Below are 70297 nucleotides of genomic sequence, written 5' to 3'. Positions count from 1 at the left end.
TTCTTGCCCTGAGAACAGTTCTCAGAAACGTATTTTCCATGACCGGCTCCTTCAGAAATGTTATTGCTGGCTTGGGATAATTCTTGTTTAAAATTGAACAAGGTTGAATTTCTCTCACTGGAAAAATTCAGACAACAACACTTTTTTTTCATATCAAAACCCAAACAAGTAATAAATAATTTCCTAAGAACTTACACAACCTAGCATTGGTAGTCCTTCATGGGAAAACACTTCGTTCCACTGCCTGTGTGTATTTCTAAGGAAAATATTGGTGAAGGGGGTGAAAGGAAAAACACGGAGGATAATTACAAACCCTGCTTATCAACCTGCTCCTAACCATTCTTTGGAGTGGTAGGAAAATATGCAAAACGCTGAACCACGCTGTATTTTTACGCTGCTTTGAAGTGTGACTTCCAAGGAGATTTTCACTCGCAGCGCTTTAGCATTTCCCTAACCGGGGAACTGTCTTTGAACAGCAGCCACCGCTGTGCTCTCCGGAAAGAAGCCCGAACAGACGGCGTGGCCGGAGACGGAGCTGTCGTGCCCTTAGCCAAGAGAAGGGCCGGGCAAAGCAGGGAGCTGTCGAGGTCTTGCTGAGCGAGTCCCACCTCGGTCCTTCTCCTGCAGCACAGGGTATTGCCACCACACAACCTCCGGAGGTGCTCAGTGCACCATCTTTGAAAAAACAAACACATTTGTGGTGTGCAGAGGGGGGGCTGAGGTCCCCGAGGACATTCAGAGGTGCCCCTTGAGGGATGCCATGGGGTGTGCTCCCCACCCCAGCCTTTTCCTGGTGCCCCTTTTCCCTGGGCTGCCGCTGATGGCCCCGCACAAACCTCGAGAGGAGCTGGGTGTCGGCGCCCGGGACGCAGGTGTTGGCAAGTGCGGGCGGGCTGCTAAAAATATCCCGCCTGCTTTATTCTTGTTTCAAAGGCCATTAAGTGTTTCGATTAGTCTTTTTCATCTTCGGCATGGAGAACTGCCGAGTACTCCCACTCAGCCCTTACAATCCCCCGGGTCTCAGGTTCTTCCAAACGGGAGGGCCTGGGCACGGGTCTGTGCACCCAAACACTCGGCGCTGTGCCGTGCCGATACCCTGGGCAAGGAGCTTGAATTTCGGCTGGTTCCAGCCCCTCTTACACCACCATCCTTCCGCCGAGTGTAGGCTGTGGGCTGGCTGTACGGAGCACAACCAAATCCAAACACTTCACCTGAGCGCGATCCACGCACACGAGATTTTCATGCAGAATATTTGGGCCTGCTTCTTAAATAGCATCTGGGGAGCTGCGAGGAGGGAGCTGCTCACCTGCTTGGTGCCTTGCACAACCAAAGCTGAACCAGGCAAGACCAAGGCCCAGCAAAAGAGCAGGGCTCGGCCTCCTCCCCAGCTCTCCCAGCGAACAAAAGCGTGGTGCTTTTCCCCCCGTCCTGCCCCGCTGAGACACGCTGCCGCTGCCCTTCCGCCTGCGCACGCCGCCATTCCCAGCAGCGCTGCTGTTTTAGTCATCCTAATGTGTTTGCTTAGGCACCGACATTAGTGTCAGGAGCACTTAATGCAAAGGAAACTTCCCAGGAGAGCGCCGCTCGCTGCCAGAGCAATCAGTCTTGTGCACGGAGAGCGTAAACTGTGCGGCGTTTACCGCAGCGGGCTGGGTGATGAATTAGCCACCAGTTCCTAAGCCAGAGGTCCGCTTCCAGCCAGGCCATCTGCAAAGAGTCTGCTCTGTCCCGTGTCGGATGCCCACAGTGGCACCTGATGGCGTTGAATCTGGAACCGCCGCTTTAAAACAGACTCACCTGAGCCCAGCAGCAGGTTTTTTTTTGGGGGGGGGGAGGATTTAACGTCAGCCTTCCCGTGTGACCTGAGCTCCGAAAGCAACTGCAAGCCTCTGTCTGTGCAGTCAGGGATCTTCTTAGGCAAATGAGCAGGGACCTGGCTGGCTCCCTGCTTGAGAAGCCCTCGCTGCTCTGTGATTTGTTTGCTGCTTTGATTTTTTTTTTTTCAAGTTTCTTTGTCTTTGATGTAAAGGAAACAGTTAGGAGGAATTCGGGCTTAGCTGCGGAGGTGCAGAAGTAATTGGAGATTACATTCATATCTGAGGCCTGAGTTTTAAGGGCAATTCTTGGAGCAGTTCTTGCTCTCTAATCTCTTCTTCCAGAGCCACTGTAATGGTGGCTGCATCAAAACTGTGCCTCTCCGGCTGTGTTATGCCTACGCATGGTGCACAGGGGGCCTGGCAACGCCAGGTCCCTGGGGTCCAAGGGCAGAGCCCGCTGGCCATGCCATGCCACACAGCCATTTACTGCAGCACACAGCACCTCGCGCACTGCCGTCAGAGTGCTTGTCATTATTCTGGGGGATTTTGGGGCTGGATTTGCCTAGGGCTGGTGCCTGGGCTGGAGAGGCCATTAATTAGCGCAAACAATATTGAGTTTCAGCAGCTTTTAGGAACTGCAGATCCTCTTTAAAGAGACAGATGCCTCCAAGTGGGTGAGTTGGAGTGCAGGCAGCCTACCCTATCCCATCCCATCCCATCCCATCCCATCCCATCCCATCCCATCCCATCCCATCCCATCCCATCCCATCCCATCCCATCCCAGGGATGCACATCCTGCTCCAGCCAGGATTTAACATCCCCACTGCGGATCCTGAGGGCCGGGAGCGCGGGGTCCTGTAACCTCTGTCCCTGTCCATGTGGGCTAACACAGCGAGGGTGCTCAGTCACTGCCTTTCTTTCCACTTATCTACCTAAGGAAAAGGGAAAATTATGAACGCAGTGATGAACAAGAACACGCAATGACCACATCGCACATAATATTTAACCCCCAAACCCTCGAATTCTCCACCCCATGGAGAACATCTCCAAGCTCCCGCTCCCCTGGCTGGCTGGCAGTGCCGAAGCCCGTGGTTTCTCGCTGCCGGAGAGCAGGATTTGAAATATTCACATGAAGGGACAGCGCGGGCTCCTGCAGATGCTTCTCCAGGGGCTTTGGCAGATGAAACACGCAGCAAAGGGCACCCGTCAGTGGTCCCGCCACCCGGCGGTTCCCTGGACCCCTGGCATTTTGCAGCCCTCGGAAAAGGTTTCTTGCTCAGGGCTGTGTTCGTGTTTGATGTTTTTAAGACACTGAGCAGACACCACGCTGCTAATCCTGCCAGACTTGCAATGAAGCAGATATGTAATCCTTCACGGGGATTAAATTTAATAGCAATAAAGTATATTTAAGAATTACACTGTCAAATGCCTGCCTAGGCAGGGGAAAATATTCTGAATTTGAGCTTCTCGAGAAATCTATTTCCAGTTGTTATTGCCTTTGAAAGCCTCTGCTATGTGTGTGGGAGTAAGAGTGAGAAAAAACAGCACCAGGCAGGGCCAGGTCACCGGTTTCTGGACACTTGTTGGAGAAATGTTTGCCTGTGACTTACGACAATATTCACAGGCGTGTACCCACCGCCGTACAACTGCTGTTGTGCACCTAACAGCAGCTGTAGATGTGTCTTCAGGGGCACCTGAAGGGAAAACCCTCAAGCTGAAGGGCACATATTGATGCCAGCTGAAGGATTTGGGCTATGGGAGGTCTGTGAGGTCTACGGGAGGGCTGGAGGAGGTGCTGTGCGCCCTGCTCGCGGCAGGATCAGCGAGCTCCTGCCTTGCCCTGTTAATGGGGATGTGAGCAACTGGTGGGGATTTGAGTAGGGAATGGGGGAAACATCCACCAGGAGCGGGGCAGCAAGGAGACGTCCCTGAGCCTCTGGCTTTGGATCCCCACCTAACTCAGGAAACGTGGCTTTGATTTGCTTGGGGTTTGGCCCAAGCATCGGGGAAACCAGCTAGGTTCCCCAGCTGAAAAGCAGGTTTCTTAGCTGAGCAAACAGCTGAGCTAACAACTTAATTTAACGATGGTTTCAGCAACTGATTTAAAGCTTTCACTCAGCCTCTGCCATGAGCCCAAAGCAGATGAAAGACCCTCCTCTGCCCCCGCTCCCGAGGCTGTGGCCAGGAGCCCTGGCGCAGTGGGGGACGAGGTGGAGATGCTGCAGTGCTGGGTGCCCCGAGGCATGGCTTGGGGTAGCTGGTGGTGCCCTGGAAAAGGCTTTTGTGAGACTTTTGAGGTCCAAAAATAAAAAGTGCTGCCCTGGCCCTGAGCCCCATGGGCAGAACAAAACACCCCACGAGTGTCTCAGACGCTGAGTGACTTTCCTCCAAGATGCAGCTCCCATCCTGCTCAGGCACCAGGAATTGGGATCGGGATCACTTTAGAGGTAAGCCCTGCAGAAACCCAGCTCCTCCGGAGCCTGTCGCTTCCTATCAGGGCACCTGACAGGAACAAACTAATCCTGCCTGTGACGACTGCCCCATCCCTCCTCCGCTTGCCTCCACCTCCAGCCAGCCAAAGGCACCGTTTCGCTGCGGTTTACACAAAAAACTTTTTCCACCTGACAGAACGAACCACGTGGTATCGCCCAGGCCCATCTAGCAGTCAGCACAGGAACTGCCCGAGACCACAGCCTAATTAAGGAGCCTTTAAATAGTTTCCGGCAGCGATATGATAAAGTGCTGACTCTTGGAAGGAGGAAACCTGGGGAAAGGTGGCGGGGTGCCTCGCCACCCTCTCATTTCCTTCCTGGGAAAGTCACCGAGATCCAAGGCCGGGCTGGAAGATGCTCCTTCCCTATCAGCAGCCCTGATCATCCGCCCCATGGGCTTTGGATCTGCGAAGGGGAGCGGGGACAGTGATTCTGCCTGTGGCACATCCCCATGGGGTTGAAGCCACCCCATCAAACTCCTTCACCGTAATGGGGTTTGCCTTCATCCATCCAACCTCTCAGCAGCCTGTCCCGGGCTGTTAGGGGTCCAGGCAAGGCGCTGGGTTGAGTTTCAGGCTGATCCCGATGAGAACAGGGCAGGAAAAGTCCCAGCTAACGCAGCCCCTGTGGCTCTCAGCCTGGGGTGACCCTATGTAAAGGGCTGAGCTCCAAAACACCGCCAGCCACAGGGACTGGGTACATGCCCCTTGCAAAGCATGTAGTCCATATGGCGTGACACCAGTTGAAGCTCCGTTCCCTGGAAGATAAACGTCGTTTGGATGGAGAGGTTGAGCTGGATCCCACCGCAGAATAAGCAGCGCTGTGTCCCCACGCCTGCTCTTGCACAGAGTTAGAAATGTGTGATAAAAGGCACATATTTTCTTAGCTGAGTCACCTCCCGCAAACAGAGAGTCACATTAATGTTTGTCTAGAAACACCTTCCCTCACAGCAGCCAGCCTTGACCCTTTCAGACAGCAGAGCTATAAAAATACATATATATAATTTCAGTGGCTTTTCACACTGTCTGAACAGCTGCCAGGAGCCGCCCAGGAGCTGCCTTCCTCTTGCGGCAAGGACACAAACGGGAACTCGAACCATGTCCTCCATTTCCTCTTGAAAGGTAGAGCTGACTCTTTAGCAAATGAGAGGTGGGCCGACCGCGGACTGTTTCGTGCCCCCAAATCAGCAGCGCTGCCGTCAGCCTGATGGAGGGGGGGCTGAGGACTGGGACGGTCGGGTTCGTGTTGGCGTGACTGCTGGCTCCTGGTTTTGTTGTTGGGAGAAGGAGAAAGGAAAATCGCATCCCAAGGCGGCCGCTCACCTTCGCAGCACAGCATTGGACTCTTAGTTTCCTACTGATTAAACTGTAGGGAAAAAAAAAAATAAAAATCTGCTTTGCCTGGGGCAACTTGGCTTCTGCTCAAGAGCTTCCTCATCAAAATGAGATATCATTTGCTGTGAGACCGTTAGCAGGAGAAGGAATATCGTTATAAAAGCAGCTATTTGTAAAACCCAAAGGGGGAGCGCTGATCTGCGGCGGTGTTATTGTTTAGGGGGAAACCTTTGGAAGAGCCCTGGTGGGCAGAACTTCCTATGAAGACCGAGTTTTGTGGGGTTGCCTGTTTACTGGTTTTGTTCAGCTGGGCATGGGCTGCAACTTGTCTAAATGACGAGCTGTCTGGGGTGGCGTGGGGTTACCAGGACCTTCCAGCTCTTGCCCCGCAGTTGGACATCGTTGTCCCCAAGCCCAAACGCCAGTGCTATGGGACTCGGAGATTTGCATCCTGCTCTCTGGGGAATTTGTGTTCCCGGTGCAGTTGGTGGCACCTTGTTGGCAAACACAAGGCAAGAAATTGTGCTGCAGCCTCTCAAACATCCCCATACTGTCGTCAGCGAGGTTTGGTGCTGGAAAATGAAGCGCTAGCAAAAGAAGCAACCTGTGTAATCCCATACAATAAGCAGCAGGTTGTTTTAGTCCTTGGATGTAGCCACAAGAGGGAGATGTGATTGGATGTACCAAATCTAAGTCTTTGATATGCAGAAATAGGGAGGAATTGCCTATCAATACAGAGACCAGCAGCAGTCCAGGCAGAAATGTCACTGCAAGAGCAGGCAGTTTTGGAGACACCAGAGTTGAATTTAGGAAGTACTTTTACGGTGATAAAACTACTCATGATGTTTGTTTGTTGTTTGTTAGCTTTTCCTGGAACACCCCTAGTCCTAATGACAAATCGTTTCCTTGAATATTGTCTGAGTCGCATTAATAATTTGGAGTGAAAGACAGAAAAAGGTCAGCTTCCCCCAAACCCCAGCAAAACAAGGAGCGGAATTTTCACTTCGAGTTGATTTTAAGCAAGTTTTTGATCAGTGAACCAAAAAATCAGTGGTTCAGACAGCACAGCCTTAATTATCCCACCCCTAAGGGCAGACAGACGGAGCGATGCTGAAGCGTTTTGTAGTGCCTTACAGACAGGACAAACCTTCTGCAGCCTGTGCTGTAGTTTTAAATGAAATGTGCTTTCTGAAGGTGATCAATCTGTCCCATTTCCCCTGTCTGAGAAGCTCACCCAGTAAAAATAAATCTATTTTTTTTCTCTTCTCCCTCTTTTTTCTTCCCCAGTCCCCCACAAACCCAGGCTCTAAAATCAAGAGCTTCACGGCGCTGAAGTTTTAGGCAGGATCTTGTCAGCACAGCCAGGGCTGTGGGTGCTCCCTTAAAATCACGGCCGCTCCCTTTAAGTCCTCTGACCCGGGATAGCCATCGTAAAAATGGGGAAAAACAGCATTTTTCTGCTCTTAACACTGCTTCTGTTAGGTAACTGCTCCGACCGCGTCTGGCTCAGCCAGCCCGCGAGTCCTTGGGGCTCCGAGACCTACTTACACACAAACAGACTGACATCCATCTGAAAGTCATCTCGGGCGCAGACAAGCAATCTTTTTGCCTCGCAAAAATAGCAGATCTTTTCGCAGGGCACTGAACAATCTTTTGGCAAACCGCGTGCCAGGCTGGCGCTCAGATTAAGCTGCTTAGCTCGACTAACACAGTTGTGCAAGAGTAGAAAATACCCGGTCAAGTAAATTACATCATCCGGGGAAAAGCTATGCTAAAGAAAGAGCACTTCATAAGCCTGAGCAAATTCTTGTTCAGCTAAACATTTACATGCATTTATAAGCAGGAGCACGGGCTTGTGGGCTTTCTTTCCTTATGGAAAACAAAATAAAATAAATAAAAAAGGGGATCTGATTTTTTTTCTAATAGAAAAGCATCTGACTATATTAATCGCTGGCCAGGACCCAGAATGGATTATAAACCCATTATATTTTTTCTTAGATCAGTAGTACAAGGTATGTAAAGCCCCCAGCCCAGAAGAAAGCAGGCTGAGGTGCTGCATAGCATTGTGCACAAGAAATGGCAATTCCCTGGCTAAAATCAGGGCTGGCTTTGAAATTTTCATTCCTTCTGCCATCGATTTGTCTTTGTAACAGCCTCCATCACTTGATGCTTCATTAAAATCTGTTGCTGTCTCTGCAGTCTTAAATACATTACGAACGGGAAAATTTGAAGTTTGAGGGGCTGGGGGAATTTAGAGGCCACAGCCATATGTGGATTTAAGCACTTAGCTCCTGTTGAGTTGGTTTTTGCTGTCCTGATCTGAAGTGTTTTTAGAGGAAGATCTGTTGTCAATAGTGAGGGTAGGAAGGGGCTGATGGAGCTGCCTCTAGCTGCGAGCAGCTCCCTGGCTAAATCTTTTAGGCTGGTCCCCTGAAAGGGGAACCTGAAAGGGGGACCAGAGGATGCATTTAGGTCTAAGCAAAATGAAAGATGGGATCAAACCAGAAGGTTTTATCCTGTGATGAGACATGAGCTGCTGCCATCCCCCCCAGCGTGACCACGGTGCTATTGCAGCGTGGAGGTGAGCTCCTGCTCACAGCATCACTGGGGTGCCTCGGGAGCCACTGCTCCACAACGGCCCAAAAAAGAGGAAAAACTGCACCCATGGATGTGTAGAAGAGCAGCCTTGGTGGCTGCATCGTGCCTCTGTTTCGGTTTTACTTTGGAAAAAAGTGCTGCATCATACCAGGAGCTCCGTTTCAGCTTTCTGAGGTTTTCTTGAAAGCTCTCCTCTAGCAAAGCTGCTCGACGTGGGCTGAGCCTTAGACTGCAGTTTGGTCCTGAATATGCAAGTGCGTCACATTGAACATTCCCACAGAACGGAATAAAAGTATATAATGTGGTTGGACTGAGACCGTATTTAAACTTGGTGGCTTTTTTAGCCCTGGTTGAACTTTGGCTTGATAGAAAACCAGATTTGTGCTCAAAATATTCTTTTTTTCTCCCTTTCCCCTAAACTTGTCTGATAAGCCCCCTTCAATTTTAAGGACACCGAGAGATGTCATGTATATTTATCTTATTTTGGAATAACCTTTGCTTGCTACCTTTCCCTCCCGTCCCTTTTCATCATCTTTTTCCATCTAATTCCCTATGGCCTTGATTCACTTTAGTTTAAACTCACATGTAATAAGAACGGCCACATTAGTAACAAAAAAAGATACAATCTCTACAAGCATAATTGAGCCCTTCAGGATTTTATCTGCTTGCTCATGAGTGTTAACAGAAGGACCATTAAGCTAAAGTGAATTTTAAAACTGCGTGTTGTATGTTATGTATTGGCTTCTATAGGGCATGCATGTGATCAGCTGGGAGCTGGGTGGACGATTCATCATTTTGAGACTTAATATTGCTGAAGGGTTGAACCAGGCAGCATTAATCAGGGCTCTCACTCTGGCTGCCTTCCCCGGCCTGTTTTTTCTCCAGCCCTTCTGCAGCTCCTCCTTCCCCCTTATTCATCTGTTTGATCTCACAGACACTCTCAGAGACCTACCTTCACACCATCGCTGCAGATAATCACACCTCTCCCCTGTGTAAATACAGCCATATTCATGTCTTTGCAGGGTGATTGTCATGATATAATGCGCATCTTACTATATGCATAATGCTTACTATGTTCATAAGAATGAGGAAAGTCCTTAATAAGCATTATTATTATCACTGCTGTTCAGTGATGGTTCGTCACTGGCGTAAGCATTCCTACGCGTGAGTATATTAACTTCATATTTAAACTCCTTACTCTATGTTGTCTACGCTGCAAATGAGCTGATAAATGATTGCAGCCTGTTCAGACTGTAATATGAATTGACAAACAGGAAAAAAAAAATGGTCAAACTCCATCTGTTCAGGTTACATAACTCGTGATCTCAAGCAATTTCAGAGGCAGGATTTGCTGCATAAATAGTACAATTTCCAGTAAGGAGATTAAGGCTCCTTTGCTAGGAAAGGAAGAAATTACCAGAAAAGCTGCCATTTCAATGAACACAAATAAATCATGTTCCAAAATACACATGAAGGCAGATGTGTGTCATCGGGTCCCTCTGCCCCCAGATGCTCCCTCCACGCTTGTCACAGAGAGCAGTATTCTTTCACAAAATACAATCCATCCTTTAAACCTTTATGAAACTTTCCAACTCCATTTTCTACTTATGTCAAGTCTTTTAAAAGTCAACGCTGCTATTAATATTTTATATTTTTCATGTTTTTTAATCCCGGTGCCTTTTTTTTTTTTTTTAATATCCGGTGGCTTTCCGCGAGTTGCCGACGTCAGTAAATCCCTGTGCAGGAAAGCACAAGACACATCTCACGAGTGTGAGCAGAGCACGGGGCAGCCGGCAGCAGATCAGGCTGCGCGGGACGAGGAGCAATGCTTTCCCCCGCCGGTCTCTGCGAAACTCAGGGGTTTTGGGTCGCCTCCAGCCAGCTCACCGCTTTCTCCAGCGTGACTCAGGAGACAGCCCCCTGCTCGGGCTATTTCTGCAGACAGACGGGCGGGTGTTTCTGCAGGCTGTTACCACGCGTCACATCCTCCAGAGGCAAAAGATGCCATTAAAAGGCCGCTTGCGAAGAGCATTTATTAAAGTAAACAGCCGAAAGCAGCGATGGCAGCGCCGCTCCAGAAGCAGCAGTGCTCAGCGAGTGGCGCTGGCTGTCTGCCCCGGCACAAATCCTCTGTCCTAGACAGGAGAAGCAGACAGGCCCCGACGGGGTGGCTGCGCATCCCCAGCACCACTGAGCCCCTCTGTATCCCATTCCCACCCCTCACTCATGCACTCTTGCCTGTGGCCCCTCTCACACTTACCTGGCCCCAGGCATCCCTCTGGGTTTGTGATGGGAGTTGCTCCTCATCTTTTGTGTCCACGGTGATGTTTTGGTACGGGTCGTGCCATGGCTCCTCAGCAGATCCCTCCTTCTTCTCCCTGGTGCCTCCTGGAAAGCTGAGCAAGCGTGGTGTGTGGTTACAGGAAGCGTGGTGTTGGTAGCTCCCATTTTATTGCTTGTGCATTGCCATCCCTCTGCTGAAACCGCTTCGCCCCTGAGTCATGTGTTTACTATCCCTGTGCTCTCCAGTCACCTCCATCCTTTTTTCCTCACCCCCTGTGCTGGTTGGTACCTCGGGGACCTCCCCAGGACAGTTCAGCAGGATGCCCAGGGAAAACCTCTCTCCTCCCTGGCTTGCCTTGTCATCTTTCTAAGTGTGCAAACAAGCAAGGAGCCCAGACCCTCACTCTGCTCTCACAGATGCCTTCCAAATAAGTCTTTATCTCCTTCTTTCATAAGAGGGGAAATGGTGACAGCCATGCTGATATGCAGAAGAAATGATGCAGCAAAGGGGAAATGGCTTGTGTGGAAGCTCTTGCATTCAGCAGCATCAGCCAAATACAAAATGTTTTGGAGAAATGTCCCATTTTTGTACCGGGAGAGAAGATGTTTATGACCTGCTGGAGCAAAACGTCAGAGATCACTCGTGAGAGCAGGGATTATTTGTGAAGGGAGGGATTACAAATTTAGCTCCATCTCACTGCCCATCCTCCCCTCGCCACACCTGCACCCCCGGAGCACAGCAGATGATGGTTTCTCATTTAAACCCCTGCACCCTGGCTTTACAAAAACCCTGGTCCAAACTGCTGCACTCCTGGTAGTGTAAATGGAGATGTAGGGTGTCACATCTGGGCCCACGGTCCGGGGACAAGCTGAGAACTGGAGAGGAAAGGGCTGGGTTCCCCTGCCCTGCCAGGCTCTGCGGCATCACAGAATCAATCACACACTGGTTGAGGTTGGCAGGGACCTCTGAAGGTTTTCTGGCCCAAGCCCCTTCTCAAGCAGGGCCACCCAGAGCAGGTTGCCCAGGCCCGTGCCCAAATGGCTTTTGAAGATCTCCAAGGAGGAGACCCCACAGCCTCTCTGGGCAACCCTTGCCAGTGCTCTGTCACCCACACAGCACAGAAGTGCCTCTTGATGGTTAGACAGAACCTCTTGTGTCAAGTCTGTGCCCATTGCCTCTTGTCCTGGCACTGGGCACCACTGAAAAGAGCCTGGAGCCATCCTCTTTGCACCCTCCCTTCAGGTATTTACAGACATGGATAAAATCCTCCCAGATCTCCTCTTCTCCAGGCTGAGCAGCCCCAGCTCTCTCAGCCTCTCCCCATAGGACATTTTGCTCCAGTCCCTTCAGCATCTTGGTGGTCCTCTGTTGGACTCGTCCCAGTATGCCCAGGTCTCTCTTGTACTGGGGTGCCCAGAACTGGACCCAGCACTCCAGGTGCAGCCTCACCAGGGCTGAGCAGAGGGGAAGGATCACCACCCTTGGCCTGCTGGCCGTGCTGTGCCCAGTGCAGCCCAGGATGCCATTAGCCACCTTTGTGGCAGGGGCACATTGCTGGCTCGTGTTCAACTTGGGGTCCACCAGGACTTCCCAGTCCTTCTCTGCCAAGCTGCTTTCTGCTGGATGGACTCAGGGGCTGGTTTCTGCCCAGAAATACTTTTTCCCAAAAGCACATCTCTTGGCATATGTGCTGTAGTTTGCTCTAAATCAAAATGAGACCAAATCACCTCAGGAAGGACGTGAGCAACGGGCTCCTCTTGCCCATTTTTCTAATTGTTCCTGTTCCATCAAGACTGTCCCCGTTCCTGCGGTACCTGAAGAGCTGGCCAGAGCCTCCCAGGCCTGCTGTCACCATCAGCCAGGCCGTCTCCTGTCACCCGCTGCAGGGCCCAGCCCGTGTCCCGGCCTCCCTCAGCCAGCCTCGCGCTGAGAGCTTGGGCGCTTTGTAAAGGCTGGGACAGAGTTGTGAGGGGACAAGAACCCTGACAAGGTCTCAGGGTGAGTGACGGATGTTCCTGGTGCTGGAAAGCAGACAGATATGAGGCAGAGCCCCGCTGTCACAGACAGGCTTCGCAGTGCTCTGCGGCTTGCGAGCCATTTTATAATACAGGGTTGCTAATGGACTTGTGCTTTAATTGCTGTTTAGCAATGAGGCATTTGGGAGGAGCCTCCCAGGCAGGAGAGATTAGAGAGGGCCACCAGAAGGAGAGATAATCATCGATGAGATTGACTTTCTCTGGTCAGATGTGTTAGCTAACTCCAGGAAACGCTCTTTTCCTCATACCCCTCCTATGAGGCTGCAGGAGCGTGGCCTGATTTCTCTGACACCCGGCACTCCTGGCCACATCCAGCCCCCGGAAACTGGCACAGGCCCCAACCCCGCCACCAGCAACTGGGCTGCGTGTGTGGAGCAGCATCCTTCAGGTGAGCATGCGCATGCATGAGTTAAATGCTTATTTTAAAAAAAAAAAAAAAAAAAAAAAGCAGCCTGGCTGTGCTGCCTCAGAAATCACAGACAGAAACTTCATTACTGTTTCCATGTGGCTACGGTAGCAATTTCTTTACCATCATATGCAGCAGATGCTGCGGGATGTTCATACATTTTCCAGAAACCCTGAGGTCATGTGGAAACTTTTCAAATTAAGGAGGGCTCCTGGACATGAGATAACTATTTTATTTTATTATAGGTTTTTTTTTTTTTTTTGCCAAATAAACATTGCTCCTTGATAGTTTTCAGCTTATTTAAATCATTTTCAACCCATTTTTTTTAAAGATAAGTTTGCTTTACATGGAAAATATAAAGTCATATGATGCTAGCTACTTGTCTCTTCTTGACAAGGGAAAAAAAAAAGCGAGGGACTTTTTGCCTGTAAAAATCCCTGCCAGGAAGATTAGTGGTTACTGCACAGATCTGTGAATTTGGAAACTTGGGATGCATCCCTGGGAGTTTCACTGACTGTGTACGTGATCTTGAAGAAGTCAATGGGCTGGCAACGAGCTGACCTTCTGGTTGAGCCAAGCCTGCTTGTTTGCATTGTGAGGGAGGAAGGGGTGTTTTCTGCTGGTTTTTGTTATTGTGGCTACGCTTCCTTTTTTCCACTGAGAAGCCACACAGCTGGAGCAGCGTGGCTGTCCCTGCCCGTCTTGCTGTGGCACCGCCTGAAGCACAGAGCTGGGGTCACCTTGCACCCCTGAGAGGCATTGCTCAGTCTCAGGTGGGCTACAGAAGAGCCTGAGATATCACTGATGTGTTTCTTCTGCCTAACACTACCACTGTAGGCCTTTCTCTGTTTGTCCAAGCCCTAGGGATGGTTGGGAGACGGGTGAGGGTGCGGGGCTCTGGACACGTCAGGCTGAGAGTACCAGGTGAGCTCTGCACCACGTGCACTGGAGCCAGGCGTATGTTCCTGCCCAATAAACCACTTCTAGGAGTACAGACACCTCTAACTGCTGCTGCTGAGACTCTGGCTTGTGAATTCCTGGTCCAGTTTGCATCGATGGTCTCTCCTGCGGACCTTGGTGCCTAATAGGTTGATTTGGGTTTGTTTGTTTTCAGTTCAAAAACATTCCTGTTGCGGCTGGATGGATCCCTCCTTCTCCAGAAACCATGCTCTGCTTTGCGAAACAGATTTCTTCTGTTGCTGTTTTGGGAGAATATAGCTTCGTTTTAATGCTAGTCCTATCAATAACCCACAAGCTGTTGTACTGTGCATGCTTTTACCTGGGGGAGGTTGCTGTCAGTACTGTTTCCTCTCAGCTTTGTGCAGCAGTTTTAGTAACATAAATTAGTGTCAGAGCTGCTATTGGTATGCTCCTTTGCACTTTTTTTTTTTTTTTTTTTTTTAATAATGACAGCAGACAGGAAGTAGTGATGAAATGGAACTAACTACTTGCTGACTTTGCTGTCTAGATTTTGGTGAGGTATTTTGGTCATGATGAACTGAGGGTTTCCTCAAGTGTCTAAAGCTGAAAATCACATCCATGAACTAGATTTATTATTATTATTATTATTATTATTCCCAAGACAGGAAAAAGAAAACTTGATTAGTTTGCATATATCTTTGTCTGTTGGGTGCATGAATACCTATATGCACTAAAGACTTGTATTGAGCAAAAGCTGGCAGCATAAACAAATTTTCATTTGGTTCTGAAAATGGTGAGGTCTGTGGTCATTCTTATCTAGATCCAGTTGCTATGAGATCTTTGTTTCCCACGCTCATGAGTTGCCTCTTATTGATAAACAGTTTAATTACTTAACATTTGATCTCAGATAGCAAAGAGAGGTTTGATGCACCAACTTTGTCATTATGGCCCTGAATTTTGCTTACTTAGTTCCCTGGCAGACGCTTTCCATCCTGTCTTGACATCTTTTGACATATGAACCCAGGGTTCTCCTGTCCTCTGAAGTGCTGTGCTTGTTAGCTCCAAACTACCATAACCTGACAGGACTGCCGAATTCATCATTAACAGTATGGGAATGCCCCCAGTCCATGCTATGCCTTAAAAAATTTGTCTTTAACTTTCCCACCTGCACTGACAGCCCAGTGCTGGTGGTCCTTGTTTCACTGCCCCACACCTTACCCTTCCTGCTCTCCGTAGTGTCTCCAGCTACCGTCCTTGGGGAAAAAAAAAAAGAGTTTGAACCAAGGAATATCTGGAAGCAAGCAAAGGGGGGATCCAGATGTTGCTGATGGAGGTGGGTAGCACTTGGTAGCACTGAGTACACCTCGAGAAGACACTGGGCAGTGTGCTCTGATGCTGCTTTGTGGTCGAATACCTTGCAGGTGTTCAGTTGCTGCCTTTCCTGGTCTCTGACTTGGCCAATGTCTTCTGTGACGTGACTCGTAGCAGTTCTGCTGCAGCACTGGGAAGTGCCTGCTACCCCTTAGTAAATGGGGAGCTCAGTCTCTCTTACAAAGGCCCAAATCCACAAACTATTTATGTACACAATTCCAGCTGATTTTTATCTCAGTTGCCTGAATATCTTTGCATATCTGGGCCTAAGTGTTTTGTCTGTGGTCATGCAGGAAGTCTATGGTAAGCAGAGAAGTGAAAACACATCCCAAGTTAAAGCTGTAATTACAGTGCCATCTTTCCCTTCATTAGGATGTTTTGGGGGCAGGAGAAGATCTCCACTTGCTTTGAATACAGAACTATTTTGCTCTGCATTTTGATATTTGGCTTTAAAATAAAAACCTGTAACGCTACTGTGAATGATGCCTATTGATTATCCTCTCATAAAATGGAGAGCTCACTTAAGCTGGCATTGCCATGGCTGAAAGCCAACGCTGCAATTGATCATTTAATTAACTGGAAGAAAATTAAAGGAACTGTAATCTGCTGTGTCTCAGCTCTCTTGTTATCAGGCTGGCAAAGTGCTTATTTCTGCCTAGAGCAACGATCAGCTCCTCGACCCTGTGATTTAGAAACACCGGTTTACACATCGCCCCTCACCTACCCACCTGGCTTTCCGCAAGGCAGGATGCGGTGCGACCTGAGACCTCCTTCACCCCCTTGTGGACCCCAGACGCCGCAGTACCTGAGTCTGAAAGAGAAATGGATGTTCTATAAAAGTCACGTTTTAGAGGTCGGGACTAGAACGTGGGAGTTCTTGACTTTATTTTAATACTAGCATTTCCTTAAAGGGATCGAGGTATTGATTTTCATGTAGCTACTTCAAATAAATGAGAGAACAGTGTGTTTGAGACAGAAATTACTGGTCTTGAAAATATGGCGATCTCCTGAAGCTTTGCCTTCAAAAAAACAATCTGAGCGGTCCGTGAACACAAAGAAAAAAAAAAAACAGATGTAAGAAGCCATTGTTTTAATGATTGTGTTGCCATATCAAGCAAAGTGAGACAGCTGCCTCTAACTTGTCTTTGCATGCCTAAGTAATATATTAATTACCTCATTCCCCCATAAATGCCTACAGCCCTCCAAAAGGCATGTTATAACAGACGTAGTCATTAAAGCTTGCACTGCATTTTTGATGTGTTGCGGGAAAACAAACAAACAAACAAACAAAACCTCAAGTCCTTTGTGTTTCAGCTAGATCCAAGTTGGGGAAATGTTAAGTAGAAACACTTAACAAACTGTATCGTTCGAAAGCGTGTTTTAATGCCAAAACAGGAAGAAAACAGAATTTGAAATGGTTCCCAATGTTTGATCGGGTAAAATAGTTTGTTCCCCTTTGCATTTTAATTACAAGTGAAACCCGTTCAATTTCATCTTTGCATTTATTTCAGCCTTTTTTGCTTTGTGTGAGAAACTTGCGGTCCAGGCTGTAACATAACAAAGGGCTCGGTAGGAGGGATGAAAAAGATCAAAAAGAGGAAAAAGAAACTTCTTTCAAAACGTCGCTGCTGATCATAAGTGGCTGTAGGAGTCAGATATCTGCTTGAAATTGAAACCACTGCGCCTTCTGAGACACGCATTTTCCCTCTGCTCTGGGTTATAACTTACGCACGGACTTGTAGCAGGGTTCGTGCTGCCTCTGCCGGCTGCTGCTCTGGCTTCCCCCGTGTGTTCTCAAGGCATTTCACTTGCGTTTGTAGTACCTTCAAAAGGGAAGCTGGGCAAAGAAGAAAGTAAAACTAGCCTGGTAGGTATGAGGTATTATGGGCTGATTGGCAGATTGGGAGTGTCTTGCTGGCTTCTGAGACGTAGGTTAAAAACACTTTGTTGGTCACAGGTAAAAACAGCCGGTGCCCTGCTTGTTTGTGTGATGACAGACGGCGCTGCGCTGGTCACTGCGGCCTCATGAGAAAGTTGTGCTCTGGGTGTGGGAGCGGAGGCGAGGAGGCGAGGAGGAGGAGGAGGAAGAGTCCGTGTCCCTGTGCCACACAGCAAGACAGACGGATAGGGAGACAGCGCCTGGGGTGTTCGAAGGGACTCAGGACCGAGATGAGGAGCACCAAACCTGTGGTTTAGGCAGCTCTGCACCTCCAAATGCAGAGTGGGGCAAACCTGTGCCCAAATCTCTGTTCTGCCTGATCTGGAGTAAGGATATAAGCCCAGCTCCCCCACGTCCCCAGGTGCCTCTCTGTAAACAGGAGTTAAGGGGCCAAAGGGAAACAGCTCCCAGAGGAGAGGAGCGAGGTTTCCCCATGCGGGTACCGCAGCTGGTCTGTGATGGACGGGACAGAGATGGAATACACATCTCTGAACCCCAAGAGCCTGCTCTGCCCCTAGGTCTTTGGCTACTCTTTCCGAGTCCCATCATGGTGCTAAATGCAGGCCAGAGACAACAGCTGAAGAGGGGGAAATATCCTGAAGGCCAAAAACTGGACCTGGCCTTGGCTCAGCCGCAGATCCAAGCAGTGCTTCTTGTTCAGTGTTCCCGCTGTGGTCATCTCAGCTGCTCTCTGCTCAGCTAGTTTTTGAGTCCCCAAGGACTCCTGGAGTCCCGAGGTCTCCCTGTGCACTGCATGGGGAGCCGAACTCCATGCCTGGCACACCGTGAACTCCTCTGCTCAGCGTGTGGCAAAGGATTGCAGCAATGAGATTTGAAATCCTTTCTCTGAATGATTTGTACAGCGTCCCGCGGGAAGCCTGTAACCGAAGCATCCAGGGCTTCGACCACAAACCCTTCTTTTCTGTAAGGATAATTTCAAAATTCCATCCTGCTTTTTGTCCACATCAGGAAAACCACCATACAATTTGCAATATCTGCCCAGGAGTGGCCTGGGGTTGGCAGGAGGTAGCCAACTGGTGAAACTGCATGGCGTAGCCTGCCGAACACATGCTTGCCTCATGCTTTCATCTGGTGAATTCCTTTCATGGGTAGAAAATCCTTCCCTCAAATCTAATTACACTGAATTGGACATAGTGCTTTTATTATACTGCAGAATTTGTTAGCCACATTGGTGTACTTCTCTGTGCAGAAATCAAAGTCAGGAGAGTATTTCCAAATGTCTGAATGTGCACTGAGTCAAGCAGGCTTTATGAGGTGGTCATAGTTTAAAACAAATATATTGTGCAAATGTGAAAAGAAGAATAAATAAGATCCTGGCACAAGAAGGACAGGAACTAAAGTTAGAAAAGACCAGTGGAAATAACAGATGCCAAGGAGAGACTCTGACTCCCCTTGTGTGCTCCTGTTTCAGACAATATTCTGAGTAACAGCAGCATTAGCCTTTCACTATCAATGTTTTGGTTTGAATTTAATTCAAATTTCACTTCACTTTTCTATTGTGAAAGGAGCTGGCGATCAGACATCTCAGATTCTGGCATTGTTAAGCACGGTGAGTCACAGTAACGAGCCTTAGATTGCTGATAGCGAGTGTGCAGCAGAGCCAAGGGGCTGCACAGCCTTAGAGACCTTCTGGCACTTCCCTTTCAGGTAGATGCTCCCACAGGGGCTCTGCGGGCATGGCATGTTTTGTGGCCAAATATTGATAGATTGGTATGTTCTCTTCACTGTAGCATGGTGCTTATTTATTGAATCGATGAACATTAAATCCCTAAATTCCCTGTGCTGCCAAGTGAAAGCCCAGGAAAGCCAGAGCTGTCGGTGGTTTGTCACAGTGGCACCCCATGCGATGTGCGTCACCAACTCGAGTGACGTAAATGGAGGGAGCCTTTGCTGCTCTTTAACACCCCCCATTGGGAAGTCCATACTCAGAAAATCTAAGTGTTCTATGGAAGAAAAATTCCTGAGTAAATTAAGGCCCTGAACTTCTTCCCACTGGAGTCAGCAGAAGTTTTGCCAGTCAATATTGATGAGGGTGTGATAGGGTCCCGAGAGTTAATGCACACAGTGCCCATCGTGGTGATATTCAGCCCATCAGCAGATAGATCTGAAGCCACAGACGGGAGCATATCTCACATCTTTGCATTGATTTGTTCTGCTGCTGAATCCCTGCCACTGTCCTCACCGAGCCACTTGCCGACTCATCAGCTCGCCTTCTCTGCATTTGCCCTAATTAGTCATATGCAAACAGTATTTTATTCAGGAAGTTCTTTTAACGTAAGTTGGAGTATGAACTTAGCACAGCAATAAAGATCAGGAAAAGTGAGTGTGCTATACTGTAATAAGGCTCTGTTATCGGCCACTGGCAAAGCGGAAAAGAAAATGTATATGCAGAGTTTTAGTGACTCAAAAGTTTAATAAAGGGGAGGATGGTGGGGAGAATATTTGCTTAACATCCCCCTAGAGATTCTGTAGCATGAAATGTTTAACTGCTGAACAAGTTTCCACTAACATCATCCTGAAACACAATTGGGTTTTGATGCAGTGTTCTTTATTATGGGCTTGGGGAAAGCACGTTTGGCATGAGAGAAATGTGTCTAGTAAGGAGACCACAACACTTATTCACAGTTCCTCAGCCAGTTCATGCTGGGAAGTCCGACATCTTTGAACAATTAAATTGAGCAATGTTAGTAATTTGTACACCGAGATTTTTCTGCAGTGTCTTCTGCTCAGAGACTGCTAACACATCTAGGGCTTTGGTGCCTCAATTATTAAAAATGATCAGAACCTAGCATGAGAGCATTCAACGAGGAACTGTTTCGATGCATTGTACAGTATGTAAATTTGGATAATGGTAATAAATTTGTACAAATGAATCCTGAAAAATCAGTGCTTATAGGCACCAAAATTAATCATCATGCAAAGGAGTGACAGCTAAAAGATTGAAAATAAGAGTGCTGAGTGGGATCAGGTGGGTTCTGTAGCGTTAGAGCTAGGCTACCCCTGGTCTGGATCACATTGGTGCTGCTTGGTCTCTAAAGGGAGCACAATCACCTTTGTGTGAGCACTGAGACCGCAGCTGAAGTGCAAAGCAGGCTTTCACTGCTGTGTGGCAGCTCATCAAGAACCACTTCATCCTCACACCCACATTAGAGAAGCTGAAAGAGTTGCTCAGAGTTGCACCAGCCTCCTCTAAGGCATGGGAAGTACCTCTGCTAGCAACACTTCACTACCAAAACTCCCCTGGTGTGTCCCAGTGACAGGGGCTCTGGTGGGGAAGGTGGCACTGAACTGTGTTTGACATTTCTGCCCCTGCCAGTGCATCCCCCTGTTTCACCAGGGGAACTCCTCGGTGGCTGTTAAGGTGACTCTGAGACTGTATTAAAATAGTGCAGGGCTGCTGTGCAGGAGTGCATTAACTGGCTATAACTCATTTGGAAAGATGAGGTGTCTGTGAGCTCCTCTGTTTGGCTTCTTGGTACTTATGCAGGAGACCCGAGTTTGAGTCTTGTTCTGATTATTTCTCTTCCTGAGGCACCAGTGAGCACAGAACAATAAATATAGCAGTAGTCCACAGCCACACTGCCACGGGCTATCGTGTTGTCACATCTCATAAGCTAAGTAAAGCTGGGCTTTGGCAGTATGCGGATGAGAAACCTTAAAGGAATAAAAGGAGTCTGTTGCACCTGTGTCTCTTCTGTGTCTCAGACTGGTGCAGGCAGAGGCTTCCTGTGATTTCCTGTCATATAGACGCTTCCTGTGATTTCTATTAAATGTCACGGTCACTGCTTTTTCTTCAAAAGAAATTAAAAACAAGCCATGTCTGTATGCAAAAATGACTGCTCATTACGTGGAAGCTCAGAGACCACTGCAGAAATGTTAGGAAGATACAGTACTGTAACGACATCATTTTGCCCTGCAGGTGTTTCCTACAACATTACATGTACATACAGCAGGGCAAGGATGTTACATATGCCTGTCAAAGCTTCTTTTTAAAAGGTATCATTACCGCAGAACTGTGAACTGAGAAGTGTCATATGGCGACTGAGTAGTGTCATATGGCTCAGCTCCGTATGATCACTTATAGTTCCTGTTGGAGGAAACCAACAAGATCATAGAATACCCCGTGTTGGAAGAGACCCACGCAAGGATCATCGGGTCCAACTGCTGGCTCCACGCAGCATCACACAAAATTAATACCATGTGTCTGAGAGCGGTGTCCAAGTGCTTCTTGAACTGTGGCAGGTTTGGTGCCGTGACCACTGCCCTGGGGAGCCTGTCCCAGTGCCCGACCACCCCTGGGTGCAGAACCTTTCCCTCACACCCAGCCTGACCCTCCCCTGTCCCAGCTCCATGCCGTTCCCTCGGGTCCTGTCGCTGTCCCCAGAGAGCAGAGCTCAGCGCCTGCCCCTCCGCTCCCCTCGTGAGGGAGCTGCAGGCCGCCATGAGGCCTCCCCTCGGCCCCCCTGGAATCCCGGAGCTCCCTGCAGTCCCTTTGTACCCTTCCCACCTCTCCACAGAACTGAAAACACTTATGACTCAGGGAACATAGCTGAGATGGCTGCGGAGCCTTTAATTTTAAACGCGTGGACCTCGGCCATAAATTCCCTCCCTGCAGCGTGCCCTGGCTTTCCATCCCAGAGGCTACCCCTCAGCGCCCACACCGGGGCTGCCTCCCCTCGGGCCAGGAGGCGACCACACTGCCCTCAGCCCCCAGCCCCGCTGCAACGGCTCCTCAGGAGCCCCGGGCTCAGCCTGGAGCCGGCTGCGGGGGCTGCCGGGGGCTGCCGGGGGCTGCCGGGCCGCTGCCCCCCAGCCCCGGCCACGGCCACCCTTGGGCGCCCCCCGGCGGGCACGGAGCGGGGACACGGACACGCGTGGGCGGCTGTGGGGGCAGGCAGCACCCCCCACAACCCCCGTCCTGCCTCCCGGCTTTGGGTGTTTGGGGTAAAAATTGTGGGTTTTTTTTTTCAGGGGTAAGAGCTTGCTTCGGCTGTGATTAACTGTCCGGGTCTCTCCCTTCTGGCCCACCTGGCTCTCTTTAATCAACGTGACTTTTTAAGCTCGTTAGCTGGCCGCCTTTATGACTTTGGGGAAGAGGAGCTAAGAATTGATGAGAGGCTTAAAACAATTTAATTTGAAGAAGCGACGCGCGCCGGGGGGGCGGCGTGTGGCATTTCGGCTCCCGCTGACCGTGCGGGGGCAGAGCCACGGCGGGGCTCGGTGGGCGGCTGGGCGATCCGCGCCCCGTGTCGTGTCGTGTCGTGAGATGTCGTGTGTCGTGCCGTGTCCCGCCCCGCACACAGCTCTCCACGTGAAGCGCCGGCCCCCTCCTCCCAGCTGTTTGCTCAGCTGACCCCGGCGGCCGAGGGGCCGGGCTCCGCCGCCTCTCCTCACTGGCGCAGCGCAGGGCCCGGGCCGGCCGAGCCCGCCTCTGCCTCCTCCTCCTTCTCCTCCTCCTCCTCCTCCTGCGCCGCGCACAGCCCCGGCCGGCCCCTCGCCGCCTCCAGCCGCCGTCCCCGCCGCCGTGCCCGGCTCCTCCCGCACCTCCCCTCCCGGCGCAGGCCCCGGCGCCTGCCCCGATGCTCTGAGCTCCGCGCGGCCCCAGCGCCGGCCCCTTCCCGGCCGCGCCGCCATCTCCGCGCCCCTCGGCGGCCATTGGAGCCGCCCCGGAGCCAGGCAGCGAGCGGCAGCAGCAGCAGCAGCCGCCAGGCCGCCGCCATGGACAGCCCCGGCGGCGTCAGCGACAAGAAAAGGTACCGGGGGGAGAGGGTGGGCATCCCCCTCCTCACCCTCCTCACCCTCGCCGCCCTTCCTCCCTTCCCACGGCCGAGGCCCGCGCTCCCAGCCCGGCTCCCCGCAGCGCGCTTCGCTCTTTCATCCTCCCTCCTCCTCCTCCTCCTCCTCCTCCTCGTCCACGTCGCCATTTTGTCGGCGGGGGGAGCCCGGCTCCCCGCTGCCCGGGGGGCTCCCGAGCCGCGGCCCCTCAGCGCCCCGCGGCCCGGCCGGCTGGGGGCGGCGGGTTACAGCGGGGTGTATTCGTAATTAAAAACCCAGAGTGGGGGAAGCGCCTCGGGGACGGGGTGGCGAAAGGGGAAACGTGTGTGTCTGGCTCGGCACCGGTGCTGTGGGAAGTCTGCTGGGGTCCTAAATGGTCGCGCTGGGGGCGACCGCGGCCCTTCGGGAAAAGGGAGGTGGGATCGGGTGTGCTCCACGGGGGGCGGCCACCGAGGCTTTGGTTCCCTGCTCTGCCCGGGTTTTGTTCGGAAAGGGAAGATTTTAGATTACCGAGCTTGAGAAAAGCAAGGGGGGGGGGAGAGGAGGAGGAGGAGGAGGAGGGCTGCCGAACAATGTGAGTTGAGAAGTATGAATAATTCACCGCGGATTGCTAGCTCAAATTAGAAAGGGGGGGGGGGAATAAAAGCCTTGAAAGCTTTTGTTACGTAGCGAAGTTCTGGAGTTGGAGTATTTAGGTGATCGGATTTTTTTCGATTGGATGCTCCCCCAGCGTGCTTCGTGGAGGGATTAATTGCTGTAATTGCCATCTGCAGAAAACAGCGTTTGTTTGTATTGATGCCGATGCCCTTTTTTAGATGGGTTATCTCTGCTTTTGTATCAGGAGGGCATCCGAGCGGGCTAAATGGAGTGAGGATGAAGCGTATAAGTCGCGTTGGAAGGGAGTCTGAGTGGCTGGCCTTTAAAATGGATGTTTAGCTTTGTGCTGAGCCCGAGCTGTGTCCGCAGAGCGTGGGGCTCGGAATACGGCGTGCTGTGCCCCTGGGCTTCGCCTCCAGGGCGGTATCATCTGAACGATGATTTCGAGTTGTGAGAGTGGTGGGGTGGAGGAGCAGGAGCTTTTAGTCTAATGAAATATCTACGGTCCTGTAACCTTTTTTTTTTCTTCTTCTTCTTCTCAAAGCTAATAACTATTGAGAAGCCGCCGAGAAAATGTTGCCACAGAAATGACTGTTCTGTTCTGTGCTCTGCTGGCCTAATTTGGTGGCAAGGCTGGAAAGGGGCTTTGAGACTTTTTTTTTTTCCTTCTGTTGCTGTTTGCTTTGTCCTCGAGCGTTTGTTATTTTTTACTTACCATTCTGTCCCGCTTGGGTACTTTTTTTTGCAATTTCCTTGTCCTGGATGTAATCTGCTTTCTTCAGAATGTAAGAATCCGTATGCATAGCTTATCCTGCCCTTCCTAAAGGGAGAGCTTAAGAAAGAGCATTTGTTGCCTTCTGCTTCCTGTAGACCGAGTTCAAGGTTGGGAATGTTTCTTATAAAATAGCAAGGAATATTGAGGTTACCTCTGTTGTAGGGTATGTTTTAAATTAAAACATAAAGCTGTGTCTGTGGTACGCTCATCCTGGGGCCGCGAGTCTGCAGTTGAGCAAAGATGGCTAAGCAAAAAAGGAAGGATGTGAGCTCACAAGAGAACTTATTGAAAATCCCAAGCATTGCTCAAGAACCGGGGGTTGTTTTAGAAGGCTTTAGGTTTGCCAGTGTCCCTGTTCAGGATACCTGTAGGGAAAATACCTTCCAGACTGTCCTTCGATGATAAAACTTTGGCTGATTGTAGATGTAGTGTGCCTTGCTTTCACTATGTGTTGGGCTCGTTTCGCTCCTCATCCCTCTGTGTGCTTGTGTTTGGGTAGTGTTTAGCTCTTGAGAGTTAAAGTGAAGCTTGTTGTTTGCTAATTACGTGCTGTGGGATGCAGAAATTATGAAATTTGACCGAGTGTGTCCCTCATTCTTACATAAGTGAAATCTCATCATCATATTAACTGTTAGCACAGATTCACTTACGGGTTTGTTGAACCCATTCTGTTAGGCAGTCCCGAACTTCTGTAGATCTCATTTGAGTTCTTATGGAATCCTGACCCCCTGTATGCATGGGTAATGCTGTTACGTATTGCCGGCTCTGTGGGTTTTAGCTGTTCTTCAGTACCTGGGTCACTTTTGTGTGCTCCTGATCTTTTTTCACATGTGTTGCAAGGACTCAGTTTTTTTCTGCATAAAGAGTGAATAAAAGAGCATTGTTGGGAGCTTTGCTTGCTGATGAACTCCCATTTTAGTCAAATTTAAGGCTCTTATATAGAAGTTTGACTTTCTCAATTTTCTTTTAACGAACTGTAGTATACAGATGGCTCATGCCATGAAAAGTTTTTCCTCAGTTCTGTGGTATGACACTTTGTTATTAGGAGAGCACATCTTGCAACGCTTTAAGTAAATGCACCACTTAGGGTTACTAGTTGCTTTGGTAAGGGCCCGCAGCTGGTAAATAGATTGGAAAAATGAATCTTGGATTGTTTTAAGTCCTTACTTGTAGCGTAAATATATATATGTAATGGTATGAGTGCTAAATAAAAATGACAAGCAGAAGGTTTTTAAAAAGTATTTTCTTGAGTGCCCAGTCTGGGACTTAAGATGGTGTAAAGCACTATGTTTTAACATCCTGACTTGAGCGTCTTGCAGAAAAACTTCAGCTTTTCAGTTTCTCATAGTTGGGACTTGAACTGTATCGTCTGGTATCTGAGAGGATGATCTGAAAGACCAGGGTTTTTTTCTGTTCTGTCTCTGCCACTGTGGTCCAGCTCCAGAATCTGGCCGAGAAGCCCTGGTCCTGTGCCACTGCCTATGAAAGGGGCAATGACTGCTGCTGGCTTTCTTAAACCTGTGTGAGGTTTTTAGGATTGTACACTGCTTTTTGCCTGTTAATTTCTTTCAGTGCTGGTGGTACTGAGCCGCTGTTAATGGGGTTGAAAGCTAATACAAAACCCTTTTGTATATACTATAACTGTACCTTTTTTTGTTGTATGAAGAGGAGAAAACTTCCTAAATCTTATGCAGAATCTACTTGCAGGTACAGGGAGGGGAGAGTGGTTTATGGCTTACATAGAAGTGGTTGTTTTTACTGCTTTCTGGATTTTTCTGGATTGTTTGGCTTGCCTTAGGACTCGAATGGCATTGCCTGAGTTGTCTGTTCTTTGTCACTTCCTCAAACACAAAATGGTTTTGAAGTGTCTTCAGTAAAAGTGATTGGAATCTACTTTTCAGTGCCCACTAAAGATGAAGGCAACAGCACGTTGCTGCAGCTCTGCCTCATGGTTATCGGGGCACAGAAAACCAGGGAGGAACAGCTGGGGAGGGTTTGCCTGCTGCAGATACACTTAAAATTTTGAACTCTCGGTGCTTTGGTCTGCTTGTATCAGTGGAGATTTGAGTATCTGGTAGCACGTTCGTGGAAGTAGCAGGAGAAGATTTCTGGGTTATGTTCAGTGACACTTGCTCTGTCTGGGGCCCTTGGGCTGGCTTTTTTGGGAAGCTACCTTCTGTATAAATGTTATTTGTTTCTCGGGAGGCTTACCTTGATGCGTCTTGGGCTGTGGGGAGGGCAGATGTAGCTGTGCACTGGTCATGGCACCTAAAGCCTGGCAATTAGCGAACTATCGATTTAAAGGCAGAGGTGTAAAGTTGATAATCCACCTTATTTCCTCTTCTAATTGCGATCCCCATTTTCTGGTAGGCTCCTCTTTCCTGAGGAATGTCCATCGAGGGCTTCTTTAGCTTAGGTTAAGCCTACGTTAGGGTCCTGTAAGCCTTGCGAAGCGGGGTGGACACGCGGTGCCGTGCCGATCCTGCTGCCTCCTGGAGAGAGGCCGTCCTCTTACCAAGAGTAAGACTGGGCAGCAATGCAACAGCCAGAGTTTACTTCCTCCTCTGCATGTTGTGAGCACAGCTCGTAGACCTTTGTTCCTTCGTATCCTTGAATTGTATGCCTGGAGTTCATAAAGTTGTTTCCAGGACTCTGATTGCTGATGGCGAAGTGGAAAAGGAACAAAATCAACTCTTACCAGCACCAGCGAATGTCAGCAGTGTTGTGGTGTAAGCACGAGCTGTTGTGAGGTTCCTACGAGTGTGCCTGTTCTTCGGTGTGCTTCTGATCTGAAAGCCTTGGAGACTCTCACTGAGCCGATCTAACAAAATGGATTAAATTCTTGTGCGTTCGTTCTGCGCGGTAATAAAATTACACTAATGCGTGTTAGAGGGCTGGATTTCAGCTAGGTTCTCATGAGACTTTCCAGAGTTCAGGGGGATGTTGTATCGCAGAAACCGCTGGGTTTGTGTATTCAGTTTTGTGTACTGTAGGGGAAAAAAATCAGCAGTATTGTCTCCACTTATTTGTGAAGAGCTTGGTGTTATGATATGCCAACAAAATAATTCTTATGCATTGTGAAGTAAACCCAGGTGGGAGGTACCGCCTGGTTCAGCAGTGGCAACGGGAGTACCCAGATTTTCCTGATGATACTGCCCTTTCAAGGAGATGCAAATACAGATCAGATTACCATGTGTGTTCTTTAAAAACAAAGCAACTTCAAAACAAAAACACATCTTGCAAGAACCTTAGTAAGGTGTAGTAACCTGTTTCCCACCTCTTGTGTTGCTAGCTGATGTCCAAAAGGAAGGAATGTTCCAGATTGCAAGTCATCAGCCCAAATGCTGCTTTTATCTCAACATGGGCAGGTGTTTACATGTCTCAAAAAATCCTAGGCAATGCATGGAAAGAACGTAGGCCTTACTCATCTTTTCATGTCATAACAGCCCTTTCTTTTTTGGATTTGAGAAAGTTTGAGCATTTTGGAGCCTCTCTCAAGAACCCTCTTTTGTATTAGGGCAGGCAGAAGATCATGCAGGAGAATCTTTTTTGCACCGAGTATCGCTCTGAAACAGGAGGTGCTTGGGGCGTTTATGACATTGGGATCTACAGAAATGGCCCAGGAGAAAAGAGGAGCCTTTGCGTTTTAATTAATGACAGAAAATTCAGGAAAGATACAGGTTTCCAAATTAGAGTTGGATGTGAATGCTATTAAGTTTTTCCTCTAGTGAGATCTGTTATTTATCTTAAAATAAAACTCTATGAAAATCAAGCTCTGAAATTTAGAAACATGAAGTCAAGTGAGTACATGCCAGCATATATGTATTTTTAAATACAGTTTATGTTGGTGACGAATGCTTTAGGCTTCTTTGATGTGGAGCCATAGCCTCAGTTGATGTAAATTAGCACGGGTTCATTGAAGCTATGCCTGTTCGTACCAGCCTGGGGATTTGATCCAAGATATCAGAATTGATATCTCGAAGTGCATTGATGGGTTTCGTCATATGCATAATTCGTCATTTCTTTCTGTTGCAGCCTGATGATGCGGTGACTTGTAAAAAAATGTGTTGTTTTAAAATGTTGAGATATTTTTACCAACCTATTTCACACGGTGTCTGTGGACGGTGTAGAACTGGTGCTTCAAGTAGATCCATTCTTAGTCCCTTTAAAATATCTAATACATAATAAACGCCGTGTGCATTATAGACTCTAGAGAAACTGCAAATTCTGTTTAATTTGGGGTGGTATGAATGAATACTTGTTAAGCATTCAGAGGAAAAATGTTACAACAGATTTTATAACTCGCCACGTTAAAATAGAGCCTGAATTTCAAGTGAAGAATTGAGGAAACTGAATCATCGCGTTTGTGTGAAGAAATTTCTGCTGTTATATTTACAGCAGTGGAAGGTTTTACCAAACAACTTATTAAATATCCCAAGTACCTTACTAAGTATCCCTTTCAACTCCTTTTGTAACAATCCTGGACGTGTTACCTGAAAAAGCTGCCCCGTGTGGTTTACCAGGATGCATCGTGGTCCCGTCAGTCTGAACTGATAGCGCCCATCTGGTTTTGGTTTAGGAAGATTATGTTTCAAGAAGGAAAAGAACACCGAGGCCAGGAACCTTGTTTTTGTGGAATTATTTCATGCTGCTCACAACTGAGAGTTATTAATGAACCAGCTAGGCTGGAAGGGAGTTCAGAGGCTTGCCTCCTCTTATTTTCCCCGTGCTTACACCTGCTGGAAGAGATGGGAATATATTCCACGGAACAGAAGACTTGAAGTAATCATGTCAAGTACAAAGGCTGCAAACAGGACGCTCTAAATGGAAGTGATTCAGCTGATAACAGGAGTATTCAGTGCTCGGTCCTTCAGAAGAGGCTTTTTTTTCTGGCAAACTATTGAATCTACTGGCTGTGGAAGTGACGCTGCGGCAGGCTCTTTATCCTGGCTATTGATGTAAGCATTTTTCTTGATGGCTCAGTGGATCTGTTTGTTCTTTATTCATACAGAAAAATAAAATTTTATATCGCTTATTTCTATTTTTTTAAATTGTTCTTAAACAAAACCTTTGATCATGAAATACACTACTAGGCGAAAGCAGTTGAGGAATGCAAGGTGAAGAGATGAGGCGAAGAACCTGCGTTGAAGCAGTGAGGAAGAACCTTCAGCCTCTGCTCTGGAAACCTTGAGTCTCCACCTGTGTGAAGATAGATTAGTTCCTAACTAAAACACTGTTAGCTGCGAGGTCAAGTGATGAACCCATCTTAGGGATGTGTTTTTCGTCTTTGTGAGCCTGGCTGAAGCAAGAGCTATTAACAGCAAGTGTTGAAGGGGGGAGAGCACTTGGAGGTTAGTTCTGTCCAGGCATCATCTTCGTGTAGTTGGTTTTTTTCTTCAGTAATAAGCATGACTTAAGAACCATGCATCATTCCTCCTGAAGGACAGAGTACAGCTATTTAAAAGAAAAAAAGCCAAATAACATGGTTGAAAAAAAGTCAGTTTTCTTACAAACAGCCTTTGTATGTCCTATGGTTATTTTTACACAGTAAATTACTATGCACAGTGAAAATATCTGGGGGTTACCCTGTATAGTAAGACACAGCAGAATCACTTCACCATGTTTGTAATTAGAAATAATAAATTTGGAAGCTTTTACCTTCTTATGCTTTCTAAGCAGGGAGCAGGAGGGTTACCAGGTCAGCACAAGGCCAAACACAGTTGATGGATAATCTTGGAAGTGTGGTCTCGCACTAGGTTTAGGAGTGCCAGACTGCTGCTGGCTCTTTTATGCCATCATTTACCTGTTTGTAAGACATCTGTTTATGCAGACCTCATGGTCCTGGGAGTAAAATCTCTCACTGTATTTTGCTTACTATGTAGCTCTCAAGGAGAGCCAGCCCCCACTGTCACTCTGCAGGTAGCGATGGGTTTCAAAGCACTGCTCGTTCAGAAGCTAACTCAGTTTGAACTGTCTGCTTGCTCTTAATTTGTTAGTTTTTTTCAGCTTAGAGGCTTTTACTGGTGTTCAAATTACGTTAAATGCCCTTAAATAACCATAATAATGTGAAGAAAGCAGCTTAAATTGCTTTGTCAGAAGAAAATGTACAAAGGAATGAAGTTTAACCAATAGTTTACATATAGAAGTGTTGTTTCTGTGCCTTAATATTACACTAGTTTTTGCCGTTAAATTTCTTTTAAAATCCTAGAAATTCTTTAAATATAGTAACTAATTTTCTGTGTTAGATTACTGGGCTTTAAAGTTCATTAATTCATAACGAGCACGACTTTCATCTAGAAGATCACATGCTTGTGACTGCGCAGGAGATCAGGGTGTTGGTTATTCTACACAGATTACAAAATAAGGAAAACTGATAAATTGGCCGTAATGGCAAAAGCAGCGGTACTTAAAATCACATCAAAGCGAGAAGAGATGAAGCCGCAGCCCGGAGTTCGTCGTGAGCCGGTAGCTGAGAGCTCGTGCTAATTGTGCAGCGCAGCTGGAGCAGGAAGGAAGGAGCACCCTTCCACACCAACCTGCAAAGAAAACCTTGTGGAAAATTTGCATGGAAGTTCACTACAGTTCCTGGAAAGCCCGTCCCTCGACAATTCCTTCACCTGGAAGTTCCGACTCTGCGTTACGTGTCGGAGAGCGGCGTCTGAAATGCCTTTCCCTGCTCTTGGGAGGCCGGGTGCCAGCAGCAGGCAGTCCTGCGAGGCGGCACACGGGATGATGGTCCTCTGGTCCTCCTCTTCCTCGCCTCGCTGCCTGGCTTTCCTCCTGTTTTTTAAGGCGGGCAGGCATATTCCCTGCATGTGCTGGGCAGAAGATGGGCTGGGGGTTGTTTTTGTGTTGTTCTAAAAAAAATACTTCATCATGCGCTTGCTGTATGTTTAAAAAAGTGGATTAGAGTGGTGCTCTCTGCTTACATCATAAACCTGGTTTTCTTATGAAGGCCTCTTTATGGAAGTTGAGTTGTGCTGTGCTAGTTTGCGGTAAGCGCTGGGTTCATCTGGGTCCTCTTTCCATGGAAGAAGAATTTGGTAAGCGTTGTGACCAGCAGCCCTGAACAAATCTAACCACAGCGAAATCAAACAAGTGCGTGTTCAGCGCAGCCTGAAGAGCAGAGCCCTGCTCTAGCATGCTTTTGGGCAGCCCATGCCCTTCCAGCAAGCCCATGTCCACGCGTACTGCTGCGTGGTGGCAGGTGAGAGCTGTCGGCGTGAGGTTTTGGTTACGGCAGTGTGGCGATGCCCTGTGGAGGTACCTGCTGGGACACGGCTGCGGACCAGGAGCTGTGCCTCTGTCCCGCACAGCCGTGCTGGCAGAAGCTCCCTTTTAGGCTGATGACCATTTCCTTGCAACTGCAGGAGAAAATTCAACCTGAAGGGCTAAACACCAGGCCACTTACACGTCTCCTTTCCGCGTTCAAATACCCGCAGTCAACATATAGCGTTAATGTATGGTTCTATTGCGATAGCTGCATCTTGTCCTCTTTATTGCTTAAAGAAAAAAAAGCAAAGCTGTGTTGTAGAAAATGTGTTCTTTGTGACCCTGGTGGTCTTCCAAGCCTGCTATTGCTGGTGCTAGTTTGACGGTCTCAGGAGAGTTTGCTTCTGACACGGAAGCGCTGCGTATGAAATCTTGTGTTGGTAAATGAAGGAGATGAGAACTGAAAGCCACTTAAAGCTCAATAACGAGATGTTACTGCATTTGAGACGTGTTCTTCGTTTGGATTATGTTCTTTCCACGTGGTACACTTCTGTGAAACTGTTCAAATGCAGTATACAAATTCACTCAATTGTAGGAAACAATTCTGAAAAGGAGACTGAATCACTAACATGAGATGTTTATAACTTTCTAAAGAACGTTCTCAGACCTGAATCAGGAACGATGAGGCTGGATTAATTCCCGTGTGCACAATAGCTGTTTTACATGGGAGTTGAAAACACCTACAGAGGGAGAAATCTGAGTAGAGGAACAGTAAGTCAGTACGAACAAGTGTGCAGCTAGGAAGGATAGAAAATAAATAGCAGTAAAGCAACGTACAGAAGAAAATAAAACTTAATGTAGTGCTGTGTACACGGTGTAGTTTTCTTTGACACTGGGTGATGATTTAAGAAACTAGGAGGAGACAAAGTTCATATGCCACACGTATAAAAATTGGTCAGTGTGCAGGTCTTAAATCTCATTAGCAGTTTTTAACTTAAATGTACTGGTTACTAATGGCATTTTCCAGGGTTGTTCTTGGTCTCTGTTACTGGTGTTAAGTAAGGAGGAGCGAGGCAGCTTTCAACGTGGCCATGGACTGGTTTTATACTTGAGGAGAGGAGAACGGGATTACTTTTTAGACTGTGGAGCCGCTTGTAGAAAGGTGCTGTGGTGGGGTCTTTGAGACGATTTGGTGAACAACACGTTGTTTAAGAAAGATGCTGCGGCCCCAGTAGTCCGTGTGGCCGTAATTACAGGAGCTGCACGTTCGCGTATGGAGGCTGCGTTGACGTCTGTAACTGGTGCACGCGTGGTTGCTGCTGGTGGGCTCTGTCTGAAGGCTGCTGGGCTGGCTCTTGCTTGCTGCGAAAGCCTGCTGTAAAACTTTGTTTATATTCAACCTGCCTTCTTTTAAAGCCCTTCTCGTTTGGGGCAGGAGTGGGAGCCTGGGTAATATCCTTCAGCTGAGCCCTCGGTTCAGCTGCAGTGAATCCTGGTGGTGAAATATGGTTTTGCTTCGGGTGTCTGAGTCGGGTAGCTTTGGGAACTCGGTTGTTTGTTCAGCAATTACATGTGAACATCTTTAACGTGTAAGCTGTGCCCAGTATTGGTCTTAAAATTGTCAGCAGAGCACTGTTTTCTGTGAGCTGCAGTGTGTATCCTGCGTTAGATTGATTTCTGCTTCTGTATTCTGGTGGTGGGAACACAAAATGGAAACGAATGTCTGGCACTGAAATCAGGCAGGAAACATACCTGAAAATGCATGCAATTTCCTGCCTAGAATGGGCATTTCTGATATTTTCATTGCATGTATAATCTACTCTTCAACGGAAATCTTTCTTCTGAATCCTTAGGTGATTTTCTTTTATGTGAAACAGATAGCAGAAGGTTGCAGTAATTCTGAAGTTTTGTCTTTTAAATGGGACTCGGGTTCCCGTTCCCCTTACAGGATACATCTGCTGTGGAAACCACGATTTTTAAGCATAGACACTTCTGAAATGGCTCTTCAATTATGTGACTTATTTAATCTTAGTGCCAGTTCACATCCTAGCGTCTAAAGGCCCCTTCCTTGAGCTCCCTCTTTATTCTAGCTGACAGAGCTCACTTCAGAGATGTATTTTCTGTATGGGAACTCAAAGTCCTTTAACTGACTACACAGAAATTTGTGGGCAGCTGCATACACCGTGCTTTTTCATTTACTTTGTGCAACTAGAAGCAACAAAGCTCAGATTAGTTACAACAGTAAAGGTTTTTTTTTTTGCCTTCCTTTTTTGTATCTGGTGACATCCCCTGTTGAGGTAACTCTGACTTCACTTGGTAATTAACCCTCATTTGTGAAAGACCTTTTCCCCATTAATTTGATCCAGTAAAGAAACGCTCTTTGAAGCTGGAGATTAATCTTCCTATTTAAATTGCTGGGTTTTACTCAGATTAGTTACAGCTTAGTTCTCAACAACAGCTAAAAATAGCAAGCTGTTGTGCTGTACAGTTTAACCATCTATCTATAGTAGTAGCCTTTCTCGTGAGGAAATATATAGTAAGAGGGAGACCTGAGTCTGCCACTTGGACGCCAGCTCTTGGTACTAATATTTTGGCTTTACGTGAGTTTCACCCATTGTAACACCGGGCAGAGCTCCAGCAGGCAGCACCCAGTTCTCTTGCTCTGGGATTAATTTTTAACGGCGGCGCTATGAGCTTGATTTGAGCAGTATTTCAGGCGGTAATTAATAATTCAGTGGCCCCACTTTTGGCCAAAAGTTCTCACTTTTTCTGTCGAAGTCTGCTGTCGAGTGTGCTAAAACCAAACAAAATCTAGAAGCTGGCTGTGAAATATTTTCAAGAACATGAAGCTTTCATGAAGAAAACGTAAGAGGAAGGGAGAACTTGGTGAGGCGAGCAGATCTTTGCATTTTTTTTTCATTTTTTACATAAAAGTGCTGCCTGCAGTTTAAAGGGAAGCCATAGTAAGGCTCTGGCAGCCGGGCAGGTGGAAATCAATTACCTCAAGTAATTCTTCCTTGCCTTTCTGTAGTAGAGCGAATTTTTCACAGGTGAAGGGATCTGGAATGAGTAGCTAACAAGGGGGAAAGCAGAAGTATAAAGGTGAAGCTGTCTTAAGGCAGCATAATTACTTGTTTTACCTGTTGTCAGAGGTGAGATCTGTGGTCCAGAAAAAGGACAAAGAATTGGGAATGGTTTTTCACCTCCACCCTTAGTTTTCCTCCAAGAGAGAAGATACTTGAGGCCTGATTTCAGTAAGAAATAATTAATCAGGTTAAAAAAAAAACAGAATATTTTTTCAGTATTGTACATTCAGTATTCAGTTTGCCTCAGCCTGTCCATTTCGGGCTGCTAGTAGTGACATCTAGAATACACCTGTACGTCGGGATCCTCAAGCTTCTCAGACCAAGATACCATTTCTGGAGCAGGAATATCTGCCTTCAGGTTGAGACTGAATGGAAAGAAATTTGCAGTAAGAGCTCATCAGCTATTTTATGCCACCTTTCTGAGGAACACAAGCTAATAGTCACAGTAACTAATTGACTTATCGCATATCAGGGTTTTATTTATTAATATACCCCTAAGTTAGTTATCTGAAAGCCTCTGTTACTATTATTTTGATATATTAATGTTTCTCATGACAAAGAGGTGCTGCTTTTGTGACCTAGCAGTCTGATTCTGCCACAAAGGAGGTAACATAATCACATCCTTACCTATTATAAAATGTAGGATTCTGAAAATTAAGCTTTTAATGCTTCCTGCTGTTGGCAGTGCCAAAGGGGTAGGAGACAGGCATGGTGGGGGTAGAGACAGAGGGGATGTCTTACAGTTTTCTGAAGTTGGAAAAAATTAAGGTAATCATAGAAGAAATTCTGATGGCTCACTTTGTCTTTAAAACAACTCTTTAAGCTTCTTTAATATTTCAAGGCATTCATGCTTCTAAGGTCGGTCTTATATACACCAATAGTGTGGTCACTTGGATGCTCGTGCACAAACGAAGCAGGTTTTTTGGCTGTTGCGAGCAGCACATCATTTATGCATGTATTTAACTGCTTACATTGAACCTGTTCGTTATTGCTCGGGTATTATCAGCCAGTGAATCACTTTCCTCTGTCATTTGTGGTACCTCTCGCAAGACAATGTGCTAATTAAAAAGATTTTTTTCTTTTTCCACAAACCTAGCAATGAGAAATTGGCAATGCTACTGCTTGCCTTTTAAGAAATGAGAAAAAAGTATTTCCTAAACTGTTGGTAGCAAATATAAACCTTTGTTATACTGTACTATCTTCTGTTGTCTTCAACTAGTGACGCTTGGTCTCTTTATGGTAACATTCATGTGCTCTGAATTATAAAAGCAGTGTTTATGGGCATGTTATTTATCGTACAACTTGCATTGGAATAAATGGAAAAAAGGGGATCCTACAGATCAGTACAGCTGCATTTTGCATCTCAGTTCTACGTAAGAAGAAGATGGGATGCCTTTGAAAGACACATACATATGTGTGTATATATTAAAAAAAAAAAAGATGCAAAACCATATGGTACTACTTTCCATAGTCCATTTAAAAGTAAAAGCACATTTCAGTGCAGTTATTTTCCACTGATGTGGGCACCTGGAAAAGGGAGGGTTATTGGGATTATGGCTGGGGAGCACAGCTGTGTCTGTGCCTGCTCTTAGCGAGCTGCCACTGACTTGATGCCCGCTGGGGGAGGCGAGCTTAACAGAGGCAGTGCAAGGGGCTGTGCTGGAGGAAGAAGTGGGAAGGGGACTTCTTGAAGCACTTGCAAAGCAGGACACCTCATGCTATATGGGTAGGCCTGCTTATCTGACCTGTTTGGCAGGCTCCGTAAGGATGAATGACAGCTTTAGCATGTGAGGGATGGGATGGTAAGAGGAGGAACTTGGAGAGTGTAAATGATACTACCCGAATATCAGACTAGAAATAACTTAAACTGTGGTATTTTGGGTGGACTTCAGGGGTTAAGGACCAGGACGAGAGAGGTTTTGGAGGCTGGAGAGGCAGAGTCGAGGTGTGAGACAAGGACTGCAAGAACCGTTCTGAGTTTGTAGATGTCTGTTTGAAGAACTGATTCCTTCTGCTGGAAGATTTTGTGGTTTTGAATCTAATTCTGTCAGAGCCCGATTGCTGCAGAGCTGTATATACAGAATTACATTTAAATTTATAAATTGAGGTTTTAAATTATTCAACTTCAATAACTGGTTAATTGGCTCCTGGGCAGCTTAGACAGCTTCAAATTGAACTTAAGAGAATTTTGTAGTTTTCATATTAACCCCAAACTTTGTTTATATAGGATTAGTTCTGAGCGCAGGAAAGAAAAATCGAGAGACGCAGCTCGATGCCGAAGAAGCAAGGAGTCGGAAGTATTCTACGAACTTGCTCATCAGCTGCCTCTTCCGCACACGGTGAGCGCCCACCTTGACAAGGCCTCCATCATGAGGTTGACCATCAGCTACTTGCGCATGAGGAAGCTGCTGGATGCTGGTAAGCAGATAAATTGTCAACAGGATCTGGAAAAGGGGCCGGAGATACGTTGAGGAAGGAGATATTTCTAAAACCTATCAGCAGTTGAAAAATAATTCATCCTTCATATGGAAAGGCAGAAAACCTTTCAGCAAAAAGATGGCACAAGAAAATATGGCCACTGTTTAATTTAATGGACTTTGTTCCTTTCTGTTCTGACCCTTCTCCCAGAGTTAACTTCTTTCATTTAACCCCTTTTTTTTTAACCCTAGGGAACTAAGTGCTTTACTAAACTGTAGAAGGTTGGTGTAGGGCTGACATAGCTCACTGTATGTGTTTCTCTTTAGTGTAAATTGGAAGGAATTTTTGTGATTCGTATTCTACTGAAGGTGAAGTTAACTGAGGGTACATCTGCCACTGATGCTGTACTAGTTACTTGTACTCATCTATGCCTACCTATACCGTATGGAGGAGTAGTTTTGTTAGACGTATTCTGAAATGTCTCCTAGGAAGCCCCTGAGAAAATTTTGTGAGGTCTGTTTGAGGCAAATGGTAGTATTTTTGTCGACTAGACCTTCCTTAAGGTGAAAGGTTTATTGGTGTATGTATCAAAGCACAGATGTTAAATGTCACTCTGATTTTCTCTGACTCATGGTAGACCTTGAATTTAATTGATCACTTATTTAAGTAAATTATACTACTTTTGAACAGTCCTGCAAGATTGGCTCCTTGCAGACTGGTGCCAGAAGTCATTCCTGATAGTAAGTGAAGAATGATTGATGCTTACTTTAATATAAATGTGTGGGTCCTTATAGGTGAGCTGGAGACAGAAGCCAAAATGGAGAAGGAACTGAACTGTTTCTACTTGAAAGCTCTTGACGGATTTGTCATGGTTCTCTCTGAAGATGGGGACATGATTTACATGTCTGAAAATGTGAACAAGTGTATGGGACTCACTCAGGTGAAATATTGACATTTCCTAAGACTGCTCCAATTCTGTAAAAGTTGTTACGCTTCTGTATGTATAAAGTTAGACACCTGTATACCTCTTCCTTTTGCAGTTCGAGTTGACAGGGCACAGTGTATTTGATTTCACTCATCCATGTGACCATGAGGAGCTGAGAGAAATGCTTACGCACAGAAATGGTGAGAATGAAAAAACAATCTATTTAATTTACTTATGGATAGTTCCTATTGGCATTAGTACAGTTGGATATCTGCCAGGTAAAGGAATTGAGAGAACAAACTAGTATGCTTTGCTGCTTAGATATCAAAGTAAGTCATTTTCAGAGATACTAAAAACAGAAATAGGCAGAATGTTTTGGAAATACTCTAAATTTAGGATACATAAGACTTTATTAGTACACTTTTAATGTTAAAAAAAAAAAACAAACTTGAACAGAATTACTGAGGGTTGAAAGAACTAGCATGCCTACAGGACTGAATGAATTTAGGGGTAGGTTGAGTGAGAATGATCTTAAGTGATTGCTAGAGAAGTGTATGGAGAAGTGAAGTTGGTACGTTTGTCTTGGTCTCAGCTTGTCTTTTCAGGACAACTTAAAAGCAAATGGTTTCTTCCAGAAATCTGTGGTGTTACATTTAGTATGCAGAGATGATGGTATATTTAGGAAACAGAAAAACTAGTTGGGTAGTGGTCTTAGGGATATCAGATGCTCTTTGCTTTGATAAGAATTAAAAAGAACACTTGGAAAGCCCCCAAAAGCAACTGTTAATTCTGGGCTTCGGGATTTATGCTTCACTGCACCTTTTAATTGGTGCATGAAATTGGTATCTTTTCACAGATTTCAGACTTTTCCTTTCTCCATGGAAGGGAATAGAACACCATATTCACATATGCTGTACGCTTTGGGATTTAACAAATGCCCATGAATTACTGCCTTTAAGTCTTCTAAAGGTTTGTTAATGACTCTAAAGACTTGGCAACATGCATGTCTCCAGACAAATCTGCTTTACTCAGTTGTTATAAACCTAAAATTGGACCTCTCTAATTCCTGTTCCATCAAACAAGAGGGTTATATAGACTCTGAATCTAGATGGTCATAAATTACCATGTCATTAGGACTGACCTCTGCTTTCTTGTATCGCTGTAATTGTATTTAATTCAGTGGAAGCGACCAGATACAGTATCATTGTGTTAAGGGCCCTGACTTTGACTTTGTAAGCATTTTCTAAACTTCTCTGCCCCTAATGCTGAAGTGTACTTTTAAGGCTAAATTAGACATTTCCCTCTTTTCTTCTCCCCTCTTGGAATACACTGATGTATTTGGAGGGGAGAAAAAAGTCACACTAAAGCAGTGCAAAAGCTGGTGTAGTTGCAAAAACATGTTCTCAAAAACATAGTGTGAGTGAGTTTCATGCAAACCAACTCTCGCATGTCTAAATTGACCAGACTGGCATACGATGTCTGGAAAACATTATTACTAAATCTGTTTCGCAAATGAAGTTGGCAGACAAAAGTCTAAATTACAGTAATAATAGTACATTTTTATATTTATTATTATTCCCAGGTTGCAGCTACTGCACCTCTTACATCAGTGGAATTATTGCGATTTGAGTATTAAACGCTCCTCTTTGGGATTGTGCAGGTGCAAATGAAAACAGCTGCGATTGGCAGAAACTGAACAGCATTCTGATTTTAGAAGATTGCTTTTTTACTTTCAAAGCTGGTGACTTTAAAAATAATGTCCAGTGCTGAATCAGGCTTGAGAAAGTTGCTCCCTCTTTTACAGCTGCTGCTCAAAGCAGAGCCTTAAGCATCAGGACTTTGTGCCAAAACATTGCATGATTTTCAGTTATGAACATCTAGATTGGTTTAGCTCTTTTAAAAACATAATGAAATAAGGCTGTTTCTCTGAACTCTGCATTATTATTATTTTTCCCCCTTTGCTGAGGGTGTTACGATGTGGCATAGAGTAGGCTTGTCCCCATTAGTCTTTGCATCTGCTGGAAGCGATAGACAAAGCAGCGTAGTGGCTTTACTGTTTTCTGACGGGTTTTATCAAGCTGGTAGTGCAAACCACCACGAAGAACTTCATCGCAACTGCTGCCTGTGGAGGATGGGCAAACTATTATAGAAGCTTGTATCAGAAGTAAGCTTACGTGTTCTGAACTTCCACACTGCCACGATTTGGGCCTCACTCTTTAGTAGCCCTCTGCAAGCTCACTGTTTTCCACTGCTCTTTTTCCTAGGTGCTTTGTTGCCTTCGTCCATGCACAGCGAGCTGCTTGCAGCTCTCCTGATAGCATCAGTTTGTGTTTTCTGTGCCCAAAATAGGCTTTGCTTTTTTAAGTAGCCTAGCTAGTAATTGACTTTGAAAGGTTCTCCTCTATAAAGGCAAAAACTTAATTTAGAGCCTGCTGCTAGCAAGTAAGACTAAAAAAACTAGTACCACGGATATTAATTTCTATCAGGTTGTCTTGACTTCTTTCAAGAATGCTAATAAGTGTGTTTAAAAACTTGGTCCCTGCTTACTCTAAGAGCATAAATGCCTGTGGAAAAACTTGGATGCATTTAAACATTAATTAACACTTAATTCTGAATTAAAAAACTTAAAATACTGCAGTCCTGAAGAGGAATGGGCCCAAAACATGTGGACCTCCCTGCAGTGAATTACTGATCTGTTTTAATGCAAACCAGCTTAAAGTACTTCTCATTCTGTATATGCTTCTCTTGTCCCCCATTGCAATTTTAAAATATGTTAAATTCTCAGTCTCTCCCTGCCTTTTTCCTGAAATCTGGCAGTGTGGAGTTGGCTACAAATATGAGACTGATCTTAAAACATTGAAAGTTCATTTTCTGCCTACCTCACAGCAAAACTCATTCTGAAAAGCTTTATTAATCAAAAGTGCTTCTAGTTTTATTAGCCTTTTTCCACAGTCCTATAACACGGGTTTTTGAGTTGTGGGTTTTTTTAGTTTTTTTTGAATACGTTCAGAAGATGCTCCAAGAGTTTAAGAATTGGTTTACTATTTACTTTTGCTAGGTCCTGTGAAAAAGGGCAAAGAACAAAACACGGAGCGCAGCTTTTTTCTCAGAATGAAGTGTACACTGACTAGCAGGGGAAGAACAGTGAATATAAAGTCTGCTACGTGGAAGGTAATGAATACAAAGGAATACTTGCATAGGCTGGCAGCTTCCTTTTCTGATGTCATAACTTGCATAACTTGCTGTATTTCAACATTTTCCCTTCATGTAACTTGAGCTGGAGTTTCAGTAAGTACTTAACTAATTTAATGATTGTGCTTCAATATGCTGAATTTTAATGCTGAGTGCATCGGGATGTAACTGAAATGTTTCAAAATTAGTTTTTCAAAAGGCTTTAAATTAATTCTCCATTTTAAATTAGAGGTTGTTCACTTATTAGAAATCACAATTACTAAACGTTTGTGTAAAGCCCCCTCCTCTAAGAAAATATACTTGACACCACTTACACTGATACCTGAGATTCCTTTTGATTTGGCATTTTAAATACGACATTGAGGTCTCTCAGAAGGACTTGTATGTTGTTCTTTCTGAAGTTGCTGGCTATCCCTTTTGTAGTAATCAGAATAAAAAGAGCCCAGTCTGGTAACTCTGAAATGAATGCATTTTCTCCTGTGGAAAAAATGTAACCTTTTACTGTAAGAAGTGGCATTACAGCTCAAAATATTCCTTTTAACTTACTCTTGATCAAACAACTTGTTTCTTGTTCCTCTTTGCTGCTGTACGTAAACAATTTCTACTTCAGTATGTTTTTCTTTTAAAAAAAAGAAAGGGGGGGGACAGAAAATGCAAAGCTGCTCTTTTGAAGAACACACTTGATTTCTCCTAATACCTAAAATGGAGGCTGCTACTATTACCATAGCTTTCAAGTTGACATAGTAGGATGCCTTTTGCTGAGGTAATTGCTTACCAGTGTAATTAATGTAACTTTAAAAGAAGAACAACAGACAGAAAAGCAGAAACTTCTAGCATTGCTTCTGCAAACACCAGAGAGGAAGGAGTTGGCAGCCAGCGTAGCATGAGGAAGAGACCTGGCTGTATTTTAACAATCAGACGGAAAGGAGGACTGCTGGGTTCCTGCTGTTGATAACACAGCGTAGAGAGGTGGGGAGGGGAGAACTCCCTCAGTGGGTGCCAAGGGAAATGCAGTCTGTGTGGTCTGACAGAAAACAACCTGGTCTCTTTTTAAATGTAACTGTCCCACAGGTACTGCACTGCACCGGGCACATCCGTGTGTACGACACATGCAGTAATCAAACTCACTGTGGCTACAAGAAGCCTCCCATGACGTGCTTGGTGTTGATATGTGAACCTATTCCTCACCCATCCAACATTGAGGTCCCGCTGGACAGTAAAACGTTCCTCAGTCGTCACAGTCTCGATATGAAATTTTCCTATTGTGATGAAAGGTAATCTATATTTTGTGCTTAATAGCTGTGCTCATTTGAAGGATTTGCAGGGGTTGTACATGTGTTGGCTAATGTAGGACTTGGGGAGTGAGACTATGTAAAAGCATAACCTGATTTTTCTGCAAAATGGAGTTGTTGGTGGGATGCTTTGGGTTTTATTAGCTGACCAGGATGTCTTATGTAAAAGCCAAATTCTTAACTTTAAGGAAGGTGTAGGGTTATAACTTGAGAATAATTCCGCTGCCTGTTCAAACTGGCCTTTAGTATTGTGGCAACAATTAAATTGAAATGAGAAAACTCTTCCGGACACTGAAAAAGATGTGAAGGATTTTAAGATCCTTGAAGATGACCGAAAAGAGTACATGTATAGTACTTGTCAAGCACATTTCCTTGCAACACCTTCCCCACCCTTTCCTCAGGAGATCAGCGTCTGCTTGCTCCAGTCAAGGAAAAAAAAAGCTCTGTACTTTTAATGCAGTAACATCTGCCATTGAAATTGAAATTTTGTGTTCTGTTGGAAATCACAGATGCAGTCTAATACATACTGCTCTTACTATTCTTTGGAAACTTTAGCTTGACCAATTTGAAAAACAGAAGTGAAAGAAATCATTGGCCTAAGGTTTTTTCAGTTGGGTATTATTTGTTACTGCTTGCTAAGACTTTCCTTTCATTTATACCAGAAATTAATTTCTTAATTAGTTGCTGTAGCTAGATACAAAGGTATGTTAGTGCAGGTTATTTTCTGACCTCTGCAATACCTTCACCTTCCTTGGATTTGTGGTATCACATAGAAAGGTACTTATTTGGTCACATTGTGTGCGTAAAATAGGGCAAAGAAAAGGGCCAAATAAATTCTTTCTTCTAGTTAGCACTGCCCTCTAGGGGCTGAAGAAAATACTGTTTCCTTTGTTGACAGTGGGAAGAATAAATCTGGTTGCTAATTTGTCCTAGCAGCACGGTTAAAACTGTTAAAGCATATCTTTATAATTTTATTATGTTCTCATATTTGTGTAAGCTGTATATTCTCATCCACAAGTGGCTTGTCTATCTTTAAGCAAAAAAAAAAAGACTAGAGAGCAGGGATTTACTTGATCCTGTCTATCACGGGACATGATTAATACATATTCAGTGAGAAGTAAAATCTTATGCCTGCTGAAACTTCTCTTTTAAATAAGCATTAAAAAAAAATAGCACTTCAAAATGAACTCACACTACACCACCATTGCTGCTAATGTATATGGGAGAGATTCTTAAGAACTCTGTAGATCTGCAAGCATCCATGTGCTCTAGTATTTTCACTGCTCAGTGTCTGCTTCTACTTAGCAACTTCTCCCTTGTCTTAAAGAATTACAGAGTTGATGGGATATGAGCCAGAGGAACTCCTGGGTCGTTCCATCTATGAGTACTACCATGCGCTGGATTCTGATCATCTGACAAAAACGCACCACGATAGTAAGTGAAAAGATACCGGGGGAAAACAACAAAATAACAAGGGTTTTCTTTTAACTACAGATACGAATCTGCAGAGAATACTTATCTTGAAAACTGACTTTTTTTTCTGCCTGTTGTTAAAGCTGATGTCCTTTCATTTTTTTTTTAGTGTTCACGAAAGGGCAGGTGACAACAGGACAGTACAGAATGCTTGCTAAACAAGGTGGCTACGTCTGGGTTGAAACTCAAGCAACTGTTATATACAACACTAAGAATTCTCAGCCACAGTGCATAGTATGTGTGAACTATGTGTTGAGGTAAGTTGAGTGGACATTGCTGTTTTTGACACAATTTCTTTGAAGGCTCAGATTCTGATGGCGCTGCTTTTTTTCTCCCCTGTTCAATGCACTGTGATGTTGCTATTTTTCTTGCCAATTAGATTTTTACTTAAAATACTGCTAGTCAAAGGATTAGCAATTGTATTTAAAAAACAAATAAATACAAAAGCCACTTCTTTGATCTAGTGATGCCAGTTGGAAGATCTCTAAAGGCAAATGAGTACAGGACCAACCTCTTCTGGGTTTTATCACGATGGAAACATCTGAGAATTTATGTGCATTCTATACATTTATTTAATCTTTGTACACAGTCTGGAGCAATTTATTTCACTAATCATTCTTAGCGATGCAGTCAGAGCAGCAATAATGGTATCTCAATCCTATTTATCTTTCTTAGGATTCTTTTAACTGAAACCTTCAACTTAAAGCAGACTTGTTAACTATTTTTCTGCAACTGTAGAGTAGTCCTAAGTTTTTCAAAATTTTAGTAAATGCACTACTGTCAGTCTATCAACATATGGTACATTTGTTTAAAACAAATAAAAGTTTTCTATGGAAATCTGTAACTTTTTCTTTTTTTGATGCTTTCTGAAAAGTATGTCTATTTACTTTTTATGGCACCAGAATTAGTGGTTGCTTTGTCTATTACATTTGAGGAAATATTTTTTTGTTAGCTTCTAATCACTTGCAACTTACAAACCATTAAGGCTGAATTTTAGCTGTGCGTTAGTTGTTTTTTAATAATCATCTTCCTTTCTGTCTGGCAGTGGTATTGTTCAGAAGGACTTGATTTTTTCCCTTGGACAAACCGAGTGTATGCTGAAACCAGTGGAGTCTCCAGATATGAAAATGACCAAAATATTCAGCAAAGATGACCTGGATGATACGAACAACCTTTTTGAGAAACTTAAACAGGAACCAGATGCTTTAACTGTGCTGGCTCCAGCTGCTGGAGACACAATTATCTCTCTAGATTTCAGCAGCAATGGTGGGTGTGTGTTTAAATTGGAGAGCATGCTAATTAGTAAAGCTAGTGTTTTACAGTAAACTTCAGAAAATAACCTCTGAGTATCACTGCCTAGTGATATTTCAGTCACTATTGAAATTTAATGAGGTCCGTAGACACGCTCAGTATTGTTACTTAGGTTGATGGTCTCTTTTAATTTTTATAGAGTCTGATGAACAACAATGTGATGAAGTTCCTTTGTATAACGATGTAATGCTCCCCTCATCCAGTGAGAAATTGCAGAATATAAATATGGCAATGTCCCCACTGCCTGCCTCTGAAACTACAAAGCCACTTCGTAGCAATGCTGATCCTGCACTCAATAGAGAAGTTGTATCAAAGCTGGAGCCAAACACAGAGACACTCGAACTTTCTTTTACCATGCCTCAGGTGCAAGAGCAGCCAACCAGCCCTTCTGATGCAAGTACCAGCCAAAGTTCACCTGAGGTTAGTTACGTAATTTGGATATGCTGTCATTAACATGTATGTGCTGTGTTGGGGCTTGTAGAGCAAATCTAGTTAAAGATGCAGCTAAGACATGAATTTTAAAATTATTTCTAGGTTGTGACTTAGTTAAGCTCATACCATGCTCTGAGGAAACAGATAAATTTTCATAGGCAGAATTACATCTTCATGGAAGTGAGTCTTGCAAATGCATGCAGTGTGACAGAAAGAAGAAAAGCTTGGGATTGGTCTTTCTAGAAAGGATGAGTCAGAGTTGACTCCTGCAAACAGCAAATTAGTTGCAATAATTTACCTGCAAAGGCTACTTCTGGGTTCCAACTAATCGTGTGCTTCCCAAATGGGGTGAATTTAAATGTATACAGATAAAAGTAAATGTTTTCCTTTCCCATTTTAGTTTTGTGCAACTACAGGTTGGAATTAGTTTTTACATTCATACACTTTTAAGGCCATCTGTATTTACAACATAAAATACTGACAGAAACTTAAAACTGCATTCAAAATGTTTTCACAGCCCAGTAGTCCAAATGACTATTGCTTTGATGTGGATAATGATATGGCTAATGAATTCAAACTGGAATTAGTGGAGAAACTCTTTGCAATAGATACAGAAGCAAAAAATCCATTCTCTACTCAGGTAATGTACATTATCTTGAAATCTGTATCATCTTAATACTTACTCTCAATGTGCTTCTCATTCTCTTAGAATGCTTTCAGGGACCTCATTTTTTGTTTATGGAACACGTTATTAAAATAAATTCTAAATAATTATTCTAAGGATTTGGTAAAAAGAAGAGACTTAAAGGAACCATGGAAGTCAGAGCTGAGATGTTCTGACCTATTTGTAAGTTTTACCTCTTTTGTTTTCCAGGAAACAGATTTAGACTTGGAGATGTTGGCTCCTTACATCCCGATGGATGATGACTTCCAGCTACGCTCCTTTGATCAGCTATCTCCACTGGAAAGCAGTTCTTCCGGCTCCCAAAACGCAGCCACTATTACCATATTTCAGCAGACTCAGACACCATCGACTACTGCTGATGAAATAAAACCAGTGGCAGAACGTGTGGATGATGTGAAGACGCTAATTGTTCCTTCATCTCCTGTCCACATCATCAGTGACACGAGTAGTGCCCCAGCGTCACCTTACAGTGGGAACAGGAGTCGAACTGCGTCTCCAATCAGAACAGGAAAAGGAACATTGGATCAGACAGAAAAATCTTGTCCAGGAACACCCAGTTTGCTAACAGTCACTGTGAATAAAAGGTATTTTAAAAATGAAGCTCACTTTCAAGGAGTTTAAGAAATTAGATACAAAGTGTTTTTAAATACTGCAACTGGTGTATGTTGTATTCAGCGTTCTACTTCAAAGTAGATATTGATATGTTGAAATCCGGACACTTCATACTGTATTTTTTGATATGCTAATCTTCCCTAAAGTTAATTCCTCAGCAGCTTTTCTGCAGTAGCTCTTACATAAACATCTCTTGTAATAAGCAGCTACTATATGCCAACTGTGTTCATAAGTTTATTCTGCTTTTTTATCTGACATGCAACCATTTAAAAAGAATGCAGTAGGCAATTTAGAGGTAGTTGTACCCACACAATATTTCTGATATTTTTTGTCCACTTAAGAGGTAAGAGGCATCTACAGTCTCTGTGCTACACGTATTACTTTTAAAATTAGCTATAATTCATAATGACAGATGATGGCATACGTAGCACATTATGATAGAAAACTCTACAAAATCAGAATGTCAGACTTTAATACACAGAAGCTTTATCTGTACATAGAAATACTCACTTTCCTCACCCTTCCCTACCTCCTTCCTGTAGAAAATGAATTGCTGAACTTTTATGCTTTGTTTTTTTTCCTACAGACTTATATTTTTTTGCTAAAACTCATTCTGAGCTTCACAGCAAGATTAAATGCTAACAATTTCTATGCTCATACACAATAATTGTTGAAATGAGTCAGTTACAAAAGAAAACTAGTATAGTTCATAAATTCAGTTTTGTCATATTGTATATGTGTCCACAAAAAAAGAATGGCTTGAGGATAGTAGAAACGTCTTAACAGCCTGAATCAATTTTTCTTAGATCTACTGCAATGGATGAAGAACTAAATCCAAAGATGCTAGCTTTGCATAATGCTCAGAGAAAACGAAAAATGGAACATGATGGTTCACTTTTTCAGGCAGTTGGAATTGTGAGTTTTGTTTTACCATTTTAAAATATTCACTTTTAACCTTGCAATTTCTGAATCAAGGCTTCAGTGCAGACTCGTGAGTTTAGCTGTTGGTATGCAATGGCCTCTTGGGATCAGAGATGATTGTTAGGGCATGAAATTCCCTCGTATATGCAGATACTGTTTTTTAGTTCTCTTACTGTCAGTTGTTTCAGAAGTGCCCTCTGTACCCAAGCACATTTCTAGATTAGGTAGAAGATGCTCATTTGTGAACATATATGCAAGGAGGCATGCTTCGTCAGTAGAATATGCACAAATGTAAGGCAAAATTGTCATTTATTCTGTCATTTGTTCCTGGTTTCAAACTCAGTTTTCATATTTGTGAGTTGTGGACAGTGTTCTTGCGCTTCTTCTATCATTTCTCCATTGAGTCTGAGGTTGCTTTCTTTTTTTAATTTGGTCAGATAACAATACCATCTGATCTATAAGGGCATAGATAGAATTTTTACAATCTGGCAAACTTACATTACTACCACTTTCATTTCATGCACTGTCTCTCTAGTTTTAGTATGTGATAGCAAGTACCTCACCATAGTCCAAGCTATTCAAAAATAAACTTTTTAGGTATTCTTAGACTTCTGTCACTTAACTGGGGCTATTAAACTTGTTGCCTTCTGTAAGGGTATTTTATCTCTAAGATCTTTGACACTTACTGTCATTTCTTAGTATTTTGGAACCTTGGGCTTTGCGATGTACTGCACCTCTCCTCTTGCTTTCATTGCAAATTCCCACTTCTCTCAAGTTTTTAAGTGGTTAGATCTTAGTTCCTCTACTGCCTTGTTGCCTTTGAGATTTTCTTCCTCTAGTGATCCATCTCCTAGACGTAGTCATCCATCATGTCTTACAGTGCAGGGTTGTTTTTCCTCTGAATTATGAACTATTCCTGAGTTAGCATTCTGGTTTGGGAATGCTACAAGTCACTGTGTATTGCCTTACCATTGGCCTCTTCTGTGAGAGCTGAGAAAGCATTCATACTTCCATTTTTTCTATGAGCCTAGCAGACTTTATTAAAAAGCAAGCAACGTACTGATGCCATTGTCCTTATTTGTTAAATGCTTTGCAATTTTCATGCATGTTGTTCTGTTGCTACCAGTAGCTCTTCAAGAATTCACAGCTCTGCTAAAAATTTTATTGCTTCTCATTGCCTTTTTCTCATGCAGTGGTGCTATGGCTGTGATACAGTGTTGCTGATAGATATTTTAAAATAGCAGAACACAAGCAGTTTTATATTGGCTACTATAATGGACATACACTATTGTATTTAGTGCCTTTTTAATGCTTATAGGTTCAAATTTCATCCTCTGCTAAACCCTTTTCTTTTTTTTTCCTGTATGTGACAAAACTGTTGTATTTTGAAGGTTTCTGCACAGTCAGAAGCTGATTTTTTTTCCATGTAGCTGGGTCTTACTGACATTACTACAATCAAGTACTTTTGTCATCTGGCTTCTTTCCCCAGAATGGTTTTGAGTTTATGAACTAGGCCTTACACACGCATAGAACAAAAATTACATTAAATCCAGGCTTGTATTACATGATGAACTGGGATTGCGCAAAAACTTGCCATGACGTCCAGGAATGAAAATAAGCAAAGACAATACTACTTCAGTTTGTTTTTAGAAAACAGGAGAACTAGACAAGGGCAAAATGTGTTATAATAAGATTATGAAATAATGATCCAAATCATTAAAGGGGAAAAATGTGAGTTACATCTGTCTTGATATGGAGGGCTGTATTGCATTCACAGTTTAAAAAAATAAACCAGGAACAATGTAGGTGACTTACCTTACTATGAAATGCAGCTTCTGAGTTGTTTAACTTCTATTATACAACTGTCTTTTTGACTTGCATGTGTGTTTTATAACCTGAAATCATGTCCTTTACTATTTTGAATGTTCAGGATAACGGCAGCTTTCTGAAATACTTTTTCTTCTTTTGCAAGTCACTACTACTAATAAGACACAGCTTTGCTGATTCAGCCACTGTTGCTAGCAAACTTGTTACTAAAACGGGCTTCTCCTTCCATCCCATCCTCTGTTTCAGCGGTGGCTTTTTCTTACTTGTGCTAGTTATATGGAGCTCTTAAACCTTTCTGATCTCCACACCTGGTATGCTGCTGCCAAAAGACTTATGTTAAGGTGCTGTATCTGCAATAGAAAGGCTTGGGACTGCATTCCCCTCAAAACTTGGATCAGATGGGTTGGTGGCAATAACTGGAGTGCAAGCAGAATTTACATCTTGAATTTAGATAAAATCAACCAACCACGGTTCCTGAATCTCCTGTCCACGCTGTTAATTCCAGTGCAGAAAACCATTAGCAACTTCAGTGAAAACCTGATGCTTACTCACCCAAGAGCAGTGGTAATTAAATGGGTGTGGGTGTGTGTACAGGTCCATGCTAATAGCGAGCATGGTAGCTGGCGATAACCAGGATTTAGTAATTGTTTTGTGTAAGGGAGATCTTGAAATCTGATCCTGTTTTCTTCTAAATAATCTTCAAGGCCAGCGTACTTTGGAAACACATTTTCCCTAAGTTCTGAATGAAGTCCCCTTTAAATTGTAATAATGCCTACATTGGTAATCAGTGGCAGGAACTGCTGGTTTGGAAAAGGGATGTGGAAGGCTAGAAGGATACAGTATCCAATAAAGAAGTTTTGTTTTACTTCTTTCTAGGGGTCTTTATTCCAGCAGACAGGTGACCGTGGAGGAAATGCAGCGCTTGCTTGGAAACGTGTAAAGGCATGCAAAACAACTGGTCATAACGGAGTGGAGCAGAAGACAATCATTCTACTATCAACTGGTTAGTATCTTTTTTAAAATATGTAGAGGATGGGGGGGCTGCGTGGAAGAGAACAGTGACAAAAACATTACCAAACTTGTCTCGTTTATGAACAGTTTTGGAGGAAAGTGAATAAAGCGCACTTTTTTCCTTCCCCTTCCTCTGTAGACATAGCAAGTAAACTTCTAGGGCAGTCGATGGATGAAAGTGGACTACCCCAACTCACAAGTTATGATTGTGAAGTAAATGCTCCCATACAAGGCAACAGAAACCTGCTACAGGGGGAAGAACTGCTCAGAGCTCTGGATCAAGTTAACTGAGCTTTCACAATACTTGTTCCTTTTTTGGACACTGGTGAATCATCACCTAAAGCAGTCTATTTATATTTTCTATATCTGATTTTAGAAGCCTGGCTACAGTACTGCACTAATTCAGTTAGTTCAGTTTTGATCCCCTTTCTACTTATTTTGACAGTCTTTTTAATACGTTCTTTATGTAACAGTAACTCAAACTATAGTGCATTTTTATAATTCTTTGGTACATACACTTTTAAGTCCATTACATTTAAAACACACTTGCAATAGCAGCTTAGAAATATGCACCTGATTTTAAAAAATATATTTATTTTTGGCTGGGGAGTTGGTCACCAAAATTTATCATTAGTAAAATGTCAACACAGGAACAACTGGCAATACTTCCATCCTGCTCTTCATAGGTAGCTGGAAGACTTGTGCTCTCTTACTGTTTATGTTCAAGTGAGGTTTTTTTATTTTAATAATTTTTATAAGAAACAACAATGCTTTGCAGCAGTGCATTGTAGCCACAATCGCACAATATATTTTCTTAAAAAATACCAGCAGTTCCTCATGCAATATATTCTGTGTTTATAAAAACTAGTTTTTAAGAAGAATCTTTTGTTTGCCTATGAAATCATGTTTAAACCTGGATTATGTCATTATTTTAGTCATGTTGTAATATAAATCGTTCTTAAATGCTGTCTTATGCTTTTGACTTAAATGAGTGTGGTTAGTCAAAGGGAAAGGTTTTTATCTGGGAAGGGCTAGCAGCATTTTATTTGGGTACATTCTCAATTTAGAGAGAGAGTTTGATGTTCTTAAAGTAGTCACTTTGCCAGCTTAAAAAAAAAAAAGTTCCCTGCCTGTAGTTGTTGAAGTTAATGCTAATATTGTGTATGATCTTAAATCTAAATGTTCAGCTTACCCTGTGTGGTATAGGTGATATTTCAAGCAGATTGTAAAACATCTTGCATTGTTAGCGGAGTTTTATCTAGTACATCATTGAGTTGCTCAATATTTTGATGTTTTGGTTTCACGCACCTTGTTGCTATTAACATCCATATGTTTTCATGTAGATTTCAGTAACTTGAATATATTTAGAAGCCTTTTTATTTAGAAATATATAGTTGTCACAAACATCTTATTTTCCTATATGTACTGTACAAAACCTTCATTCACTCATTCTTTTGCTCCTTGTGGTTGGATCTAACACTAACTGTATTGTTTTCTTACATCAATAAACTATATGTGGACCAGGCCCCCTTGGGGAGTGTGTTATCTGAGAAAAATGAGATAATTTATATTTTTGTTAGTGGTTATCGTTCATCCGTGTTCCCTTTTTAACTTAGAGTTCATTGGAAATCACTGCTTCCTTGCTTCGATCATAACATCTCCAACTTAATTATTTGAGCCTATTCAGTACTAAAGTCTCCTAGACAGTGTTGTACTACTGCTGGCCAAAGACGTTAAATTTTTTAATGTTATCACACCAGTTAGCAAACTTGAAAGTGCAAAGACGGCATGTGTGTTATTTCAGACTGGAAAGATTCTTCCTCGTGAACAGTTTAAAGGCTTGTCTCTGGAAGCATTATCAAGGTAACACTGGAAAGCAGGAAATGTAAAATTCACAAGAGTGATCAACTGAAGATGATTTGTTTTAAATTGCAAAACTGCATGATGAAAAATGAAGCTGGTACTCTATGATAAAGAAAGGTTGTTCTAGTTTCTTGTGCTGTTGACTCGGTAACTTTGACTAGGTGACTTATTTCACTGTCATAAAACATGATACTACTGATACAACCTTGTAATGTGTAAATAGGGTCAAGATATTCTGTACATTCATACATACGTAACTATTTTAAGAAGCATATCTCAATATAAGAAATCAAAATGTGGAGTGTCACAAAATTTGTTTGTTTTTTTTTGGAAACTGGTTTCACTGAACTCATCTAGAGTATTCTGAAATCGATATAACTGTGCATAAGCTTAACCTGTCTTTTAAAATCACTTACAGTTTCACTGAAGCAAAAACTTTTCAAACTGACACAGCTGTGCTAATGAAACTACATGGAGACTACTAGCTACTGACTTAGAGGAAGGTAAAGCACTGGTAGCAGAATATGGTTGCATACTTCTTAGTTTGAGTAGAAGTTGCATAGAGAGGAAAGCATGTAGGTACACTAAGCTAGAGCTCAAGATCTGTGCAGAGAGAACAATTTGAATATACGCACCTAATATGCAGTATTAAAGATTTGTAATAAAGCTTTTGTACGCAAAGCTTACAAAGCTCTTTGGATAAAAGCAGTAGGACTACTGCGTGTGTGCTGCCTGAGGCCTCGAGGACATCACGCTTCCCCTAGCATTGCTTTCTCTAGCAGCAGTAGAAGTTGTAATAGCAAAGTTAGGCAGCAGCTGGCTGGGGCAACCCCTATCCTTAGCTCTGCGTGGACTGGCAGGATGTGAGATAGTCTTGTAGACGTGAGAAGTACAAGTGGGTTCTCCTTTTCCTACTTCTCTGGCAAGCTTTGACCCATCTCTTCATCTCCCCCTAGAAATGTTATGTTGTCCTATTTGAAGTAGTTCTGTTACTTACTCCTTATTTTGGAGTTCTTCTTTAATGTACTTAAAGAGGGTAGCGAGTTATCGGAGAGAAAAATCCATATTACAAGGAGGAAGAAAATTTGAGTTACACTCATGATCTACGGTTATGAGCCAGCAGGAATCATCTCTGTTCTTAATGACAGCAGCCAGGGACTTAAATGAGCACCGTCTCATCTAATAATCTTCCCCACTCAAACATTTCCTGTTATACATACAACTGAGGCATAGCATTTTGTTTACGGTGCTTTGCAAAAGTGAGTGAAATAGGTAATCCTAGGAGTAACTGAAGTGTAGTACCCATAGTGGTTTGCACTTTGGAGGATTAAAAAGAAAAAGCCTCAACCTGAAAACTAGCTTGTAAAGTTACACATAGATGTAACAAATGTTCCCCTTCTTCCCCTAACTCCCCCATTCATTATTAGGGCTTCCCCTGTGGAAGCTCTAGCTTCCAGGATACGGCTAAATTAATTCTATGACTAAGAATGATGTGCTGTAGTTACTGAGAACAGTTATTCAGCTCGTAGAAATGCTGAAGAAAGCATGGAAAAGTAACAGTAACTGCTCTGGCCTAGTCTGAGCTTTGCTATAAAAACTGCTGCAAGTTTACAAAATCAGGAAGTAGACTTTTTAGCTGCTTTATTTTTTTTCCTTAGCATCAGACTATATAGTCTTAAATTCTACCCCTTCTTTGGAGGAAGAATACATTTCTTTCTAGAGGTTTTCTTAGCAATTTTGAGTAAGTTCTTTGACTTGCTGCTTAGAGCACTTATTCTTCACCAGTAATAAAGACGAAACTGCAGCTGGATGTAGTATTTGCTTTTGCATATGAAACATGGTAAATTATCATTTCCCCATAAGCTGAGCGTAACAAAGGTAGCTTTCAGTTGGTTATTGTGACTGCAGCAGTAGTCACACCACGCCTCCCTCATGGCATATCAATTATTTCTTGCATAGGGATTCTAACTGATGTCTTTATCAAGGACACTGATGGCTTTGTTAAAAGCTCTAAAGGCCTTTTTTGGCCAGAACTTACGATGATGACATTCAGTCCTTTACCTGAAAGTAGTCATACTCAACTACAGCTGTAGCTCCCAAGAAGTCACTATTACACCTGAGCTGCTGGACAGCAGATGTTATACTCCATAAGGGTAGCCTGGAGTCCAAAGTGCACACTTTTAACCACACCTTTCACCCATGTAGTAAGATAGCTTGGACTGTATATTGATCTTGGAAAACGAAATTAAAGCAATTTACTACTATCTGTTTCCATTTCTGTATACGCACAAACTCCCTCACAGTACTTATGAATTGCTTTAAAGTCACACTGAGGCCAGAAAGAACAAATAAAACTTTACATGCTTGCAATGAGCTAAAGCTATAGGAATCAAATATCTGATTATTACAGGTTAAACCAGTGCATATTGAATAGCATTTTAAAATTATTTAATTAAATAGTTTTTTTAAACAGCTAAACAAGGGTAGCTGAAGGCAGAAACGTGGGCTGTTTACTACAATCTGCTGTCAAGCTTTGTCCCTTGTCACAGTGCTGAATGACTCATTTCCTTTGACGACCCTGGGAGCCAGGAGCACCCTGGTGCTGTGCAGCAGGCACTAGAGGCTACGCCTGAGGTCAGTTGTCTATTCCCCCCCATCCCCTTTGATTAGCTGCTACTGAACAGCGCACACATCTCACCCAGATGGCACTGCACTCATGCAGTTTATTCAAACTGCAATTACCCAGCATGAAAACAAGCATTTCACAGGCCAGGAGTACTCCGCAGGAAGGCCAGTATTTTCATAGGAACTCAAGAGTTGAGTATCCAGCTTTCATTAAAAGTACTGTTAGTGATCAGACACTTGACTCCCTGGAAAGCTCCAGTCTGGAGAATTGTGATTTTGATCCAAATTCTAAAAATGCATTGTCGTTTTTCCTTCTGCTTCCCTGCTTACCTTGAGCAAGGCTTGCCAAGTTACCAAAAGGTTAAGAGTTTGCTACTGGATTTATACAGTATGGTAGATTTTGTGAATAATTGCAGTATTCTCTCATGAAAAAGTGGTATATTTTAATGAAATTCTTTTCTGGAACCAAGTACAACCTATTGCAATTGATATTTCTCTTGAAACATTTTGACATACTTGTGATTGTATTTCTTTTTGATTGTGTAACAGTATAAAATTCAATAAAAAGAGAGGGTTTGTTTCTAACGTGTGACATCTGTGATTTCTGTTCATCAGTTATTCCTGTTCTAAAAGACGGAGATGGCAAACACAATTTAAAAAGAATTAAACACTGTGCAGCCCAACTAGAACTCCATGCACGTTTGGAGGCGTGACGGGCCTGCTACTGAAGTCAACAAACTTCAACACTAAGCATACATGTGGTCTGTTTTCCAATGGCATTTATAAATTGTCTTGCCCTTACAGCCAAATCCCGTTTACTTTGGTCACACTGGTTATCCCACCTAAATTACGTAGACTACATCTGTGAACAGAAGAGGCTAGGCATACAATTCAACAAGTCAGACACCAGGGATTGTATAGGCTCTCAGGGGGGAAGCTACAGATGCAGAGCCAGAAGGATGGAAATTTTAAAGGAAACCTCTGGGTAAACAAGTCAAGAGCACCCTCAGTAACAAAAGAAAAAACTTTAGATCCAAGAGGATTTTTCCAGGTGATTTCAGTTGCTCTCACCTCATGCAAATAAATTTGACAAGATCTTGGGATTCTTACTGTCTCATTAAATGAATACCATTTCCTAGTGCACAAATTCAAGATCTATTGTCACATTTTTGCTTTGCTGGGAAGAAGCGTGCACGCCTTCTGTTTTCAGAGCTGCTGTCACAGTAGAGTATGATCCCCTTATTTATTAGAATTGATGGGTTTGCACACGTAGAAGCTTGAATACGCTATTTAATAAAACATATCCATGATTCATTTTCATGAAAATCCATGAAAACATGATCTATGTTCATGTTTTCAATTTGCAAATACGATCTAAATCACATAAGGCTTTCAAAAATAAATGATTCTCTTGTACTGTGTGCAACTGAAGAAACCCGTTATTTATAGCCATATCTACGCAGGATAAATGGCTTCTTAGCTTGCCGCTTATAAGCTAGGAATTAATAGGACAAACAGGACTTCATCCCTTCATTTAGGAGTTAAATACGAAGAGGATACGGTAACCAGCACACTGTTAACAGACTGCCTTCCAAGGAACAATTAAAACACTCAGCATCTGAAGGAGCGCTGAATGAAAACACAGACCAGAGAGTTAAGAAAACTAAGTGGACGATTAATTAAACTAAAAAATTAACGCTGTATTTCATTGCAAATGGCACAGAAAGGGAATTCTGCGAGAACTTGTTGCCTTTTTTCTCCTCTGCATTTTCATTCTTTACACTGTAGCCAAATTTTCTGCAAGACTTAATCACGCACTAACACGCACGCACAACAGCCTCATCCTCGCTACATCTCACGTCCTCTTAGGGTACGAAATTGTCACGATGTGCAGCCCCACCTGCCTTAGAATTAAAAAAAATAACCCACCTAGTGCTTCTTGAAACAGCGCCTCTGAGAAATCCCAACACTCGCTGCACTTTTAAATTCAAGCCTCCGAAAACACACTTGAGCCTTACTGACTGTCACTCCAGCACCAAGCTCTCTTCCTTTTAAATGAAGTTACTGCTGAAACTGATGAAGAGCTGGGCTTGGCCTCGAAGGAATGAAGTCACTCCACGACGTGTCAATAAGACGAAAAATGTCTTTTCAGAAAACAAACAACCAAAACCCCACCAGGTGTAGCTCTGCCCCGGCAGCTGCTGAAACGTGCCCAGACCACATGCAACAGCTCTGCTGAAGCTTCCCTGCCCCTAACCGATGAAAGCAGCGATCAGTGGCACTTAACAACAGCTTTTTGGAACCTTTTTGGAAATACAGTTCATACAGAAAGGTGTTTTTGCACCCCAAGCGCTGTGGAGGTTATAACGCAGCGGTTGACAGTGCCCAGCCTCAAAGAGCAGCCTCGGGAGGGGTTAGCTGATGCTAACGGCGTACCGGTTTGGGGAACGCCGCAGCGGCAGAGCCAGAACTTAACATTAATTCCGCAGTTCAGCATTAGGAAAGCAAACCCGTGAATCCATCCCCCTGCCCACGACGAGGAACTCCCGCAGGTTTAAGCAGCCCCCCCGTCGGAGGCGCACCCCTCGCTCCCTTCCCAGTCACCCCCTTTCCCCCCGCCGGGTCTCCCCGGCCCCCCAGCACCGCTCGGGACCCCCTTCCCTCAACCCATCCCCGGCAGGGTGGACCCGGGGGGCTCCCCTCACCACCCACCTGGGCTCCGGCGGGGCGCAGGGGGCTCCCTCGGCTGCCTCTGCGGCTGAGGGGCGGGAGAGCCGCCGGCGCCCGCTCGCCGAAGCCGCGCCCAGGCACCCTACGTGCGGCTCGGCAGCCGCCCGGCCCTGCCGCCTACGTGTGGCCGTGCATGCGGGGCACGGCTCGGTTCGCCCCGGCTCCCTTCAGCCCCCCCCTTCCCGGCGGCGGAGCCCCGGCAGCGGGGCAGGGCGTATGAGCGGCCGCCCTGAGGGGGCCGGCCGAGCGTGCGCGAAATGGCGGCCGCGGCGGCCAGCTCGGTGCCCGGGCTGCAGGCGGACTGCGAGGAGCTGCTCGGAGCCTTCCAGGAGGCGGACACCATCCGCTTCGAGCGCTTCGTCGAGCTGTGGAGGGAGCGCCGCTTCCACGCCATCTTCTAGTGAGTGGGAGGTGGGGGGAGCGGTCCCCTGTGCCCCCCGTCCCGCAGCCCCCCGGCGCCCAGCTCCCCCCCGGCTGGTGAGGGGGTGTTGGTGAGGCGCGGTTCCCTCAGGGAGGGCTCCCGGGAGAGGTTTGGCAGGAGTGCAGGTAAAGGACAACAACAACAAAAGGTTAATCAGTTGTTCCATCAAGTACTAGGCCGGTTTATTTTGTCTACTAATTACACACGGAGTTTGGACGCTGATGGTTGGAACTATAGCAGTAGTATAGTAGTAGGATCCTGGTGCAATCCTTAAGAAATGGTATTAAAAAATACGGCTATGGGGTATTGCATTTTTCACTGTAGATCTCACTACAAGGGGTTACTATGTGAGACCTCAGGGCCTGGCCATCTTTCAACACTTCACAGAACTTGAGCCCTGTGGTAATATATTTTAAAATACATGATGCTGGTTTCTGTGTTATGGACTTTGTAAAGCCTGTGCTTTTATAGTCACCTGCTGTTAACATAGTTCCTTTTTGTTTACTTTAGTGGTAGAATAAGAGCTCTGGAGAGGAATAAGCTCACAAAGAAGACGTTAGATCTGGCACAGCAGTACTTCTTGCCACCGTATGCGTTCCAGATTAGAGTTGGTGCTCTGTACCTTTTGTATGGGCTCTACAATACACAGCTATGCCAGCCAAAACAGAAGGTAATTGTTCTTGGGTTTCCTTCTCAGGAGGTACTAGACGGAAGATGTTTTGTATACCTCTGTATGTTCTGTCATCGGAAATGGGCAGGGTATTTCCTTTCACTTTCTTAAAGTAAAAATATTTAGAATCAAAAGGTCTTTTTGGAAAAGGTAACCTTTCAGACACCATTGGGTTTGAGAACTTAAGCGGTCGTGACTACAGTACTGTTTATACCTTCTAAATTGTAGCTGTGTTCTTAGAAATCTTGTTTGTAAGACTAAAGAAGTGAAGAAGACTAGCTTTCAAAATGGGAACTGAGAATGTACTACTCATCAAATGCAGGGAGAAGTCCATTGCAGTCCCAGTCGTTCCTTAGAATTTCAAGAGAATGAAGGCAGGTTAAATTATTTCCAGTTCCTGTTAACTAGAAGTGGAATATGTGAAGAAGTGGAAGGTTTGAATACCTGAATGACGTGCCTGCTTGCTGCTTTTAGGGGAGGAGATCAGTATATAAAGGAGTTGGAAAATCAGTGCAAGGAGAAGCGGTTTATTTGGCAACTGTCACGTATGTTGTGTGCATATTAACAATCAAGTCCAAATTCTTTACATAGAAAACAGAAATCTAAGTGTCCTGCAGTGATGCCATTACATCTCATATCTTAACTTCAGAGAAGTCATTGCCTTTTACGGAGATGAATTTAGGCAAATTTAAAACAGCTGCTATATAGCAAATGTTAGAGAGTCCAGGAATCATCAAGGAAGGTAGCTTAGGTAGAATAAAATTTAAGAGGACAGTGTAGATGGGAGAGGAGGAAAAGCAAGAAATGAGAGACTTTAATGAGTTTGATTGGCAACAGATCATAGTACAAGTATTGTTTCCTAATTACCTAGTGAATTGGAGCCTTCTAGGAGTGCATTTTGTTTCAGACGCCTCAATATGAAGAATTAACTTTTTCAGATATCGTAGAGGACTTTTCTTCCATGTCACTATCATAGCCAGCACCTGCAGTAAGAATATTTAACACAACAGTACAATAAGCTTATCTGCAAAATTTGTTATAGTAGGATCCTTTCCGTAGTTCTGTGATCGTGTGACATGCTGCATCCAGACAGCCAATTATTGTGCGTGTAATGTGGTCACAGCAGTCAGCTGAATTTGTGTTTGTTCATTGAAATACACATGTCAGTATACTAATAAACAATTGATTTGTTGTAGATCAGAATTGCATTCAAGGATTGGCCTGAAATCCTGAAATTTCAACAGGAGCTGATAGATTCCCAGCACTATGATGCAGCATACATCTTTAGGACACTGCGACTTGCCAGAGCATTCCATTTCACAGCAATGCCAAAGCTAGTGAGTTATTACATTAACGGCTTATCATTTTTAATAAAGTATCTTCACTTTCAATCGCTGGCAGTTCAACAACACTAATTTATTTAGTTAAGCTTTCATGCTGTGTTGAGATGTACTATGTCTTGCTTTATATAACTAGGTATGTAATATATGTATAAATATGTATAAAGCTTAGAGGATGTTTGAATGTAGTGTGCTTCTTGCCTGAAAATATTTTTTTCCAGTATCTAATGTTCTCATTAGATTTGAGATGTCTCATGATTTGTGGAAATGGTGAACTCTTGAGTTTGGTTGCTGGATTAAATTCTTGACTAGGGAATAATTTTCAAAAAGTGCTGAGTGAGTGCTTGACGATGAAGCTGCGTGCTATGTTGATGAGTTAATTTTATGCCTTTGAGCATCTCTTAATTGTTGGATATGCGGTAAGGATTTTCAAGAGGAGGTGCAGTTTAAGTTGACTGTTTAAGTTACAAAATGTTGTCTTCTGCTTTAGCTAAACTACAGAACTAAGAAGAAGATTCAGGAAAATGAATTTAAAGAAGAATTTAAGGACCCAAGTAACAGAGTTAGCAGCCTCATCACTAATGATTTGTTGGAGGTACAGTAACTTTAAACAATAGATTAACCACTGTTTGTGTTTTTCTCGTGTCCGAGAGCTGTCACTTTTCTAATTAGCTCAAGATTGTCCTTTATGAGTTGTCTTAGGGAATGCAGACCAAGGTAATAGTCTGTGTCAGCAATTTTTCTGAACGTTTTGGAAGAACTGTGGTACCTGTTGGTACCATATGATACCTGTACCATACACTCCAACGTTTTGTGGCTTTGCCTTAGTAAAATGTAAAAGGGGGAGGGAAAAAATGGTGAACTGTCACTTAGGCAAAGGAAAATGGAAAACGGTGGGTTGTGGGAAGCAGGTTTGTTTTGATATGTCTGCAGCTTTCAGCTGGAAGCTAGGTACTAGTAACAGAAAATGAATGATCTGCAAGATTATAGTGTTCTCAAACCTTTATTTCTCCTTTTAAAACATGTTTTTATTTAATAGGTAACAATTTTTTGTAAATAAATAATTCAAGCAGCGTATAGCTTACATTGCTTGTTATGACTCAATGGTAGGTCTTTGCTTACATAATTTTTCCAGTTGCTGCTAGCAAATATGTATCATCAGTAGGGTTGACTACAGTGCTACAAAATTCAGTAATCTGTGAAATGACAGTGTGAGTAGACTGTGAAATGCTTCCTCCAGAGAGAAAATAGACTACCATATCAGACTGAAATCTCAGTGGTACTGAGGATCAGCTCTCACAGAGACTTCTTTCTCAGTTTAAATAATGAAAGGTACTCTTTCTTCTATTGCTTAGTTGGTGGTCTGATGGGAAAGTGCTAGGTAACATTATTGCTAGGCTCCCTGAAAGTGAACTGATAGAAACAATCTCACACTTCTGCTACTGCAGTGGTCTCTAGAATAGTTTGTATAACCTTAGTTTTTGTTCAGTGAGAATTAGTATCAGTCTACTGCTGTAATCTTTTTCCTGAAAATCATCTCTTTTTTGTGTTTTAGGAGCTGATGAATATCCATGAGCACTATCAGAAAATGAAGTGTGTCATATCAGCTGACAAATCCCAGCCAGACAAGGCCCTGAGCTTGATAAAGGATGAATTTGTAGTTACTCTTAAAGACATAACTTTGGAACATCAGGAATGGCAGCAAAAAAGAATGGTAGGTAATACCAACCATTATGCTGTGGCAATTTAACAGATCATGTGAACGTGTAAGAACTGGCGTAGCGTCATTACCTGTGAACATACTCTGTAAATCTCAGAAGTAAGCAGAGGAACTGGAACACTGAAGGCACGGATTAAGTAAAACCCTAGGCAGAGTTACGGTGTGGTGGGAAGGACAATGGCTTCTATTGCCTCTATGATAATGTGAATGATTGCTTAAAGGTAAGCCCTGGAAGAAGTGGTTTGTGGATAGTATTAGAATGCCTCTGTGAAATAGCTCTGTAACAGTCTGCGGTCAAGGAAAGGCTGTAGTGTAATGTTGGTGGAAAAAATCAGCATATGCGGTTACTTAAATATTTGGAGTGTTTTTCAAAATTCTTGAATTTTTTAACTGCTTTGTGAACGATAGACATTTAAAAATATTCTCTTATGTATTTTTTCAGAAGTTATTCCTAAATGCTAAAGAAGCTGATGAAGTGCTAAACAAAAAGGAAGAAGGAACTTCACTAGAATCAGAAGTAAGAAGAATGAACTTGTTTGCTACGTTGCACAGGCAAAATCTGTTAGTTCCTTAACTTCAGATCACAGTGGTCTGAAGTGGTGTATGTCAGGGCCCGTGTCAAAGTAAATTCCAAGAATAGCTAGTGAGGTTGGGATTTGGTTTTTTAAATTGCATTGTTTTCTGTTAAGCTTTGAGCATACCCTGCTGTGGTAGTTCTTGGATGCTTGTAATAAAAAGCTATGGCCTCTTTCAAGTAAGGAGGGGAAAGAGACATGTTTTCTTGGCCAAACTCCTTTATGATTCCTCCTAGAGTTTCAACTAAATTCATTATCCACTTTTTATGCTACGTAATTCCCTTGTGTTGTTTTTACCTGCTTGCTTCAACCTTGAATTTGAGTAACATATGAAGTTTCAGATTTTATTTTTTCCTGCTGGGCTGTGTAACTGAAAGCAACCGACATTATGCTCTGCATTCTTAATGGAGTTTGAGCATTTTTTCATTAAGAAATAATTTGTCACCACTTATTGTAGAATTAGAGCCATAGCGAAATATTGCTCAAATCTAACTTAATATTTTGTTTTAATATTGCTGTAATATGAAAACTTTTTCTGACTGATCTTTTTGTTTCTTTGCAGGGTTCCGAAAGAGCAAATGCGTTGGCTAGAATCAAATACAAGTCTTATTCTGCAGTTGTTGAGGTAGATACAAAATTTGATGATAGGGATGTATTTGGTTTTAAATAGTAGTTTTAAGTACCAGTTCAATGTAAGCGATTTGTCAGAAGGGAAGGAGTTAAAATTGCACTATATAATTCCACTTTTGCATGTTCTACTTTCCGTATCTAACACAGTGGGAAAACCTAAAGCCCTCAGTGTTGTTAGTTTTAGGGAAGCAATGCAATATGGTCTGTGCCTGGGGGATTTTCATTTCTGGGATATCTTTTATTATCTGTACTCTGCTTTTTAATAGATGGAATTTTATGTAAATGGAATTTAAAAATACTTGTGATTTTAATTGTTCAAATTCCACAAGGCTTAGGTGTTTGAAGCTGTGAAGATGGTTATGAAAATGGAACTTAAGGTTTTAAAGTCACTTGGCAAACTTTTGAAACATTGTTTCAATAAGTACTACTTTTAAAACATTGCTGAATTGCCTTTTTATGGCAGACCTATATAAACACTACATAATTCCGTGTTTATTTAAATCAGTTATGGGAGAGTGCATTATTAAATGAAAAAGAACTCTGGAATCTACAATGAACAATCCAGACTTGTGAATATGCAGTGGTACTGTTTTCTGGGCACCTAAGAAAAATATGATAGTAAATAAGCTTTATGATGTAGCAGTTTTTGGAAATGTTCCCTTTGCTTACATGCAGTGGTGTGCAGTATAGCGTAGTTATATAGTGGTGTGTAGTATAGCATCTGTTGATGCCAACAGAAAGTGGTGTGAGCATAAATGATAGTTTCTTTACCTGAATTTTAAAAAATGGGCCCATTAAATCACAGAGTCGATTCTAATGTTGTCGTGTTAAACTGAAAAACAGTAACTAGTGGGAGTCTTCCCTTCCTCCCTGCCCTTCTCCTCTGATACATGAGGAAGTTGATACTTTGGTCTGTGCTGACTCGTTAAGTACTGATGATTTACAGCAACGTGTGGTTGTAGCCCTTTAACTTTTGGTTTTTTTTTATCATTTATGCATATGCTTACCTTCTAGGCCTCCAAATCCAGAAGACATCGTCAGGTAAAATTAGAATCCTCTGAATCAGGATCAGATTATAGGAAATCTCCAAGCCGAAGTAAAAAAAACAGTAGGAGACCACAGCCAGCACTGAGAAGAGGTTCTTTGGAATTCAAAGGTATTTTTCTGGAGAGACTGCAGAAGTTTTTCAATTGCTTTGCCAGCTAAGGCAGCTGGGTTAAACTTTTACTGTTTAGTGGACGTAGAAAATTAGGGAAAAGTTTTGTGATACCGCTTTCATTATTGAACCGTTCTGTCTGGTTTTGACAGTCTAGTCAGGTAGGAAGACATGAGGGCACGCTGTTTATAGTTAAACTGAAGTGTCATAAATAGTTCTGGGAATTTTTGCTGATCTTTGACATATATGAACTCTTCAGTGAGTGATTTATTTTACTATCATAGCATTTATGCCATCTGGATTTGTGCATTTTTTTTCACTTTCTTTCCACATATTTGCGCATCCCTGCTTATGCATCTCTTCTTTTTTCCCTTTTTTTTGGTCTTCCAAGAGTTTATTTTGATCTTTGTGTCCTAGTTCTGAAAACGTGGTAAATGGCTTTTGTCTTCTGAAGGAAATCAGCTTTCTGATGTCTGACTTTTAAGCTGATAAAAGTTGCTCAGCCACTTAAGTCAATCACTTAACTTACTATTAAAGGTTACATAAATTTAAGCAACAAAGTTGTTTTGCATAAACTTTATTTTGAAGACAGTGATTTCATTTCAGAGTTCTAAAGACTGTTTTCTGATGTACTAAGAGCTTCTGAAAAAATTCAGCCCTCTTCAGAGGTGGGCACCGGGCAATTTTTCTTTAGAACAGTAGGCAACGTATTGGAGAGGGAATAAGGAGAGGATTTTTGAATAATCTCTGAACTGAGGTGGTGATTAATATGCTCTAAGCTTGTACTGTTAGTTACTTTTTATTGAGGATTTCTCTAGTGAGCTATATGAAGATACTTTGAAATGTCGGTATTTCTTCACAGCCTTTGACTGGGAAGTTGAGTTAGCAGCAAGAGAACAGTATTTTAACTGCTGGACCTGAGGTGCAGAAACACACACACACACCAAAAAAAAAACCTGACTTTTTTTCCTAAAAATATATCTGCAGGTGAGATGCAAGCAGAAAAGGAAACTGCTACTCAGCACATCGGGATGCCTATAATCACAGAAGAAGATAACTCAGGTGAAGAAGGTATGATGATTGAAATTCTTACAAGCTGGAGACTTATTTTAATAGCTTTCTACTATGCCATATTTTTTCTGAAACAGAGCCTGGTATTTTGGACCGTGTTTTGTTTCCTTGCAAAAGTTAGGTTAGTCTTCAGCCTGTAAATTGTTGCCTGAAAGTTGAAGCTTTGCTCTGAGGGTTTGTTGTAAGCACACATGATGGCGAAATCCTGTGAATCATGGGTTTTGTACGTAGGATTCATTATATTGTGCTCAGTGTTAAAATTAGTCCAGTTAAAAGACGACTTACTCTCCTATAATATAAATCTCCCTTGAAGAGAACTAATGTATAAGGAGAAGTGATTTTTGGTTATACCCCTACTTATTAAAGATTCCTGTAATAGTAGCTCCGGGAACTTCTGTAACCTGCACTTGAAGATAGAGTAGCCCTTGCTGCCTTCATTGTCGTGGAAGTGAGGGACGCAGAAGTTTCCCCTCTAACCTTAATTTCAGCTGGGTAATTCTTCGAGGCTTAAGTTCCAGTGTACATACATGGTAATAGCTTCCTCCGCTATATTAGAAGTGTTGGGGTAGGAATCTGGGAACTGAGGTAGAAGGATGGATGACGTTGCTATCACTCGTGTTGCTGAAAATAAAGTAAATTTTATTTGGAAGCATTGGTAAACCAGGTTTCTCAAAGCTGATGGTGGAGTTGCTGTACAGAAGCATCAAATGCATTTAGTGTATGCTGATATGTTAATCTCCAGCTGCTCTGTGTCTGTTATCATTATCACTTGAGGGGAACATAAGTACCGTGGAACAGACACTGTCCAGAGAAAACTGCATCGTCTTTTTCTTGAGATACCTCATTTAGTAGCGCTCTTCGAAGAGTCTAGGGTTCTGCTTTGGGGCCACAACTCATATACGGGCAGCCTCTCAGGGGGAGGAGCTAACCTCTTAGATACTAAGTTAACTTATTATCAAAAACTGTGTGTAACAGAAAGATATTTTCATATAAGAGAGAATAGTAAGTATCAAAACATGTTCATTGTGAGGCAGCACATTTGTATTCTCTCCTCTTAAAGAACATATTTGGTACTGAGATTATTACATCTTCTGATCACCTTAGTTAGCTGTAGACAATTTGAAGTCATTCAACTTTTAGATGTTCAGGTTGAAGGCACAGTGGTGCATTTAATGTTGTACTTGATTTTATTTACTTTTTTAAGTTGTTAATGTCCAAATGTTTTGACTTTAAACAAGGAGTTCTCCAGATCGCTTTGACGGTAAACTTGAAGTGTTAAAACATACCAATAAGCAATTTTGTGCTTAATCCTGGGAGTATTGTGTGTCAAATTCACAATGAAATGTTAAGAGTTCACGAGGAACAGAAAGCTGTCAAGGTTGAATTAGTTTAAAAGTACAGTATTTTGTTAATTAGTGGAGTTGTATTTAATATTTTGAATGATATCATATGCCACAGAATCTAGCAAGACTTTTTTTCATATTTAAAGCCATGCAGAGAGGAATTAGGAGATCTCAAGAGCTCATCTAATTCATTTCCTTTTTCTGTGCAGAATTAATTCTACTTTAGTCATTCCCATGAGAGAAGATAGATTGAAAAGCTTGTCAGAAAAATCTTTTTATTTCCTTTCAGAATTCTCTCTCCCCAAGAGGAGAAGAAGATGTTAGAGGATCCACTTGGAGAAGCACTAATGAGAATTTTAATGACAAGTTGTAAATGTCAGACGTTGTTCAAAGTGCTTGTTTGGATGCCTTTGGACGTACAGTAGGAAATGGCTGGGACCAGAACTACAGGTGACACTGGAATATTGGTAGTGACTGGTATACCTTAGCAGTCTCATGGTATAGCACCTGGTGAGTGATGCCTGCGGGAGATGAAGTTGCCGTGTGCTGTTTGAGAAGGGAAGAGCGAGAAGATGATTGCTTTTTGTATTTACTTTGTACAATGTGAGTAATTACTCGGAACTCATGTTGACTTGCAACATTTTTTTTAGCTGAGGCTGTTGGAAGAACAGCTCGAAAAATACTTTCCCATATGAGAGATGTTTGGAATCTTTTGTCTGTGAACGTAATAAGCTTACTGACTGTTTAAAATTAGTACAATAAATCATCTTTCACAGTTTATTTGCTATGTTTTATAGTGTGCAACTTCAGCAATATTTATCACTGATCCCACAGGTGTTGGAATTGAACTTGGTAAGTCTTTTATTGTACTCAGTCTCCAGCAGACCTGGTGTCGTTGTGTATTTGAATGAAGAAACACAACATGCATGTATTAATTTTGCAGATGTCACCGAGTTGTACAAGGGCATGACTAGAACTCAGAATGATCTTTATAAATTGGGGTGTGGATGTGGAAGAAATAGGTGTGGAAATAAACATGAAGCTTTGTATTAAGGACAGGTATGAAACAGGGAAACGATTGCTAGGCAACAGTACTGCAGAAAAAGCCGAAAGACTGAGAATCATAAGCTGTATGTGCGTATTTTCTGTAAACAACAAGCACTAGAATTTGTCATCATTCATCCCTGTAAGGCTATAGCCTTAAATAGTCCCCTATGACAACGACAATTCAAGAAGAACACGGATAATTATTCATTCTCCTTGGTATTTTTCTCTAGTTGAACAGAGCTGAAAAAAATAAGACCTGTCAGGAAAGGCCAACAGAATTGAGGTGTCCTTTTCTACAATAAGAAGTACAAAATAGAAATATGAAAGGTTTTCAATATAAAAGGGGCCTAAACTGAATGAATTAGTTCGGCAGGTTTCTCAAAGGCCAAAGGAATTAAAGTGCCTTTATCTAGAAGAAGCTGTGAAGTGTAAATATAAAGGGTCTGAATATAAAAGAGGCATGTATTAAATGCATTAGTTGGTAAGGAGGAATGGGCCTAAATGATGAACAGGATGGATACTGGAAAAACTAATAATTAAGCACTAGTGTTGCACTGGAAACTTTGTTTATGGGCAAAGAGGAAACACTTTTTAATAAAGCCAAGAATGTACTGTATAATTAGGTGAACAATTGAATATTCAGTTGAATAGCTAAAAACTTTACGGTTTAATCCAAAAGTCATTATTAGTCCAGATGTAGTCATTACAGAAAAAGAGTACATCTATACAGGCAAAATAAAATCTCCATAGAAGTAATTTACAGTTAAATTTATCATATATACATTTAGTTTCTACTCCTTTTTCCTGGTGTGACATACTTGCTTCCATTTATCTTCTGGTGCTGTTTGTTATGTTTAGTCTGTTGATTTAAAAAAAAAAAAAATCACAGATGTGTTTTTGTTAAAAAGACTCATCTGTAGTTACAAGTGTGGGCAGGTATCATATCTGTTAATTTTGAATGATTTAGTTTTATATGGGTTTTCTGACAGTAATAAAGGCTGTGCTTTTCTGTTACTAGCAAAATTTATTCTGCCCCTAATTTTTAATGAGCAAATACAAGAGATGTAAAGAAACCTCCTAAGGAAAACATAACCAGACCTTTTTTGGTCAATATTGTCTGCTCATCGTAATGCTGTTAGGATCCTGTGGGCAATACTGCCTTTGTCCATTTAGTCAACTCCAGCTGATGCTCTGGCTGTGGATATGGAGGCTGACAGAGAAGCCTCTGGTATCCTGATGTTGCAGAGGATGAACAACAGTATTGGTGCAACAGAGGAACAATTTGAAAATGAGATACAGAGAACTCGAATCTCTTGGGAAACCCCAGGACTGTTAAAAAAGATACAGATCTCTTCCTAGCAGGTACTGGGTTTATGGCTTCAAATTCACTGCTTATGAGTTTCTTCACTTGGGAGGTTGTTTAAGGATGAACGTTGCAGCACCAGTTCCCTTCTGCCATTCCTAGGCACTAAGGTTAAGTTAGGTCTTCCAGCTACAGGATTTTAAGTTCTTCTCTTGAAGGAAATCTTGAAGGTGGTTTCTTTATTTCCCTCTGACTTGCAGGTTTCTTTCTCAAGGAGACTAAAGACTAAACACATGTACAAAAACTTACTTTTCACTTTCTTGACATGCTCCTTTCAGCTAAGTTATTATTCTGTCAAGCATACATTGCTTATGCTTCCCTGAAGTAGCAGTTCTTTATAATGTGACCATCTTGTTTGCCTCATTTTGTATCTTTGAACCATCCCAAGAGCTGAGTAGGAGCATTTTTCAGTTTTTGATATTCAGTGACATGAGTTCTCCTGCAGACTCTTCTGAAAACGATTTGCAAATCAACATCTGATGCGTGCAATGGCTTGAATATGCACTAAGATGGGTGCACTCAACTAGCAGTTATTTTAATATTATAATTATGAAAACAAGTGTGTTCTTTAATTTGTTTATAAAATAACATAGATGTAAAAAGTAAGTTATGCTTAAGGATAAACTTGACTGATGACTATATACAGTGGTAGTATTTCAAAAGAGTAATCTTTAGAATTTTGAGGCAACTGTAAACAACACTTCATACTGCTGGTGTGATCTCTCTTAAAAAAAAATATATATATATATATATATATATATATAAATTCCCTTGCTGCAGTCTGGTGAGCAATCACAGGCTATTAAAAACAAGAGAGGGAATTCCTAAGATGCTTCAGTAAAGCGAGGTGGTGTCATTTAAAAACAACAACAAAGTAAATCTAGATTTCTAAGAATATTGTTTTCTAATGTCTAACTTCTCTCCTGGTTATAGCCTCGTTAATACAGTAGTGAAAGACCTCACGATAACTTCATCTCTGT

General features: G+C 43.3%; 2 protein-coding genes and 2 long non-coding RNA genes across 7 annotated transcripts; 2 read left to right on the top strand and 2 right to left on the bottom strand.

Moving 5' to 3' along the window:
* Nucleotides 1-10088: 10088 nt before the first annotated feature.
* On the bottom strand, nt 10089-18167 carry LOC308196211. Its single transcript, XR_013952127.1, has 4 exons — nt 16988-18167; nt 15988-16070; nt 10502-10637; nt 10089-10227 (listed from the first exon to the last, which is right to left on the bottom strand). It is a non-coding gene; the product is annotated as an uncharacterized lncRNA (long non-coding RNA).
* A 4064-nt stretch (nt 18168-22231) lies between these two features.
* HIF1A (hypoxia inducible factor 1 subunit alpha) lies at nt 22232-55836 on the top strand. 4 transcript variants are annotated; one of them, XM_080596364.1, is made up of 15 exons: nt 22236-22972; nt 36892-37082; nt 37877-38022; nt 38123-38207; nt 41066-41178; nt 42271-42473; nt 43819-43925; nt 44074-44221; nt 45010-45230; nt 45415-45695; nt 46225-46347; nt 46582-46976; nt 47811-47919; nt 50629-50755; nt 50903-55836. In XM_080596364.1, exons 1-15 carry the CDS (start codon nt 22938-22940, stop codon nt 51052-51054), a joined length of 2436 nt encoding a protein of 811 aa, XP_080452490.1. In that variant the 5' UTR covers nt 22236-22937; the 3' UTR covers nt 51055-55836. The 4 variants fall into 4 exon arrangements, with proteins under 4 accessions (XP_080452493.1, XP_080452490.1, XP_080452491.1 ...); XM_080596365.1 differs by lacking the exon at nt 22236-22972 and adding an exon at nt 34914-35050; XM_080596366.1 differs by lacking the exon at nt 22236-22972 and adding an exon at nt 36365-36390.
* Nucleotides 34910-46698, bottom strand: LOC308196795. Its single transcript, XR_013952406.1, has 3 exons — nt 46566-46698; nt 41514-41676; nt 34910-35029 (listed from the first exon to the last, which is right to left on the bottom strand). It is a non-coding gene; the product is annotated as an uncharacterized lncRNA (long non-coding RNA).
* A 2263-nt stretch (nt 55837-58099) lies between the features above and the next one.
* On the top strand, nt 58100-67685 carry SNAPC1 (small nuclear RNA activating complex polypeptide 1). Its single transcript, XM_080596373.1, has 10 exons — nt 58100-58381; nt 58913-59072; nt 60269-60409; nt 60903-61007; nt 61968-62126; nt 62575-62649; nt 63270-63332; nt 64352-64493; nt 65481-65564; nt 67197-67685. The coding sequence occupies exons 1-10, from the start codon at nt 58239-58241 to the stop codon at nt 67229-67231; spliced, it is 1107 nt and encodes a 368-aa protein (XP_080452499.1). The 5' UTR covers nt 58100-58238; the 3' UTR covers nt 67232-67685.
* Nucleotides 67686-70297: the final 2612 nt, after the last annotated feature.

This window comes from Anser brachyrhynchus (genome assembly GCF_964034855.1).
Source record: "Anser brachyrhynchus genome assembly, chromosome: 5".
Taxonomy (NCBI): domain Eukaryota; kingdom Metazoa; phylum Chordata; class Aves; order Anseriformes; family Anatidae; genus Anser; species Anser brachyrhynchus.
This window is presented reverse-complemented; position numbering and strand designations above follow the sequence as displayed.

Bases quoted from the DNA above. Each gene is read 5' to 3' on its own strand.
- SNAPC1 (XM_080596373.1), top strand. From the start codon at position 58,239: ATGGCGGCCGCGGCGGCCAGCTCGGTGCCCGGGCTGCAGGCGGACTGC. The intron at 58,382-58,912 runs GTGAGTGGGAGG...TGTTTACTTTAG, and splicing joins CGCTTCCACGCCATCTTCTA to TGGTAGAATAAGAGCTCTGG. The intron at 64,494-65,480 runs GTATTTTTCTGG...ATATATCTGCAG, and splicing joins AGGTTCTTTGGAATTCAAAG to GTGAGATGCAAGCAGAAAAG.
- HIF1A (XM_080596364.1), top strand. From the start codon at position 22,938: ATGGACAGCCCCGGCGGCGTCAGCGACAAGAAAAG. The intron at 38,208-41,065 runs GTGAGAATGAAA...TACTTTTGCTAG, and splicing joins AATGCTTACGCACAGAAATG to GTCCTGTGAAAAAGGGCAAA. The intron at 47,920-50,628 runs GTGAGTTTTGTT...ACTTCTTTCTAG, and splicing joins TTTTTCAGGCAGTTGGAATT to GGGTCTTTATTCCAGCAGAC.